This window comes from Somniosus microcephalus, chromosome 8, assembly GCF_052327205.1.
Source record: "Somniosus microcephalus isolate GS21.2 chromosome 8, FLI_Smic_1.0, whole genome shotgun sequence".
Lineage (NCBI taxonomy): Eukaryota > Metazoa > Chordata > Chondrichthyes > Squaliformes > Somniosidae > Somniosus > Somniosus microcephalus.
The window spans coordinates 237,541,057-237,613,145 of record NC_140994.1 but is presented as its reverse complement, the minus strand read 5'-3'; the positions used below and the strand labels follow the sequence as shown (position 1 = coordinate 237,613,145).

General features: G+C 46.7%; 1 protein-coding gene across 1 annotated transcript; it reads right to left on the bottom strand.

Annotated features, from left to right (window-relative positions):
* Positions 1-15,218: 15,218 nt before the first annotated feature.
* mtnr1al (melatonin receptor type 1A like) lies at positions 15,219-64,169 on the bottom strand. The gene is made up of 2 exons (XM_085996190.1): positions 63,986-64,169; positions 15,219-15,988 (listed from the first exon to the last, which is right to left on the bottom strand). Exons 1-2 carry the CDS (start codon positions 64,167-64,169, stop codon positions 15,219-15,221), a joined length of 954 nt encoding a protein of 317 aa, XP_085852316.1.
* Positions 64,170-72,089: the final 7,920 nt, after the last annotated feature.

Here is a 72,089-nt window from a genome sequence, read left to right as displayed (position 1 = left end):
ATTAAATCACTTCCTGCACTGCATCCAAGACCGGGGCACAACGCCCCTGCTGCTCACTTCCTCAGCTACCTCCAACCATGCCTTCTTGGTGAGAGTTGCAGGTTTCCTCCGCCCATTGCTGGGGAAAAGTCTGTCTCTCCTCCTCCTGACTGCACCCAGCAGTCATTCCAGGGATGCATCATTAAATGTGGGTGCTGCCCTTCCTCTCTGTTCATCTGTCGTAAACTCCTCTTGGCTCCTCCAAATTCCATTGTCCTAACTCGCACCAAGTCCCGTTCCCCCATCTCCCCTGTGCTCGCTGATCTACATTGGCTCCCGGTTAAGCAGCACCTTGATTTCAAAATTCTCATCCTTGTTTTCAAATCCCTCCGTGGCCTCGCCCCTCCCTATCTCTGTAATCTCCTTCAGCCCCACAACCCCCCCGAGATATCTGCGCTCCTCTAATTCTGCCCTCTTGAGGATCCCTGATTATAATCGCTCAACCTTTGGTGGCTGTGCCTTCTGTTGCCTAGGCCCTAAGCTCTGGAATTCCCTGCCAAAACCTCTCCGCCTCGCTACCTCTCTTTTCTCCTTTGAGATGCTCCTTAAACCTACCTCTTTGACCAATCTTTTGGTGACCAGCCCTAATTTATCCTTATGTGGATCGGTGTCAATTTTTTTGTCTTAAAATACTCCTGTGCAGCGCCTTGGGATGTTTTACTACGTTAAAGGCGCTATATAAATACAAGTTGTTGTTGTTGTTTTAAATAGGCTTCAGATCGCATTAGGCAGGTGAGCATCGTGCCTGCTGCGCAGCTTGGAGACGCGAAACCCGGACATTAACATTTATTGCCTCAATCAAACTGAAATCGCCGCATCCGTGTAAGCAGTTTTTGATCCTAGCCCAATTGCTAGATGGACGGTTCGAATTGCCCCCGCCTTATGAAAGTTCTATACCCGGGAATTATTATTCAGAGTGTAGATGAAATAAGTCACGGACAGGAATGCTTCAGTGAAAAATCAAACTTATATTTATTTGGTCTAACATACACTGGCTAAAACATGCACTACTAAATGAAATCACTGTCTCTGTGGAGAATAAAATCCAGGTTACAAACAACATACATACAGTACACAACTGGGGACTATAACAAGCAATAATTCCCTTGTTGCTATGGTGGACTCTAATTCCACCCCTACCAACAAATTACCCAATCGCATAAACCCCTTCGCCTGGCTGAACCAAACGAAACTCCCACCCTCGGAATAGTCCAAAAACTTCACTTCTGAGAAAACTCTAAGCCCTTACAGCTCACGGGATACCAGCTTGGGACACTCGAGACTGTGCTTACCCCCACACACAGTCGGTTTCGATCGCTCCGCTCGGCGGCTTCTCTGGTACTTCTTGTTAGTTCGATCTTGTTGGAGCAGGGAGCGAGAGAGAGAGAAAGAATGGTGGGAAAGAATCTATCTTTTATAGGAGTCTGGCTACCCCTATCTTTCCCGCCAATCTTTAAAATCCTTTTGTTTCTAAGCACTCCGGTGCTTAATCAGTGATGGGTCATCCTCGGACTCATGAGTATTCCGTGATGGGATTAATAGCCCTAAGTCTGGGACATATCTTTCGGTTTTTGTGTTGGGAAAAAAACTGTCTCCTTTTCGGCTGGCTGAGGCCAGTGGGTTCATTGTTCTGCTTCTCTTCTGAGATGGAGGTGAGAAGTGCTTTTGCATATTAGAGTGGCCTTTCTAATAAGTTCAAGTTCAATGGCCCCCTTCCTTTTTCCAGGACTGTCGGGCGAACCCATACATTCTGGATGACTGACAGTTCTTTTGTCACAGCCAACTGCCATGCGTTCTCTGGAGTTTTAACAAACCAGTCCCCCACGCATTTGCACAGGGCGATCCCACCACAGGGAAAACACCCTAAGCCCATAAAGTCCACAAAAATATTCTCGACTGAGTTAATTCTTCAAACAGAGCCTTTGCGATCTCTTCATCTGATGCACTGACTTGACTTCCAGGTTTCGCCCACCCAATTCCTCCCGCCCGCTCGGAAGCCGCCTTCACATTAACATCGGGGCCCAATGGGTCAAGGTGATTAAAAACAGTTACAGTTTAAAACAGAAAACTAAAACTGATCCAGTATTAGTGTCAATTGATTTGAGGTAAGTTGCTGCTGAGGAATTGTGATAAGTATCCTTTTTTCATGCTTTTGACTGGTTCTGTAACTACACAAACCAAAGCTATGGCCTGAAAAAGAACACCAAAACATTATGGAACTGTGTTCAGGTTAGTTGATTTTAATAAACAAAAATGAACTGTTGGTGTTTGTGAAACATAATCATTCGGTGTCTGGTGTTGGGCTCTTCAGTTTGTTAGATAGGGTCTGACCCCCTAACTGCGAAGTACCCTGGGATGTTTTACTATGTTAAAGATGCTATGTAAAGGCAAGTTGTTGTTGCTGTCGATGATAGCTTCCGTAGCAGAGAAGTGTGGGACTTTGCAGGCCAGCAAACAATCATATTGTACCAAGTTCTGCACAAAGTTCCCTCCACTCCGAGGTGGATTTGACTTAAGGTCAGCCTGAAGTGGAAGTCTTCGCACACACTGCGTCACTCAGTCCAGAGTGTTATGATTAGAATAAAGTCAGATTACCATGCGTCCCATGTGCATGGATTTTCCCAGCCCTGAGGAGGCGGGTTTGGAGCGGGGACTGCTAGGAAAGTCAAAAACAATGGGAGCGGGTCCCGAACTTGTTCCCAACCCGCCTCCAACCAATCTTCTCAGGAGTCGGGCCCACGATTTGCACAGGGACCCGACTCCTAGTGGAGGGAAGGGGATTATAGCCAGTTAACTGCTTGTTAACAGGTAGTTAACAGGCAGTTAAAAGGCTTTTTCCCATTTTGAGCCTTCTGCTGCGGGCTTCCCGACGTTGGGGAATTCCGCCAGGGTAAGTGAGGCGTGCTGTGGATCTGTTGTGCTGTTGGTGTTTGGATGACAGCTGCAGAATTGGTGTGAAGGCTGCAAAGTGACAATGGTGAGTATCAGAGGTAAGGAAAAGTTATGAAAGTAATTTTTATTGTGTTTAGATGTTTCTGCAGGTGACAAGCTGTGTATTGTTTGTGTAGGTTCATCTCATCGAGTGAAGTGGCAGATGGCTTCTGTAATCTCAGCTGCAGCTGCCATCTGTTTTATCCTAAGGAGAGAGTAATTGGAGAGCCTGGGTGCAAGGGCTCACCTTTGGACAGTGATTGTCCGTGTTTGACAGCACCTCAATGCTGTCAAACACTGACAATTCACCTGTCAAACAAGTGTGGCGCATATGCCTTTAAGAAAACCAGCAGTTGAAGCGTCATCAACTGACGTCATCTGACACCGACTTTCCCTTAATTGGCTGGCAAGCCTGCAGGGTGGGCTTAACAAGGCCAATCAGGGCAAAATAGCATCAGTTCATCAGACGTCGCTGGGGGCGGGACTAGAACCCAGAAGATAGCAGTCCCGCCCCAACTCGTCTCGGTAAGTAAAATCCAGCCCAATAGTATGGTTGGAGTGAGCAACATAGAAAAAAATAATTAGGTGGAATGAGTTGCACGTAGAATCAAATAGTTGGTTTGGACTGTTTTATATAGAAAACAGCAATTTAGTCAGACTGTGTTCCACATAAAATAAAAGTTGGGTTGGACGATATTACAAAGAGAGTGATAGCTGGATTGGAATGTGATGCACAGTGAATATCAATTTTGCTACAGCCTGCTATATATACAAAATCAGTTGGATTTGGATTATGTTGCCATATAGCAAGGGGTGGGCTGGACTGTTATGTGGGAAGTATTTTGGGCTGGATTATTTTGCAATTGAGATTCCAGAGCTGAGGAAAATAAAGGAGGTGCCACTTTGAAAATTGGAAAAACAGTAAAGAAACAAAGTTCACTATTCATAGCAGAGAATAACAATAAATTGTATTCAGAGATACAGTTGTTTTTAAAATGCATGAAACTCGCTGAATACAAATTCACGGTTCCGTTTCAACAAGCAGCAATGTATATGCAACAAGCATATATATATATGTACTGCATAATCCAAAGATACCTATATATCCTTATAAAGGTTTATGTAAGGGATCTGAAAACTAACGCTGCATAAATAAGATCTGCTGAGTTGAAAATCGATTTGCTACAGTTCCTTACCTGAGAAGAGAGTTGTTTTTCTATTTTTCTATATCACAGTATAATAAGGGTGAGAGTAAAGTCACAGATAAAGAATATAAAAGAGATCTACAGCTCTCTGAATGTATGCTCCTTCCCAATTTATCCCAACCAGAGGACACAGATTTAAAGAAATTGGCAAAGGAACCAGGAGCAACTAGATAAAGCAAGAGCAGCTACTGGCAAAGACCCACTGCCCCTGCTGCCATATTAGCCACCACTGCAGGCTTTGGGTGCAGTGGCGTTTTAACTTCTTAGTTTAGATTTGTATTAAAATTAAGATAAGAATTGTAGTTGTGGACACAAAAAGATATCACTGTATTACCAATCACATATCCTTCCCATTAGGAGGCTGAGGGGAGACCTTATTGAGGTGTTTAAAATTATGAGGGGCTTAGATAGAGTGGATAGGAAGGATGTATTTCCCTTAGCAGAGGGGTCAACAACCAGGGGGCACAGATTTAAAGTAATTGGTCGGAGGTTCAGAGGGGATTTGAGGGGAATTTTCTTCACCCAGAGGGTGGTGGGGGTCTGGAACTCACTGCCTGAAAGGGTGGTAGAGGCAGAAACCCTCACCACATTTAAAAAGTGCTTGGATGTGCACTTGAAGTGCCGGGATGTGCACTTGAAGTGCCGTAACATAGAAACATAGAAGATAGGAGCAGGAGTAGGCCATTCAGCCCCTCAAGCCTGCTCCGCCATTCAATGAGATCATGGCTGATTATTCAAATTCAGTACCATGTCCCTGCTTTCTCCCCATATCCCTTGATCCCTTTAGCCTTAAGAAATATATCCAACTCCTTCTTGAATATATTTAATGACTTGGCCTCCACTGCCTTCTGTGGTAGAGAATTCCACAGGTTCACCACTCTCTGGGTGAAGAAATTCCTCCTCATCTCAGTCCTAAATGGCTTACCCCTTATCCTTAGACTATGACCCCTAGTTCTGGACTCCCTGGCCATCGGGAACATCCTTCCTGCATCTAGCCTGTCCAGGCCTGACAGAATTTTATAGGTTTCGATGAGATCCCCTCTCAATCTTCTAAACTCCAGTGAGTACAAGCCCAATCGACCCAATCTCTCCTCGTACGTCATTCCTGCCATCCCAGGTATTAGCCTGGTGAATCTTCGCTGCACTCCTTCCATGGCAAGAACGTCCTTCCTCAGATAAGGTGACCAAAACTGCACACAATACTCAAGGTGCGGTCTCACCAAGGCCCTGTACAACTGCAGCAAGACATCCTTGTTCCTGTACTCGAACCCTCTTGCTACAAAGGCCAACATACCATTTGCCTTCTTAACCGTCTGCTGCACCTGCATGCTTACCTTCAGCGACTGGTGCACAAGAACACCCAGGTCTCTTTGCACTTCCCCTTCTCCCAATCTATTGCCATTCAAATAATAATCTGCCTTCCTGTTTTTGCCACCAAAGTGGATAACCTCACATTTATCCACATTATAGTGCATTTGCCATGTTTCTGCCCAATCACCCAACCTGTCTAAACCGTACTGGAGTTTCACAACATCCTCCTCACAGCATACCCTCCCACCCAGCTTTGTGTCATCTGCAAATTTGGAGATACTACATCCAATTCCCTCGTCCAGAGCATTAATATATATTGTGAACAGCTGGGGTCCTAGGACCAATCCTTGCGGTACCCCACTAGTCACTGCCTGCCACTCGGAAAACTACCTGTTTATTCCAACTCTTTGCTTTCTATCTGCCAACCAGTTCTCTATCTAAGTCAATACCTTGTCCCCAATCCCATGTGCCTTAACTTTACACGCTAACCTCTTATGTGGGACCTTATCGAAAGCCTTCTGAAAGTCCAAATACACCACATCCACTGGTTCTCCCTTATCTATTTTACCAGTTACATCCTCAAAACATTCCAGTAGATTAGTCAAGCACGATTTACCTTTTGTAAATCCATGTTGACTTTGTCCGATCCTGTCACTGGTTTCCAAGTGCTCTGCTATTACATCTTTTATAATGGACTCTAGCATTTTCCCCACTACTGATGTCAGGCTTACCGGTCTGTAATTCCCCGTTTTCTCTCTGCCACCATTTTTGAATTGTGGGGTAACATTAGCTACCCTCCAATCCATGGGTACTGTTCCAGATTCCATCGAATGTTGGAAGATGATCAGCAATGCATCTACTATTTCTAGGGCCACTTCCTTAAGTACCCTGGGATGTAGATTATCAGGCCCTGGGGATTTATCGGCCTTCAACCCCGTCAACTACAGTGCGTCAGCAGCGGCGGCGGGAGGAATCTCAGAGCGGCGGAGTGACTACAAAAGGCCCTAGAGGCTCAGGTAGGCCTCAGTGCGTCAGCGGCGGCAGCGGGTGGAATCTCGGAGCGGCGGAGCGACAGGGCTACGGACCAAGAGCTGGTAAGTGGGATTAGGCTGGATAGCTCTTTGTCGGTAGGTATGGACAAGGTGGGCCGAAATGGCCTCCTTCTGTGCTGTAAATTTCTATGATTCTATGATTCTATGACACGATGGGCCATATGGCCTCCTTCTGTGCTGTATCATTCTATGAGTCGTTCAGGAGCCAAAAGTCCTTGGTCGTTCTGGAATATTCCCACCGTAACTCAAATTAGCCCGGGATCTGGCATATCCGGGTCCTGGCCTTCTCCTGGAGTTTGCTATGGATTTTGCTTGGGGTGGAGCTTGTGCCTGCGCCGAGCATGGCAATTGATGCAGAGGAGGTGAGGCCAGGGTCTCCCTCCTTTGGGAATTCCTACAGCCCTGGCCTGGGAGCAATTCAGATCAGGATTGGTGGCCAGTACAAACTTTGAGAAGAGGCACACCGTTCTGTCAAATGGCAAGTATGGGGCTCTCTTTGGGAGTCCAGGCTGAGAACTGTATCCTGAAAATATTTGCCCCTTCGATGTTCTTTCTGCAGGGTTCCACTCCCCATAACCACTGTTACTCACCATAGATTGCATCCTCCAGGGCAAGGCAGGTGCCCGAAAAAGCACCCCTCGTGGCATGGATGCCCTCCAGAGACTTTCAAATGATGTGCGCTCCCCTGACTGCACATACTCTGGTGGGGTTAGTGGCGGAGGTCACCAATGGGTGTGCTGGGCACTGTTCCCTCTAAGGTGCGCACCTGCATGGCCGTGCACATGTTCCAGAGCTCGCGTGCACTTCAATTGAACTGCCGCGCAGAGAGCTGGATAGTAGCTGAGGCGGTGGTGGGGCCCAGTACAGAATGGCCCCTGGAATCCAGACAGACTCATTTGTGAGTCTTGCAAGCTCAGAGCCGATCGCAATTGCAGCTCTTGAAGTGTCTGTTCTGATGGTCGATGGGTTGCTGTGTAACGCCGAAAGGGGTTTGGTTTTCTCCCTTGACCTTTGACCTTTCAGTGGGAGTATCCCCTGCGTTGTGCCTTAAAAACCTAGTTCTGACAAAAGGTCATCGACCTGAAACGTTAACTCTGTTTCTCTCTCCACAGATGCTGCCTGACCTGCTGAGTATTTCCAGCATTTTCTGTTTTTATTTCAGATTTCCAGCATCTGCAGTATTTTGCTTTTGTATTAGTGACTATTTGCCTTTCAGCCTTCAGCGTCGGCTCACGGTGTACCGGGTCCACACACGCGCAGTGTCCAGGCGGGCCGCGCTTTCGTCCGCTCTGTGCAGAGGTCAGGGGATACATTGGTGGCCAGTGGGGGTAGATCGAGGATCAAAAGGGGAGAGAGAGGGAATAGGGGGGCGGAGAGAGAGACAGACTGGGGAGAGGGAGAGAATGAGAGAGAGACTGGGGAGAGAGACTGGGAAAGAGAGAGAATCTGGGAGGGGTGAGAGAGAGAGAGAGAGAGACTGGGAGAGAAAGAGACTGGGGGGAGAGAGAGAGACACGGGGGGAGAGAGAGAGACACTGGGGGGAGAGAGAGAGAGACACTGTGGGGGAGAGAGAGAGAGACTGGGAGAGAGAGAGAGAGACTGGCAGAGAGAGAGGAAGACTGGGAGAGAGAGAGAGCCACTGGGGGAGAGAGAGACTTTTTTAAATTTGTTTATGGGATGTGGGCGTCACTGGGACGGCCAGCATTTATTGCCCTTGAGAAGGTGGTGGTGAGCCACCTTCTTGAACCGCTGCAGTCCATGTGGTGAAAGTACTCCCACAGTGCTGTTGGATAGGGAGTTCCAGGGTTTTGACATAGCGACGATGAAGGAACAGCGATACACTTCTAAATCAGGATGATGTGTGACTTGGAGGGGAACTTGGAGGTGGTGGTGTTCCCATCTGTCTGCTGCCCTTATCCTTCTAGGTGGAAGAGGTCACGGGTTTGGGAGGTGCTGCCGAAGAAGCCTTGGCGAGTTGCTGCAATGCATCTTGTAGCTGGTACACACACTGCAGCCACGGTACACCGGTGGGGGAGGGAGTGAATGTTTAAGGTGGTGGATGGTGTGCCAATCAAGTGGCCTGCTTTGTCTTGGATGGTATTGAGCTTCTTGAGTGTTGTTGGAGCTGCACTCATCCAGGCAAGTGGAGAGTATTCCAGCACGCTCCTAACTTGTGCCTTGTAGATGGTGGAAAGACTTTGAGGAGTCAGGAGGTGAGACACTCGCCGCAGAATAACTAGCCTCTGACTGGGGAGAGAGAGACTGGGGGAGAGAGAGAGTGGGCCTGGGGGAGAGAGAGAGTGAGACTGGGGAGAGAGAGAGAGATACTGGGGGGGAGAGAGAGAGAGAGAGACTGGGGGAGAGAGAGAGAGAGAGACTGGGGGAGAGAGAGAGACTGGGGAGAGAGAGAGAGACTGGGGTAGAGAGAGAGTAAGACTGGGGAGAGAGAGAGCGAGACTGGGGCAGAGAGAGATACTGGGGAGAGAGAGAGCGAGACTGGGGGAGAGAGAGATACTGGGGGAGAGAGAGATACTGGGGGAGAGAGAGAGTGAGCCTGGGGGAGAGAGAGGGAGAGACTGGGGAGAGAGAGAGAGAGAGACTGAATGAGAGAGAGAGAGAGATTGGGGAGAGAGAGGGACAGAGAGGGAGGTGTGGGGGTCCAGACGCGTGTAGTCCATTTCCGGGGACAGAGCAGTGGCTGAACTTTGGAACAACACAGGTGGAGGCGCAGCACATGTACAATGGCCGCTGGAAGGAGGCGAAAGCAAACAAGTTTTAGGCCCCCGGTGAAACAAAAATGAGAATTTTTTTTTTAATTCAGAAAATTGTTTAAAGCCAGAAAAAATATGTGAAAGTGATATTGAATGTCCCGCGGTAAGTCGCAGTTAAATTTTGCCAGGTGTTGTGTCCTTTTTGTAAGAGGTTATCAGGGTTATTTAAGTCATGTTATGAGAGAGGGGAAAAGTTTGTGCCCATGTTTGTACCTTAGAGTCTGAGAGACAGAGGAAACGGCAGCAGAAAAAGAGGAAACAACTTCTCCAAAACTGATCCCAACTCATCGCCAAGACTGGGGATAGATAACCTCACCACCTTCTTAGGAGAAGTTTAACCACTTTATTCACTTTCTTATTTGAGCTCCATTTGGAATTAGACTTTATTTTATTATATTTTGTTGTATGTTTAACAACAGCATTGAAGAGGGAAAGAAAACTTGGAGCAACTTCTGTCAAAGCTGCAACGAGACGTTTCACAAAAAATTTGTGTTAAAAACACTTTTTTCCCCCCTAAGTTTCGAATATGATTTTGGAAGAAACAGAAACAAAACTCAATTTTCCCCGAATCTAAAGAAGTTTTGAAGTCTTGAAGTCCAAATACTTTAAAAGAGGTTCTGAAATGCTTAAAACATTTTAAAATTGAAATTTCTCAATATTTAATTTTGAATGATCGACTGAAGTGAGTAGCTTTACACAAACATGCAACCATGCTGTTGCGGAGGGGGAGGGCAGGGAGGATTTGTAAGAGTTACATATTACTTCTTATTGACTTTAAAAAATATATCATTAAGACGTTTAGGAAGAGAACCAAAAAAGGGGGAAAAAAAACATTTTTTTTTTTCTGTCGTTCTATTGCCGTAACAAGTCCCAGGAGTAATGTAAATATAGATTTCCTCTTAAACGTTTAGTGCAAAGTTAATAGAAACACGGGTTATGTAATGATGTATAAAAATTGCAGGAAGCTACTTTAGAAGGAACTACTATTTATTTATTGAGAAAGGCACAGAAAATACTTCGATTAAACTGATAATGTACAATTTTCATTTGGTATAAATATTTGAAATAGGAGATTAAAAATTGAGAGCACAATGAAGTTTGTTTCCCACTATTTAATTGGGAAGTGCCTAAAATAATTCAACACTTTTCATGATAAGAGCAGGGATTAATATTGTGGAGAATGTTTGAGAGAAAAACATTAGAAGCAAAATTCGTAAATTAACATCTTTACGTCAACATATTAGTAAACATTTCCAAGTCAGTCTAATTGGTTCTCCTGTCCAGAAAGAAATATGAAAGTTTATTTCTGTTAAATCATAGCTTTTCCTGCTTTTTGTTTTTAATTTGGTGACGCAAATTGTGTATGCGTTTTTCTGCACTTGTGAATAAGTGCTGCATTTCTGATATGGTACATGGGGGATGTGCTGGCTCAAGAAGACAACGTTTATTAATGGAAGTGATTGAAGTTGGAAATACGGATACCTGTTTTTGTTCAATTCTTTTTTAATACTGTGAACTAAAGAACTACAGCACTTTATATTTGTTGGTTGTCTGGTTGCATTGTGATTAATATTCTAATCACTTATGTGGACATACAGCACATCAGCGCCATAGGAAAGCCACTGCTCCTGTTGCTTGTGTAGCCACTGCTATAGTGACATGAGGAGGGATGGGTTAATACGTTGAAAACTTTAAAATTAATACAAATTGCATGAATAGATATGCCTCTTTCAGCTCACCGTGGGCTTTTGGATTGTTTGTCGATGCATAACCATGTAACTGAGTGATATTTCTGAAGTGTTAATGCATTATTAGGCAGTTCTTTTACATCCCAGTCATTTCTGACAAGTATTTTTATATTAAATAGAGTTTGTACATGACGAACTAAAAGCTTTTAATTAATTCTACCGTAAACAAACTTGCAGAATGGGCGTGAAAATGACAAATGAATTTCAATATAGGGCAGTATGAGGTGGTGCATTTTGGTAGGAGGAATAAGGAGGCGACCTACTCCTTGGAAAATAAGGGGGCGATTTTCCCACTGGAGGTGAGATGGAGGCGGGTTTCAGTTTGGGTGGGTTTGAAACTCGCCTCCACTGATAGGTTTCAAAAATTTGCGATTTTCCCATGATTGGCCACTTGTTTTCAGAGGTGTGGGATGCCCTTGCCCAATTAGTGTTTTGGGACTGAAACTCGCCTCTGTCGACAGCACTTTTCCAGTCTGATTTTATGGCTTCTTGCTCCCTTGGCTCATTCCACAGCATTTCTGCGTCTCCTGCACCACCGCCAACATCTTTTGAGAGACCACTATGTCCAATTCCACGGCAAGGGCCTATCCGAGGCTCTCGGATGAGTTGCTGCAAATGTTATTTGTGGGGGTGACAGCTAGCATGGAGGTGCTCTTCCACTCATCTCGGAGGAAGGGGCCTGCCAAAGAAACCTAGGCTGTGTGGGTACAGCTGGCAAGGGATATCATTTCCAGATCTGTGTGCAGATTGGGAGACTGTTTCTGTGTATTGATGAAATGCCATCCCTGTTGGAAAGTATTAAAATGATTTGAAGCCAAAATGTTGGTGTTATGCCATCTGTTCTTTCGCCTTAGGCAGCTCCACATTGCGGGCACCGCCACACTTGCATTGTCAGGTTGGTGGCCTGAGTGAAAGGAGGCCAGAGAGTCATGTCCATTGTCAATGATGTCCTAGGATGGAGCCAAGGACATGTGCCAACTTTGGCAACCTATGCAAATCTGGCCATGATAAGTTCATCTCTTGCATCCCGGGCAGCCATGTGCTCGCGTGCTGCTGTTGGTCGATACACCAGCACTCTGACTTCCTCCTCCTCCTCCTCCAGATCCTCCTCCTCCTCATCCTCATCTCAGGTCGATGCAGAAAGAAAACGAATGGTTCCCATTCTGCTTGTAGATGCCTCCTTTGGGGAAATGCTCATTGCAAGCGGGGAGAGGGTCTTCCAAGGAGCTCCCACTGTTGATGGAGTCAAGCTGCAGCACCTCCGACTTCGGAAGGCCTTCTAAAAGTGCTCAGAGACCTTTTAAAGCTAAGGTCTGGCACCTGCAAGTAATCCTTGCTGCAATAAATTATGTCTTGTTAGACCTGCAGCTGTGAGGAGGCCACCCACGAGTCAACCCACCAGGTTTACCTGGCATGGTTCAGGAGGTGCGTGGAGCACACTGAAATGCTAGAAAAATCAGGAGGGCCTCTCAAAATAGGCTTAGAGAGGCCCTTAACGAGCTTTTAAGGAGGTTAAATAGCGCAATGGCCAGCTGGAGGCGGGAGCGTTTCCCAACCTTCAAAACCGGCACCGGCAAAATCCCGTGGAGGCGGGTTGGAGGCAGGTTCCAAACCTCCTTTGGGGAAGCGCCCTGAATCTGATTTTCCCGCCCTTCCCGCCTCCAAACCCGCCTCCTCCAATGTCAGAAAATCGCCCCCTGAGAGTCTAAATGGGGTAGAGGTGCAAAGGGATCTAGGGGTATAGATTCGCAAATCATTAAAAGTAGCAATGCAGGTTAAAAAAGCCATAAAATTGCAAATAAAGCACTGGGGCTCATTTCTAGAGGAATAGAGTTCAAAAGCAGAGAAGTTATGTTAAACTTGTATAGAACCTTGTCTGATTGTCTCATGATTTGAGACGGTGGGGTGGCAATATGGCATTACTGTATATATGCTTTTAAGTGTTTGCTGTTGCTGTCGTTGTTGTAAACGTTGTTGTTGTTTTAACACGGACGAAAGGGTCACGCTCAAAGGAGTTCATGGCCCGCTCAGTACAAAAGAAAACTAGAGGGAACATTGATGCTGGGATTGCTGGCCCATAGGTTTTCAGGCCTACTGTCTTGATTTCTCTTCCCTTTATCTCCATGAATGTGCTTCTTGGAGGAGATAGCCAGGATATTTCCTTTGCAGAAGTGAGGTATGGTGTACAGCTTGGAGGTCAGAAATATTTGCTTTGCATTAACTAAGGTTTCTCCTACACCAAGTGGAATAAAAGTAAATACCCACTGTCCAATCCTTTCCTGATTGACCCACTAGCCGAGAAACATTGCAGCAATATGGAGCTTTGCTAGGCAGAGATGCCATCAGATCAATAAATGCTAGGTCAGATTTTAAAAGAAAACTGTCTTCATGAAACTAGTTTGGCAAATGTACAGCACAATGGCATAAAACGAGTTAAAACACATCGGGGGTGATGTGCCTCAATAATTCCGAGACTCGAAGTTAGCAGAACAAAAACAAGGCTTTTATTAACTCAGAACGTAACACGTAAGGGAGAGTGATGTCTTCCTTCTGGAGACTGAGGCCAGACTGAGCCAGCCTACAAACGGGGCCAGGTATGGGCGGAGCCCTACACACAGCACATTCCAGCACATTCCAGTATACAATACAGCACATTCCAGTACACAATACAATGAGGTCTGGGGGAAGGGAAATGACACTGAAACCGATCTCAGTCACAGACAGTGATGATGATGAATATTTCATCACAGGGGGGTCATTTAAAATTTTGCCGAGAGTGTAAAACTGGCGATATTGGATCGGATCAGCCACCCGTTATACAACACGCCTCATTTTTCTTTCCATTGAAGTCAACGGAAAGGTAGATTGGGTGAGGAGCAGCCGATCCAATATTGCCCACTCTACACCATCACCAAAAGTTAAAATGTCCTCCCATCAATGCATCACCTATGCTTAATGCCATCACAACAAAGATTCATATCCTAAACAAAATACATTTCTATGATGACAATGCTTATTTAATACTCATCATGTCCATTGTTGTTACAATTGTCTATTCAATGGATTGTCCAGCTGGGGTGCTGACACATTCAAGGCTTCATACGCTGCTATCTCGGTTGCGGTTTAATGCTAAGCAAAAGTTGTACATGCTCCTTCATTACAGTCCAGCATCTGCCACGCTCTCCCACCATCATCTGGTATGAGTGCAGTTGTTGTGTCTGCACATCCCCTTGATGGCTTGAGGGCATCTTTCCAATAGTTGTGGACCTGCCTCCCTGCTATATTTTGTTGCATTTTCCAGTAATATAGTGTTGGTTTTTGTTTTGAAAATTGTAATTTCAGCAAAACTTCTTCTTCTTCTTCTTAGGCAGTCCCTCGGAACTGAGGATGACTTGCTTCCACACTAAAAATGAGTTCTCAGGTGACTGATGAGTCCAATGCAGGACCTACAGTCTCTGTCACAGGTGGGGCAGATGGTGGTTGAAGGGACGGGTGGGTGGTGTTCTTAGGTTGACGTGTGCTCCTTCCGCTGTTTGCGCTTGGCTTCTGCTTGCTCCCGGTGAAGAGATTCAACGTGTTCGGCTCCTTCCCAGATGCTTCTCCTCCACTTTGTGCGGTCTTGGGCCAAGGATTCCCAGGTGTCGGTGGGGATGTTGCACTTTTTCAAGGAGGCTTTGAGGGTGTCCTTGAAGTGTTTCCTCTGCCCACGTGGGGCTCTCTTGCCGTGTTGGAGCTCCAAGTAGAGCACTTGCTTTGGGAGTCTCGTATCGAGCGTGCGGATGATGTGGCCCGTCCATCGGAGCTGATCGAGCGTGGTCAAAGCTTTGATGCTGGGGATGTTGGCCTGAGCAAGAACACTGACGTAGGTGCACCTATCCTGCCAATGGATTTGCAGGATCTTGCGGAGGCAGCCTTGTTGGTACCTCTCCAGTGCTTTGAGCTGTCTGCTCTACATGATAAAACTATAACATCAGCAAAACTATAACAAGCAAAATCAACACAAGTGCAGTCGAAAAGTGGTTATTTTATTCAGACCGTCTCTTTTAAAGGCAATGATCCATCATCCATACTGTTGATTACCACACTTGGGTCAAATATCTGAAAGATTCTAACATCCAATAGATGAGCTCCATGTTGTAGACTTCAGAGGAACATGCTATCCTAACAAGAGAACTCGATAATTTCCATTATTATTTGTTTATATTCCCTTCGGAAGTTGTGGTTTAAAACGCCATATACGATAGCATTCAGGCAGCTGTTGAAATATGCCATAAAATAGCTGGCAATGAAGAGCCACTCTGGTATCATGCTAGCCAAGTGTGGATTAACTGCTACTACCAGGCCAATGAAGTTCAATGGTGCCCAACAAACAGCAAAGAGCACAAACACTACAAACATGGTCAGAAAGTTCCTGAAGTCGTGGGGATTTATTTTGGATCGATTGTCAGGCTTAACCCGCCTCCTGACCTGGATGACAAGGATCCAGATACGCAGATAGCAATACGAGACAATGCTGATTGGCAGAATGAAATGAATGACTACTACGATGACTGTGTAGAAAGAGCTGACTGACTGAGCAAAGGTGCAGGAATATACACGAGGATCGTACTGAAGAGATTCCATGAAGAGATTGGGAATGATTGTTATACAGGTCAACACCCAGACCAGTACCACATAGCATGACGTGCTCCTGTTGCTGAAGATCTTGTCATACTTCAGACCATGACAGATGTAACAATATCTGTTGATTGCAATGCTGGTGATGTTAAAAATGGAGCCAATCACACTCAGCCCCATGAGGAACCCACTAATTTGACAGTGGATGTACCCAAGAACCCATCCATTGCAGAATATAGCTATTAGTACAAGAGGATAAGGATAGATTGCTACGACAAGGTCAGCGATGGCGAGGCTCACCAAAAAGGCATTACCTATAAAAGAGCACAGCTGGTTAGTTCAGCAGTAAACATCATTGCTTTTAATTATGATGGTTGCATTAGAATCCGTTAAACATACAGCAGATGGAGGAAGGAGATGCTAAAGCAATTCATCAATCATTTAGTCATTGTAACTCCCAATTCCAATTCTAATTCGTGTTCATTTGGCCGCAGCATAACTTGGAAAACAACTGGTCCTCGATCCCAATGTGACTGTTTCCCTCTTGTTAATCTGCTCTGTTCTTGGGCAAGCTACCAGAGAGCCATGAGTTCCACTGGAGCCACACTGCAGCATGAGTTAATTCTGTCAGGAGGGGATGGGAGAAAAATGTTAGTAAAATATACATAGGAAGATGCTAGCCACTGTGCAGAGACCAGTGGGTGGTCTTTTCCAGATTCGTTTTCCATGGTTGGAAGCAGTAACGGTGGCCTTATAACTGGAATTGCTCTAGGCAGCCAATCTCTCCTCCTTTCTCTCTTGTTTATTTTTACCTTTTTATGACAATTCAACTTTACTGTTTTAACCACAACTAGTTCAAATTCATGACTCTGAGCTGCAAAATGGCTTCTTATGAATTGAGTTATCAGCAGGACCACTGATTTACAATGACTGAATAAATTATATTTTTATTACATGGGACTCTAGGATCTTTACTGATGTTTTGGAGATAACATTTTGTGTTCCAGCTGTTTACATTAGGTCCTTTAGTTTATTGTCCCTGAATACATTTTTTTTAATTGCATGGAATTTTTACAGATGTTCAGGGAATCAATATCAACCATTCTGTCCGTTTTTCCATGGAAGCCATACATCAATGTCCTTAGTTATCAGTTCTCAAACATGTGAATTAAGCCACATTTTATGGCATTTTGAAAGGACTCCTCTTCACCTCCATTTGCTTTATTTACAAACCAGACTTAACTGTGCCCATTGGAAAAAAAATCTTGCATTTATATAGCACCTTTCACAACCACCAGACATCCCAAATTTGCACACAGCAAGCTCCCACAAACAGCAATGTGATAATGGCCAGATAATCTGTTTTTAGTGATAGTGATTGAGGGATAAGTATTGGCCAGGACACCTCCCCTGCTCTTCTTCAAAATAGTGGCCATGGGATCCTTTACGTCCACCTGAGAGAGCAGATGGGGCCTGTTTAACATCCCATCCAAAGGACGGCACCTCTGACAGTGCAGCACTCCCTCAGTACTGCACTGAAGTGTCAGCCTAGATTTTTGTGCTCAAGTCTCGTGGAGTGGGACTTGAACCCACAACCTCAGAGGTCATTTTCATTCACCGCCCCATTCCCACTCGGACCTCATTGTCCTCGGCCTCTTGCATTGTTCCACGGAAGCTCACCGTAAACTCAAGGAACAGCACCTCATCTTTCGATTAGGCACTTTACAGCCTTCCGGACTCAATATCAAGTTCAACAATTTCAGATCATAACCTCGGCCCCTATTACATTTTTACTTTTATTTTTTATCCACACCTTTGTTTTTTTTGGCCTTTCCCCCCCGCTTTCTTTTTGTTTCTCTCTCCCACATGGCAGCTGTCTCCCATTCTGCCAGCGCATTTCACACCTAATCTAGCGCCGTCTTTTGTCTCCACTAGTCCGATCACCACCTCGTCTCATTTTGAATACCTCTTAATGTCTCTTCTTCTCTTTTGTTCACTCCCAGCCTGGCCTTTTAATCTATTTCATTCCCTGTGCCTCTTTAGTCTTGACAAAGGGTTTTCACCCGAAACGTTGACTCTATTCTCTCTCCACGGATGTTGCCTGGCCTGCTGAGTTTTCCCAGCATTTTCTGTTGTTATTTCAGATTTCCAGCATCTGCCGTATTTTGCTATCGTCACAGAGGTGAGGCTGCTACCTACTGAGCCACAGCTGACAGTGCCACCGTACACAAAACGACTTTGGACACACAAAGCTCAAATCTGAGCTACTGGTCTTAAATCCCAATCTGTACATTGTTCTGTAAAGTCTGCTCCGTCAGCACAATCCGTGGCAACCAGTCCATTCTTTGTGAGGAGATGAATGAAATGTGATTTGCTGGAAACCCAGTCACCACAATGATCGAGTGAGTAGAGATGTGTCTAGCTTGATGGCCAAGTGAATGGATTAGAAATTTGCCTGGAACTCATTGCCTAATGGGGGACCAAATATTACAGATCAGAAGGCTGCAGGTTTCTTTCTCTGCATGTGTTGAGTTAGTTGATCTCCTCAGGGTGCGGGTGGAGAGGTCCAGCCTGAAATTGGTGGCAGCATTTAAATCGAATATATCAGAATTTATTAATATAACTGGGGTGAGTGAGAGACTAGTTTATTCATTAATATAACTGGGATGAGTGAGAGACTAGTTTATTCATTAATATAACTGGGATGAGTGAGAGACTGGTTTATTCATTAATATAACTGGGGTGAGTGAGAGACTGGTTTATTTATTAATATAACTGGGGTGAGTGAGAGACTGGTTTATTTATTAATATAACTGGGGTGAGTGAGAGACTGGTTTATTTATTAATATAACTGGGGTGAGTGAGAGACTGGTTTATTTATTAATATAACTGGGGTGAGTGAGAGACTGGTTTATTTATTAATATAACTGGGGTGAGTGAGAGACTGGTTTATTTATTAATATAACTGGGGTGAGTGAGAGACTGGTTTATTCATTAATATAACTGGGGTGAGTGAGAGACTGGTTTATTCATTAATATAACTGGGGTGAGTGAGAGACTGGTTTATTCATTAATATAACTGGGGTGAGTGAGAGACTGGTTTATTTATTAATATAACTGGTGTGAGTGAGAGACTGGTTTATTTATTAATATAACTGGTGTGAGTGAGAGACTGGTTTATTTATTAATATAACTGGGGTGAGTGAGAGACTGGTTTATTCATTAATATAACTGGGGTGAGTGAGAGACTGGTTTATTCATTAATGTAACTGGTGTGAGTGAGACTAAAAAATCATGAATGGGCATCAGAGATTTCTGTTTCCTGATTGGAGCACCGGCCCACGTGATCTCAGGTATGCTTACGCATGTGGTGCGCCCTGGAATCCGTGGGCCACTATGCTGCGCTCAACTCCACAGCGAAGCAACGCAAGCTTTCGAAGGGGGCGTCACACCAGGTAAGTGCGGATTTATTTTGGAGGTCGGCGGTGGACTCCTTAGCTACGCCACCGACCGCAATTTCAGGGCCAGTGTATCACTAGTGTAAAACTGGAGCAGGAAGCTTCTGTGCAGCCTTTAAAGGCACTTCTCAGCCGGAACTGTTCAACAGAACACTGGAGGACATGAGGTTAAGGCAGATACACTGCTTGGCTTGTTCATTTCTCTCTCAAATTGCTTCACAGGAATTTTCATTGATATTTTTATTGTACTTGGTCACCATTATGAATATGCAAGTGCCACCTGGGCCCAGAGACAGCAGGGCGTGGCATCAAGCCAGAGAAGAAGCATGCACAACTTCATTCATTCATTCAGACCTCCAAACCCTCCTGCATGGCATTGAAGGCAGAACAAACAGACTCCTACATGTGTATGATGTCACCAAGTCACCCAGAATTATCACTCGTCCCACCTGGAGGGGAGGTGGCACTAGCACTAAGTGCCAACTCCCTCATCCCCTAGGAGAGTGCAACAAGAAGGTCCACATCCTCAGCAAGTTGGGCCAGGTGACACACTGCACTCCTTTCCCGTTTCTTTCTTTCACCAACATACTCACTCCTTAACTGCCAGCTTTACCCGCAGTTCCTTATCTCTTTGCAGGAGAAATATCTGCACAATACCCGCCAAAGGCTTTGCAGATCCCCTGGCTCCTGAACAACTTGGCAAGATTGAAAAAGATAAATCACAGCTACATAAGGCAGGCTGGCCTCCTGAACGCTGTGTTTTAATGCTATGTTAAGAGCTTTTCTCTACAAATTCCCATATATCAATGTTGTTCAGTCCATTCACTTTCTCATATCCAGCCAACTGCACTCGACTTAGGGAATCATAGTTACAGCACAGAAAGATGCCATTCAGCCCATCGTGCCTGTACTGGCTCTTTGAAAGAGCTCTCCAATTAGTCACACTCCCCCGCTCTTTCCCCATAGCCCTGCAAATTTTACCTTTTCAAGTATATATCCAATTCCCTTTTGAAAGTTACTACTGAATCTGCTTCCACCACCCTTTCATGCAGTGCATTCCAGATCTTAACAACTCACTGCGGAAAAAAATTCACCTCTTCTCCCCTCTGGTTCTTTTGCCAATTATCTTAAATCTGTGTCCTCTGGTGACCAACCCACCCGCCAGTGGAAACAGTTTCTCCTTATTTACTCTATCAAAACCCATCAAAATTTTGAACACCTTTATTAAATCTTCCCATAACCTCTGCGCTAAAGAGAGCAATGAAAGGTCATCAACCTGAAACATCAACTCTGCCTCTCTCTCCACAGACACCGCCCGACCCGCTGAGCGCCTCCAACATTCTCTATCCCTATCCTAGCTTCTCTAGTCTCTCCGCATAACTGAAGTCCCTAATAACTGGTATAATTCTCCTCTGTAGCCTCTCCAATGCCTTGACATCCTTTCTAAAGTGTGCTGCTCTAAAAGGCAGACCACTGGAGAGGCCTTCCCTATCTTTAAACCCCTCAACCCCTTTGGGGACAAGGCCAGGCAGCTCATGGGGAGGCACTCAGCTCGTGTCGTGAGAAATGGTGAGGTCAGCGGCATCTTGCCAGCACCAGATTACTGATTGAGCACCTACACTGTCACCCTGACATTACTGTGCAGCACCAGGAGTGTCAGCTGTGGCTCTGTGGGTAGCACACTCGTCTCTGAGTCAGGGACTTGAGCACATAAATCTAGGCTGACACTCCAGTGTAGTATTGAGGGAGTGCTGCACTGTCAGAGGTGCCATCTTTCGGATGAGACGTTAAACCGAGGTCCCGTCTGCTCTCTCAGGTGGACATAAAAGATCCCATGGCACTATTTCAAAGAACAGTAGGGGAGTTATTCCCTGGTGTCCTGGCCAGTATTTATCCCTCAATCAACATAACAAAAAAAAACAGATTATCTGGTCATTATCACTTTGCTATTTGTGGGAGCTTGCTGTGCATAAATTGGCTGCCACGTTTCCCACATTACAACAGTGAGTACACTCCAAAAGTACTTCATTGGCTGTAAAGTGCTTTGAGGGGTCCGGTGGTCATGAAAGGCACTATATAAATGCAAGTCTTTCTTTTCTTTCTTCATACTGCCACCAGCTTCCATCAACCTTCTCTGTCTTATTCTCAGGGGTTGATTCTCACCCATGCTTGCCTTCTATCTTTCCTTCCTGCAGATCTACCACGGCAACTGGTAGTGCAGGAGGAGGGTGATGATAATCAAGACACCCATAAATAGCAGCGGCATGATGCTGTCCCTCAGGACAACAGCACATGCCAGATTTCCAGCCCTCCCCCTCAGAGCACCATGCCAGTGGAATATGAGAGGTGAGACCAGGCTGCTCAGAAGCACCCTCCAGAGATGAAGCCAGCAGCAGGTCCAGGAGCTAGCTGCCATGGGATGAGGGCCATCTTAGTCCCATGATCCTTCTGTGCCGCATGAGCAGCCAACCGGTATCCTGGCCCTCTGGTGGCACCTAGAAGAAGCGCGGGGATAGGTGCCTATAGGGTATGCCCTACCTGCTTCTGAGTACCCCTGATGCTGGGACTGGGAGGAGATAGGGGTTGTTCTGGTGCTCTGACCCTCTGAGAAGCAGTCAGAATCAAGTGTGGATGTCTATAGGCATCAACAAAAAAAACACTGGAAAAGAGCATATCCTACTTCAGAAATCTTCAATAAAAGATCTGTAGGCTCTTCTCTGTCAGGAACTCCTCACTCCCGTCTTTAAGGGCTGATTCTGACAGCTGCTGTGCCTAATACAAGTAGGCGTGACTTACCCTGTGTGCACTAGCTAGGTAAGTTTGGGGGCGGGGGTGGAAGGGGATGAATTTCTGCGGGGCTTCTCTTGCTCCAACGCTGTAACTGCGGCAGAAACCCCATTTAGGCGTGTAAGCGGGATTTCTGCCAAATTTATGGCGGCGGAGCGGGAGAAACCCTGAGGAAATTCACCCCCTCACCCCAGGAAGCTCTCCTCCGCAGTACCACTGGCTGACTGGCAGCTGAATGTAAATGATCAGTGGTGACTGGCGGGAGCATCGCTGAATGGCTCTACCAGCACCAGGAAATTTGGGAAGCCATTTAAAGGCTGGAAAAATGTCCTATGCTGTTCCAGCACCTCTAACGTGCAGGAAACGGTGAAGAAATTCAACACCACTCCCCTCCCCCCCCCCGAACCCCACCTCCCTGCATGGAAAATTATATGGACGTGTGAATTGTAATTTAACAGTTTTCAGTCCTGCTGTTCAGAAAAGTTTCCAAATCAAACCAGGGTATGGCATTACCATCTCATCTATTGATGGTGTTGTATTATTGAGTTGCAGCCAACACAAATTATTGGTCTCTCTTGTGAAAGAAAAGTTGGAACACACTTACATTCGTACAACACCCAAGAGGTAAAACCAGGAAGAAAGATTGGGGTTTGCTTCTGCTCTATGGTGTTCAAGTGGGACAAGATTCTTAAAATATTCATGTCAACTAAATACTTTGGGGGGTTTTTTGTTGGAAAGTGCACGTATGTGGAAAATGTTTGAGGACAGGATCATGCACCATTGTAAATGACCCCAAGGTGGAATAGCCTACCGATCCGTATTACCTCAGCTCATATATGAAGAATGGCCAAACTAGTGGAACCCACGGAAAGGAAGCTCAGCAAGTCACTGTCATCAGAGGTAGAGGAGAGAAAAATTGAACACAAAAGAGTTTCCTCAGGCGACATGAGGAAAAACGTTTTGACGCAGCGAGTGGTTAGGATCTGGAATGCACTGCCTGAGAGGGTGGTGGAGGCAGATTCAATCGTGGCTTTCAAAAGGGAGTTGGATAAGTACCCGAAGGAAAAAAAAATTGCAGGGCTACGGGGAAAGGGCGGGGGAATGGGACTAGCTGAAGTGCTCTTATAGAGAGCCGGCACGGGCTCGATGGGCCGAATGGCCTCCTTCTATGCTGTAACCATTCTATGATTAAAAAGGGATGGATTTGTTGGGCTTAACGGCTTTGTCTTTTTGCTAAAACCCGCCTGCAATTTGCATAGGTTCTTCCCCACGATCTTTTGCCGTAACTTCGGCGGAAGATAAACGACCATTTCTCTAGGGTTTTCACCAATCTTCTGCTGAAGTTACGGCAGGAGAGCCGGGATCTACCTGAGGCTTGCGTTCAGACACATGCAATATATTTGTTTGATTCACAGTTGAACTGGTGGCTTCACTGATGTAAATCACTCTTACATTCCTTTGCAGGCTGGCGCTCATTTCACCTCTTTGCTTGCACGCTACTATCAGAGATTATGCAGTCAGCACTTATCTGGCATAAAGTAGCTTTTAGCCAAGAGGAACTCCTATCGGACAGCCTGTAGGTACACAACATTATGGCAGATGTTATTGTGCTGAATGGACTCGGATTCTTTCCCAAGCTGCAGTATAGATTTGGGGGGGAAATCAGCGTTTTTGTTCTTTCAAACAAGTAACAGCTTTTACCTAAACAAATCAAATATTGCCTCTGCAAAGGCTCAGATCAATGAGATTAGAAATAGGTTGCTAGAGTCTGGTGTCAGACAAATTGCTTTCAAAAATATTTCCACGAGGCTGTCAAACATCGGAAATATAAATGAGCACAAGTCGTTCTCTTAGCTTCTCTGAACTACAGTAACAAATCAAATTACTCGACCAATGTCAGCAGTGTTGTGCTTTATTGATAGATCCTGTGAGCAAGCAAAATAAAAACCATCAGGCTTCAATCCTGGGAAGACTTGGTAGAGCTGCAATTTCAATCTGTATGGTATTGTAGTTATCTTAAATACAGATATTGCAGCAATACCTGAGAAACTTGCCATAAATTTCTTTTACTATCTGAATCTCACTGTGCCACACAACACCCGGGCCCTGAGATTCCTGGGTTTGGAGAGGGCGGCGAGCAATATTACTGCCTGGGAAGGGCTAGGAATTTGAGGCATCGTTCCAACACCCAAACCTCATCGTCCCAACACTCCCATCATCCCAGCGTCCCACCCCATCGTCCCAAAACCCCTCCCCATCATCCCAACACCCCTCCCCCATCGCCCCAACACCTCCATCATCCCAACTCCCCCATCGCCCCAACACCCCCATCGTCCCAGCGTCCCACCCTATCATCCCAAAACCCCTCCCATCATCCCAACACCCCTCCCCCATCGCCCCAACACCCGCATCATCCCAGTGTCCCACCCCATCGTCCCAAAACCCCTCCCCATCATCCCAACACCCCTCCCCCATCGCCCCAACACCCCCATCATCCCAGCGTCCCACCCTATCATCCCAAGACCCCTCCCCATCATTCCAAAACCCCTCCCCATCATCCCAACACCCCTCCCCCATCGCCCCAACACCTCCATCATCCCAACACCCCCATCATCCCAACACCCCTCCCCCATCGCCCCAACACCTCCATCGTCCCAGCGTCCCACCCTATCATCCCAAAACCCCTCCCCATCATCCCAACACCACTCCCCATCATGTTATTAATACTAGTCCCAGTTAAAAGGCTGCTTAAAAGCTCCACAATCTACAGTGGCTGTATAATAAAATTAGAAAATGTTGGAAATGCACAGCAGGATTATTAGCATATGAAAAGGGAAAAGGTGGTTTCAGGTCTGAGTTTATATCCAGTTCCATATCTCAGAACTACTGTATAACACAAGCTAGTTTTCTGCTTAATCTCGTCCAAATGGCTGAGGGTTACTCAATAATGTTATCATAATGTTGTTGTAATAAACTCTATTGGTCTGGTTTGATTGAGATGTTTGTTTTGTGTTTAGTAACCTTGCACTGCAAAACTGTGCATCAAAGTAATGATTATAATCTTTGATGTGGAATTAGTTTTGTTGTAGGAGACTTGCATTCTATCCGTGACCTGTGCTGCCATCTATTGTTTACACTTAGTAAGTCCTGCCAATTCAGTCATAACGAGTAGAGCGTGGCTAGTTTGTAACTCATATATAATATATATATATGTGCAATGCTGTTGACTGGTTAATGTCTATACCATCAATGAAAATGAGCAGATAATTGAGGACAGCAAACTTTTTGAGTGGTAGAGGAGCCACCATTGTGTAGTATTTCAGACAAAGGTAGCAATGGCTGGTAAACAGTGTCTTTGCACAGAATATCTCTCCCATATCAAGCCCACCTATATGAAAGTTAAAGTCCCCCATGATTACTGTATGACCTTTGTTACATGCATCTCTAATTCCCTGATTTATACTCTGCCCAACACTACAACCACTGTTAGGGGGGCCTATAGACTACTCCCACTCGTGTTTTCTGCCCCATGTTGTTTCTTAGCTGCACCTAAACTACATTTTGTTTTTCTGAGCCAAGATCTTTTCTCTCTACTGTCTTTATTCCCTCCTTTATTATCAGGACTACCCCATCTCCTTTTCCATTCTGCCTGCCTCTTCTAAAAGTCAAATATCCTGGAATATTTAGTTCCCAAACTTTGCAATCACGTCTCTGTAATGGCTATTAATTCAAACCCATTTATTGCTATCTACGTTATTAATTCATCTATTTTGTTGCGAATGCTTCATGCATTCAGATATAATACCTTTAGCTTTAACTTTTTTCTATTTTTCCCTGATATCACTTTAGTCACTAATGCCCTATTACCTTTATTAATCTTTCTTTCTGCTTATCTTTACCCAGATGACTTCTCTGCTCTACAGTCTTGACATTTCTCTTACTGCTTTTGAATTTACCCTTTCCTGAATCCTCCCTCCCCCACTTCATTAGTTTAAAGCCCCTGACTACTGCCCTAGTTATTCGATTTGCCAGGACACTGGTCCCAGCCCGGTTTAAGTGAAGCCCGTCCCCACAGAACAGCTCTCTCTTTCCCCAGTACTGGTGCCAGTGCCCCATGAATTGAAACCCCTGCCTCCCACACCACTCTTTGAGCCACGCATTTAACCTTCTAATCTGTTTGTCCCTATGCCAATTTGTGCGTGGCTCAGGTAACAATCCAGAGATTATTACCTGTGAGGTTCTGCTTTTTAATTTCGACCCTAGCTCCTCAAGCTCTCTCAGCAGAACCTCATTCCGAGTTCTAGTAGGACAGATGACCAAATGCTTGCTTGAAGAGGTCGGTGAGTCTTAAAGGAGAAGGGAGAGGTAGAGAAGCGATGAGGCTTGGGGAGGGAATTCCAGACTTTAGGGCCTAATCGGCTGAAGGCACGGCTGCCAATGGTGGCGCAATGAAAATCAGGGATGAACAAGAGGCCAGAATTGGAGAAGCGCAGAGATCTCGGAGGGGTGTAGGCCTGGAGGAGGTTATAGAGATAGGGAGGGGTGAAGCCATGGAGGGATTTGAACACAAAGATGAGAATTTAAAAATTTTAAAATTTTGCAACTCATAGCAAAATTCTTGCCAGGTACACTACGCACGCCATAGTTACCGATCTAAAATTGGCAGTGCAGTATCACTGCAGCCTAAGTGACAAGTCAGGAAGTCTAAGGCGCAGTGAACCTGAAGTCAAAATGTATCTTCTTTCACTAAGTCCCAGAGAGGAGATTTATAAGAAAATAACTTCACCTGCAGCAGGAACATAATTAAACTAAATAATCCAGAGAAACTATTAGGCTTTCATTCTTGATCACTCTTTAAGAATTGGTTTATTTGATGCAGATCATTCCTGGGTCTCATCCTTATCTTTATGTGTAATCAGGGGAAGTAATCACAACAAACCTTGGCAGGCTGATGCTATCATATAGTTCAGATGAAATGACTATAAACACATACATAGTTACCCATTTATTTTCCTTTCTCAAAATCTTTGATTTGATAACTGTATGACTCAGTCCCTCAAAAGAAAAGATGATACATCATAATCTTTAGCATAAATTGCTTTTCTGTTTTCATACAGGTCAATGTAATGCACTCTATTACTGGTCTAGTTTGAAATAAACGATGGACTCAAAAATTGTTAAAACTAATTTTCCATTTCACATTATAAATGAAACAAACCCAACATTAACAGCAGTCCGATGCCCCATTACACCAAAAGGCCCTTACCTACTCTATCTCCTCCATTTAGTACGTTATATCACCTCACTCTCCCTTCCTCTCAAGAATCTCTGTCAAGGAATCAAGGACAAGTATGAATTTCCTTCACATAACCTCACACCTAAAGAAAGCCACAGGGAGCCAGGTAGGTTACAATCCAAGATCTAACAATAACCATTATTCGAGTTGAAGCCTTAGAGAGCAGTGTAACCGAAGCCTTAGAGAGCAGTGTAACCAAATATATAATGGATAATGGCTTTAAAGTCATCTATTTTCCTGTTATCACACTTTTCATCAAACTAGGCCCTGTTTTGTTCACCATAGATAATCATTCAAATTAGTGCATTTCTTCAAATGCTAATACCCGCTAATTAAAAAGTTCCCATTGGGAATGGACCACAGTAAAACCTTTCTGAAATTACTCTTAGGAAATATGAACAAAAGAAAGTCTGGAACAAGAAAAGGGACATTCAGTCCACTGGTAACTACTTTTTTTACCAAAACATCAACGTCATTTTAAAGCGAGAGTGTACAGGCAAACCGGGCGGTATCCGGTCGGCCGCCTGTAATACGCAGTGCCTGATATTCACCCTATCAGCATAACCTTCTATTCCTTTCTCCCTCATGTAGTTATCGAGCTTCCCCTTAAATGCTTCCATGCATTCCGGACAAAGTCAACATGGATTTACAAAAGGTAAATTGTGCTTGACTAATCTACTGGAATTTTTTGAGGATGTAACTGGTAAAATAGATAAGGGAGAACCCGTGGATGTGGTGTATTTGGACTTTCAAAGGGCTTTTGATAAGGTCCCGCATAAGAGATTAGCGTGTAAAGTTAAGGCACATGGGATTGGGGGCAAGGTATTGACTTGGATAGAGAACTGGTTGGCAGACAGAAAGCAAAAAGTTGGAATAAATGGGTCTTTTTCCGAGTGGCAGGCAGTGGCTAGTGGGGTACCGCAGGGATCAGTCCTTGGACCCCAGCTATTCAAAATATATATTAATGATCTAGACAAGGGAACTAGATGTAATATCTCCAAATTTGCAGACGACACAAAGCTGGGTGGGCGTGTGTGCTGTGAGGAGGATGCCGAGAAACTCCAGGATGATTTGGACAGGTTGGGTGATTGGGCAGAAGCATGGCGGATGCAATATAACGTGGATAAATGTGAGGTTATCCACTTTGGTGGCAAAAACAGGAAGGCAGATTATTATCTGAATGGCAATAGATTGGGAGAAGGGGAAGTGCAACGAGACCTGGGTGTTCTTGTGCACCAGTCGCTGAAGGTAAGCATGTAGGTGCAGCAGGCGGTTAAGAAGGCAAATGGTATGTTGGCCTTCGTAGCGAGAGGGTTTGAGTACAGGAACAAGGATGCCTTGCTGCAGTTGTACAGGGCCTTGGTGAGACCGCACCTTGAGTATTGTGTGCAGTTTTGGTCGCCTTATCTGAGGAAGGATGTTCTTGCCATGGAAGGAGTTCAGCGAAGATTCACCAGGCTGATACCTGGGATGGCAGGAATGACGTATGAGGAGAGATTGGGTCGATTGGGCTTATACTCACTGGAGTTTAGAAGAATGAGAGGGGATCTCATTGAAACTTATAACATTCTGACAGGACTGGACAGACTAGATGCAGGAAGGATGTTCCCGATGGTCGGGGAGTCCAGGACCAGGGGTCACAGTCTAAGGATAAGGGGTAGGCCATTTAGGACAGAAATGAGGAGGAATTTCTTCACCCAGAGAAAAAAATAGAAATGCTATTGTGTGTGGAGTTGTTTTACAAAATGTTTGTAGTAGTAACACAATTTTAAAGGCACAAAGATTTTGTTTTAAATTTACCCGCTGACAGCTGGTTTTCTTTTAATTCACTGCACAACAACTGAATGAAATTTAAAGATATTGGACATTATTAAATTTAAGTTTCTTAATTTTAAGTGAATATTTCCTGCACAGTGACAGAAGGTCATCAAGAGTTGACGAATTAACCCATTGGGCATAGGCAAGCCACAATGGATTGTCTGTTTTTTCTTTTAAGCAGGGGGCCAGATGAGTGTTGATGGTGCGAGATTACCAGGTGGGTAGAAGTCTTCCCGTGCAAGTCGGCCAGAGCCTCATGGATGGCCAAGACCCTAGTTGGAGAGGTATTCTCCAGATGTGGTAGTCAGACCAGGGAAGTAATTTCACAGGTCAGGTAATGCAGGCCACCCTAGAATTGTTTGGGATTGAAGGGAAATGCCATGTGACCCACAGCCCACAATCATCGGGAATTGTGGAAAGAATGAACCGTACGTTGATGTTGGCCCTGTGAAAGGAATTAAATGAACAGCACACTAAGTGGGATGAGGTACTTCCCCTAATCCTTATGGGGATACATAGTAAGAAAATCAAAAAGGATCGGGTCACTCCCCTCATGAATTGGTAACGGGGAGACCAATGTGAACCTGTTGGCCCCCACTCTGACTGATAAACAAATGAAAGAAGTTACTCGGGACCAATTCCTGAGCGACCTGTGGGGAACTTTAAAGGAACTGAACTTGAGAGCCGCCCACAACATTGGGAAGGCACACCAACACTATTGACTACAGCTGGCTCCGAGTACAGCCCAGGAATGGGAGTTGAGAAGCTAGGTAATGGTACAAAACTATGCGAGGTTGGGAGTTTTCGAACCCCTCTACAAGGAACCGTATAACATTGTTGATAAAGCCAGTCCTACGGTATACGTGGTTCAGTTACCTAAGAAAATCAAATGGTTTCACACTAACGAGATGAAGTTTTTTCAGCCCACAAGCAGATCAAGAAGACAGCAAGCCACAGGCATGAGCATGGTGAGACTGACTCAGCCACTCCAATGGGACGATGGAGCAGGGGTGCCCAATGCGGCGCCCCCACCTGAGGCACCTCCGCATGACGACCTCGGAAATGGCCAAGGCAGTACAGTGAATAGTCAGCACAGAGCTTAAAAGGCCAATGGTGGGAAGAAGGGAGACAGGACTGGGAGTAACACTTTGTTTTGTTCCCCTCTTCCACAGGCCAGAACAAAGCAGAGAAAATGGGAAGGATATTTTGGCTGTTGTGTGGCATAGCGCTCCATCTCAAAAGGGCAGCAGGAACTCATGGGGAAGCAGCCAGCGATTCAAGTTACGACAGTCAGATATCCACTGCCCCCGTAACTCGACCCCAAGGTATCGCTCGGGAGGTTACCCTCCGATCCATCAAGGGTACGTGCGACACAAGTTGTTCAGGAATAGTATGGGTAACCACATATGTGGTCCAAAAAAGGAGTTGAACATAAGAACATAAGAACATAAGAAATAGGAGCAGGAGTAGGCCAATCGGCCCCTCGAGCCTGCTCCACCATTCAATAAGATCATGGCTGATCTGATCCTAACCTCAAATCTTCTATCACTCTGCATCCACCCAAACCCATGTGATCTCCCGGGAGAGGCGAAAAACCAGATAAAGACCCAATGGCCAATTTGGGAGAAAAAAATCTGGGAAATTCCTCTCCGACCCATCTAGGCGATCGAAATTCTTCCAGGAGATCACTCTGTCCCTATATTTTCTACAGTACTTACCTTCTGTAAAGGCGATCTCCACCCCAGCCAGGAACAGGAATAAAACCATCTCCTGAAATCTAACAGAATTAGAACACAGTAGGAGCAGAACAAGGCTACACGGCCCCTGGGCCTGCTCCACTACCCACAGGGCCATGACCATTCCGAACCCAGACTCATGTCCAATTTCCTGCCCGCTCCCCGTAACCCTTAATTCCCTTTACTTCTAGGAAACTATCTATTTCTGTTTTAAATTTATTTAATGATGTAGCTTCCACAGCTTTCTGGGGCAGCAAATTCCACAAACCTACCACCCTCTGAGTGAAGAAGTTTCTCCTCATCTCAGTTTTGAATGAGCAGCCCCTTATTTTAAGATTATGCCCCCTAGTTCTAGTTTCACCCATCATTGGGAACATCCTCACCGCATCCACCCGATCAAGCCCCTTCACAATCTTATATGTTTCAATAAGATCGCCTCTCATTCTTCTGAACTCCAATGAGTAGAGTCCCAATCTACTCAACCTCTCCTCATATGACCACCCCCTCATCCCTGGGATTAACCGAGTGAACCTTCTTTGTACTGACTCGAGAGCAAGTATGTCTTTTCTTAAGTATGGACACCAAAACTGTATGCAGTATTCCAGGTGCGGCCTCACCAATACCTTGTACAACTGCAGCAATACCTCCCTGTTTTTATATTCCAACCCCCTAGCAATAAAAGCCAACATTCCATTGGCCTTCTTAATCACTTGCTGCACCTGCATACTAACTTTTTGAGTTTCGTGCACCAGGACCCCCAGATCCCTTTGTACTACAGTACTTTCCAGTTTCTTGCCATTAAGATAATAACTTGCTCTATGATTTTTCCTGCCAAAGTGCATAACCTCACACTTTCCAGTATTGTATTCCATCTGCCAAATCTCTGCCCACTTACTTAGCCTGTCTATGTCCCTTTGCAGGTTTTTTATGTCCTCCTCACTCACTACTTTCCGTCCCATCTTTGTATCATCTGCAAACTTTGATATATTACACTCGGTCCCCTCCTCCAAATCGTTAATATAGATTGTAAAGAGTTGGGGACCCAGCACTGACCCCTGCGGAACACCACTAGTTACTGGTTGCCAATCTGAGAACGAACCATTTATCCCAACTCTCTGCTTTCTGTTAGAGAGCCAATCCTCCACTCACGCCAGAATATTACCCCCAATCCCGTGATTTTTTATCTTGAGCAATAATCTTTTGTGTGGCACCTTGTCAAATGCCTTTTGGAAGTCTAAATACACTACGTCCACTCGTTCCCCTTTATCCACCCTGTATGTTACTTCCTCAAAAAACTCAAGCAAATTTGTTAAACATGACTTCCCCTTCATGAAACCATGCTGAGTTTGCCCTATTAAATTATGTTTATCCAAATGTCCCGTTACTGTCTCCTTAATAATGGACTCTAACATTTTACCAACCACAGATGTTAGGCTAACAGGTCTATAGTTTCCAGCCTTCTGCCTACTACCCTTTTTAAATAAGGGTGTTACATTAGCAGTTTTCCAATCTGCCGGGACCTTTGCTGAGTCCAGTGAGTTTTGGAAAATTATTACCAATGCATCCACAATCCCTACCGCTACTTCCCTCAAGACCCTGGGATGCAAGCCATCAGGTCCAGGGGATTTATCCGCCTTGAATCCCATTATTTTACCAAGTACCACTTCCTTAGTGATTTTAATTGTATTTAGTTCCTCCCCCCCTAGAGCCCCCTGTTTGTCCAGTGTTGGGATATTCTTAGTGTCCTCTACTGTAAAGACTGATACAAAATAATTGTTCAGTGTTTTTGCCATCTATATATATAAAGTGTAAAAGTGAGACTATGAATCAGCTGCGTGAATGGCTCATTCAGGCAAAGTTGGGTGACAATACTAGTTACCGTCGGATAGGAGATTCTTGGGGACAGAATGGGAGCCCAACTCAATCGGAAGACAATGGGGAAACCATGTTGTGTTGACCACGATGGTGACGAGAGCATGCGGGTATATTGTATATGGATGCATAAACCCGCGACCAGGCCCACTGAAGAATTGGGTCAATATTGGGTCCGAATTCCCGGTTTGCAGCCTTTCTCCTGCATTCGTGTACGGTGCAGAAAATTACCTCCCTTATCAATGGATGCTGGATGAAAAGGAGGGAGGGCTATACCAAGAAATGTGTGTTGCTTATCATGTATCCGAATGCATAAACGTAACCATAGATGCCATAGAATTAAAAGTGAAAGTCCGTCCTAAATCCCCCACCTCACCCCACAAATAAAACACAATCGCGGGAAGAACAACAAGAAAACCAGGTTGTCTGTCCCAAACACACCCCGGGACCGACAAATGGGTTAGTGGTAATCCTAACTCGGTGATATTGTACCATGATGTGCATCACGAGGCGGTGCCGGTAATATTAAATCTGACCGAGGTGAGAATACCGGACTGGTGCAAACCAGAAACAGCACAGTTATATGGGAGGACGGTGCGGGAATTAATAAAAGGATTTGGGGAAAGAGCCAGTACAACTTTGGCGGAATCGGAATAAGACCCGTTGTATCGCAAGGGCTCAGGGGATGGTAATGGATTTAACAATAATTTGGGGGAAAAGACTGAGATCATTGAAGAAACCAACATCTGTTCCGGGGTTAAAGGGGACCATATCAGAACACGACGGAGTCTGATAAATGATACAGCCACTGTTTTTAATACCGGAACCTCCCTAATTAATAGCCTTGATTTGGCTGATTTGGATCAATCCGTAAAAGCAGTTAGAAATCATCCAAAGGAAATACTGAATAAAATGAAAGGTCTGGAACAAGAGGAATTGAAGGAGGACCAAATTATGACCATTCATCTGCAGGAGGTGGTTAACTATTTAGAATCCCATGCTAAAAAGAAAAACAAATTTTAAAGGAGAATCTGAATGCCTCTAGTGAGGCCACACGAAATGATGTTTGTGTAATGTATGGATCCTGGTTAGTGGAACAAGCCCATGAAAACCTGCAGAGCATTGCTGAGGGGAAGCTTCCCTCGTGGGTGACTGATCGACACCTGAGGGCAATGTCCACTTATCAATTTACCATGAATATGTATAAAGTCAGGGGGTTGATAAAGGTGTACCCAGTGAAACATGAATGCCATTTGCTGGAACAGAATGACATCACCTTATTAGAGATGGTATTATATAATGGCCCAGAAATTCGGGTCGGAGGCTTCCCACAGGTGCAAGCCTCCGACCTGCACTTACCTAGCGCGCCGGCCGTTGAGCTGTGGGCCCGCGTGGGATTCTGATCCTGGGCCTCCTCCAACTGCCGGCGCACAGTGCTTGCATATCCCAGGGGCGCAGTTAGTTCGAAGCATCCCCTGGGATCACATGGGCCATGGAGAGCCAATGGTAGCAGGGAATGCTTCATTCATAAGTTTGACAGGAAGAGCTGTCAAAACCATAAATACTACAAGCCCCAAAACATCCCTAAAACTTCAAATACATTTTTTTTTAAATCACATTTTTAAAATAACTATAAATTATATAAAATAACTATTTTAAACAATAGTTTAAATTTTTGAAAAAATTAATTACATTTTCTAACGGGGCTAAAAATAAACTTACCTTTCTTTAAAGTATTTAAAAATAATAAACCTGTGGAAAAAATGTTTTAATTTTAATTAATTCACCACTTACCTTGTTAAAAGCAGGCCTTGTGCCTGCTTTTTATATGTGTAACTCCTGGAGACTTACCCTCCTGGAAAAACCTGCAAAAAAAACGTAAGTTCAATGCACACGTGCTGCCTCTCCGGCGCACGTGTTCCACCTCTGAACCCCTTCTTTCAAGGGAACGGAATTTCCGGTTTCCCGCGCATGCGCATTGCATGCACAAAACCAGCACTTCCATTGGGCCTACGGGTGAGTACCCCGTGCGTACTCACCCGTGGAGACCTGAATTTCTGGGCCAATACCTCATCCTGCATGAAAAGGCAACCCCAGATCCTCTATTCCACGTGGAGAATATAGGAATATGTCAGGGAGATCACTTAGTAAGGTATGACGAACCCCCGCAGTATGTGACCTGGGTGGATGGGACCACATGGGTGGCCCCAGATCTTACCGGGTGCGCTCAAGCTCGGGATACATTCATCTGCCCTTATGACGTGGTAGAACAGGCAACCCCTGCGTGCGGATTCGATTGGGATGGGGTAGAATGGAACTGCACCATGAAAGTCATTGTAGGAAAGCATTTCCCCGTACAACCTGTGTGCCGAGGGAAAGGTAAGTATTGTGTCACCACCACACACCGGGAATACCAGTATGGTAATAACCTGACTTGTCCCATTGCGGCGGGAACTTTTTGCTCTACACCAATCCAACCTGTAAGACATGGATCGTGGGTGTTATTAAGCATTTATTCGCATAGGCAAGTAGATATTGCTGTAGAAGATAAATTAAAAGAGCAAATACACCAGCATGTGGCTCAATTCGGCTACAACATTCCACCTCTACCAGAACACCTGGTCGAGTTAATGCAACAAGTTAGTCAGTTTCAAAAGCATTTTTACACACTGGCCCAGAAAAACCAGAATCTGCACAGAGAAATATCTAAGATTGGGGATGATTCGTCTTGGTGGGATATCGGTCTGAATATCGAGGTTCACCCCGGATAAGAATTACCTCCCATGTTTGTCATTGTTCAGTTGGTGATTGTGTTATACTTAATAATAACTTGTCGAGTCAACAGACGCCGCAAGCAGCAGGCATTGGTCAAGCTGTTACAGAAGACCCGGAAAGAAGAGGACGACGACGACATAAGTGTCTGTGACCTTAAATTCTGGTTCAGACAGTAGAGGGTGGCTAATGTAATACTGTCCATGGTAAACTTGACTGAGTCTCCATTTGACTGAACCTAAAAGTGTCCAAAAGCTTTGAGGGCAAGAGACTGCTTGGCTAAAAACATCTGCAAAATAAGTGATGTGTTGGTACTTTTCCTTCAAAAGATAAGATCTTGAAAATTCTGTGAGAACCACGAGTCAACAACCCTGCAGATTTGAAAAGCAATGTCTCTCTCCAATCCTTGGAATTCTGGCCTTGGATAACTAAGTGTTAAAACAGATAGAGAGCGAGAGAGGAAAACAACATTACTCACAGTTTGAATCATGAATAGAAACATAGAAACATAGAAGCTAGGAGCAGGAGTAGGCCATTCGGCCCCTCGAGCCTGCTCCGCCATTCAATGAGATCATGGCTGATCGTCCAAATTCAGTACCCTGTCCCTGTCTTCTCTCCATATCCCTTGATCCCTTTAGTCTTAAGAAATATATCCAACTCCTTCTTGAATATATTTAATGAATTGGCCTCCACTGCCTTCTGTGGTAGAGAATTCCATAGGTTCACCACTCTCTGGATGAAGAAATTCCTCCTCATCTCTGTCCTAAATGGCTTACCCCTTATCCTTAGACTGTGACCCCTGGTTCTGGACTCCCCGCCATCGGGAACATCCTTCCTGCATCTAGTCTGTCTAGTCCTGTTAGAATTTTATAAGTTACGATGAGATCCCCTCTCAATCTTCTAAACTCCAGCGAGTATAAGCCCAATCGACCCAATCTCTCCTCATACGTCATTCCTGCCATCCCAGGTATCAGCCTGGTGAATCTTTGCTGCACTCCTTCCATGGCAAGAACATCCTTCCTCAGATAAGGCGACCAAAACTGCACACAATACTCCAGATGTGGTCTCACCAAGGCCCTGTACAACTGCAGCAAGACATCCTTGTTCCTGTACTCAAACCCTCTCGCTACGAAGGCCAACATACCATTTGCCTTCTTAACCGTCTGCTGCACCTGCATGCTTACTTTCAGCGACTGATGCACAAGGACGCCCAGGTCTCGTTGCACTTCCCCTTCTCCCAACCTATTGCCATTCAGATAATAATCTGCCTTCTTGTTTTTGACACCAAAGTGGATAACCTCGCATTTATCCACGTTATATTGCATCTGCCATGCTTCTGCCCAATCACCCAACCTGTCCAGATCATACTGGAGTTTATCGGTATCCTCCTCACAACACACATGCCCACCCAGCTTTGTGTCATCTGCAAACTTGGAGATATTACATCTAGTTCCCTCATCCAGATCATTAATATATATTGTGAATAGCTGGGGTCCAAGGACCGATCCCTGCGGTACCCGACTAGTCACTGCCTGCCACTCAGAAAAAGAGCCGTTTATTCCAACTCTTTGCTTTCTGTCTGCCAACCAGTTCTCTATCCAAGTCAATACCTTGCCCCCAATCCCATGTGCCTTAATTTTACATGCTAATCTCTTATGTGGGACCTTATCGAAAGCCTTTTGAAAATCCAAATACACCACATCCACTGGTTCTCCCTTATCTATTTTACCAGTTACATCCTCAAAAAATTCCAGTAGATTAGTCAAGCACGATTTACCTTTTGTAAATCCATGTTGACTTTGTCCGATCTGGTCACTTTTTTCCAAGTGCTCTGCTATTACATCCTTTTATAATGAACTCTAGCATTTTCCCCACTACTGATGTCAGGCTTACCGGTCTGTAATTCCCCGTTTTCTCTCTACCACCCTTTTTGAACAGTGGGGTAACATTAGCTACCCGCTAATCCATGGGTACTGTTCCAGAGTCTATCGAATTTTGGAAGATGAACCGCAATGCATCTATTATTTCTAGGGCCACTTCCTTAAGTACCCTAGGATGTAGATTATCAGGCCCTGGGGATTTGTTGGCCCTCAATCCCATCAATTTCCCTAACACCATTTCGCTACAAATACTGATTTCTATCAGTTCCTCCCTGTCATTAGACCCTATGTTCCCCGACATCTTTGGGAGGTTATTTGTGTCCTCCTTTGTGAAGACAGAATGTATGTATTTAATTGGTCAGCCATTTCTTTGTTCCCCATTATAAATTCCCCTGATTCTGACTGCAAGGGACCTATGCTTGACTTCACCAATCTTTTTCTCTTCACATATCTATAAAAGCTTTTACAGTCAGTTTTTATGTTCCCTGCAAGCTTACTCTCATATTCTATTTTCCCCCTCTTAATTAATCCCTTTGTCCTCCTTTGTTGAATCCTAAATTGGGATGAACAAATTTTGTAGTTCATCCATGCGATCTTTGAATGTTTGCCATTGCCCATCTACCATCAACCCTTTGAGTGTCATTCCCCAATCAATCCTACCCAACTTGCACCTCATACCATCGTAGTCCCCTTTATTTAAATTTGGCACCCTAGTCTCTGAGTCAACTGTTTCACTCTCCATCTTAATGAAGAATTCGATCATATTATGATCGCTCTGACCCAAGGGGCTTCGCACAACAAGATTGCTAATTAATCCTTTCTCATTACATAATACCCAGTCTAAGATGGCCTGATCTCTAGTTGGTTCCTCGACATATTGGTCCAGGAAACCATCCCGTATACACTCCAGGAACTCCTCCTCCACAGTATTGTTACTAATTTGGTTAGCCCAATCTATATGTAGATTAAAGTCACCCATGACAACTGCTGTGCCCTTATTACACGCTTCTCTAATTTCCCATTTAATGCCATCCCCGACCTCTGCATTACTGTTTGGAGGTCTATATACCACTCCCACTAACATTTTCTGCCCCTTGGTATTTTTCAGTTCTACCCATACAGATTCTACATCATCAGAGCTAATATCCTTCCTTTCAATTGTGTTGATCCCCTCTTTAACCAGCAATGCTACCTCACCTCCTTTTCCTTTTTGCCTATCTTTCCTGAATATTGAATACCCCGGGATATTGAGTTCCCAGCCTTGGCCACCCTGGAGCCATGTTTCCGTAATCCCAATCATATCATATTCGTTTACTTCTATTTGCGCAGCTAATTCATCCACCTTATTACGAATGCTCCTTGCATTAAGACACAAAGGCCTAGAAATTCATTAAGGCGCTGCCAGCTTTGCGCCCAGTTAATGCCTAAAGAGTGATTTTGCGCCAAAAATGAGTTTGCGCAGATATTCAGCGCAGCGGTATTGGCGGCGGTAGCCGTTAGCGCTGCGCCAGCACCGATGATGTCATCGGTGTGCGCAGTGCCCCGGTACCGCCCCAAAACCGGCTCGATCCCCATATTTAGTTGCGGCCGCCTCCTCCGAAGCGGCCGCAAACAGCGACCAGAAAACGGGGCCGTGCTGAATCCTTAGTGGGGCGCTTTAAAGGGGTAGGTGCGGCCAGCCGCTTTTTCGGCGGCCGCCTGCCCGCACCTCCTTCCCCGGCCTCCTCCTGCAGTACCGCAGCCTGCCGCTCCGCAGCGGCTGGCGCAGCGGCGCCAAGAGCACTGATATTCAGTGTCAGCGCCCCAAGCGGAGGCGGGCACACCCTGGTATAGCGCCCGGTTCCAAATTGGGGCGCTAACAATGAATATCTGACGATCGCTATAGGCTTCCCGCCCAGCGCTAACTTCTGGGCGCTAGCCAGCTGGCGGGGCCATAGTGAATTTCTAGGCCAAAGCCTTCAGGCTTGTTTTTTTAACTCTCTTAGAATTATTATTTACTGTGGCCATGTATGATTTAAACCCTTGATTTCTCTGCCTGCCACTTTTGTTTTTCTCCTTCCTGTCTTTTGCTTTTACCTTTGTTTCCCTTTCCTCTGTCTCTCTGCTCAGGTTCCCAACCCCCTGCCAGTTTAGTTTAAACCCTCCTCCAGAGCATTAGCAAACACTCCCCCTAGGACATCGGTCCCGGCCCGGCCCAGGTGCAAACCGTCCGTTTTGTACTGGTCCCACCTCCCCCAGAACCAGTTCCAATGTCCCAGAAATTTGAATGCTGTGGGTGAGTTGCCAGGTTTTGGGGTATAAGTGTTATTGGACACTAACATTCGGGGCTATAGTCAATGGTAACCTGGTCAGTTGCCAGTTAAAGTTAGTCATACGTCTAGTCATTGTTGAATTGACCTCTCATCTGATGAATAGTAACGTATGTAGTTTTGCTTATAATCACCTGAGCTTAAAGTAAATGATTTTAGATGCTTGCTTGTAATAAGTACATGAATTGAGTACAGTTTGTATTCTGGTAATTACTTGTAACCTCTTGCTGATTTTTAAGTAAAAGAAGTTTCACAGATTCATTGGGTTTTGTGTTGTCTGTTCCACGGGTCTGAACTCTATAAACTGTCAGACAATCAGAACATTTCACAAGGCAGAGTAAGACTGTTCGCTGATGATTCAACAGTGTTCAGCTTCATTCACAACTCTTCTGAAGACAAAGCCCATCTCAGGCTACAGCAGGACCCGAATAACATCCAGGCTTGGGCTGACAAGTGGCAGATAATATTGAACAAGAGAAAGCCCTATCTTTTCCCCTCGCCCTTCAGTGGTACCACCATCACAGAGTCCCCAACCATCAACATCTTGGGGGTTAGAATTGACCAGAAGAAAACTGGAACAGTCGTATGAACATACAAGAGCAGGGCAGAGACTGGGTACAGTACAATGAGTGCCTCACTTCCTCATCCCTCAAAATTCTCTATCTACAAGGGTCAAGTCAGGAGTGTGATGGAATATTCAGCCCTTGCCTGGAGCAATGCAGCTGCAACAACACACAAGAAGCCCAACACTATCCAGGACAGAGCAGTTCACTTGCTCGGTGCCCCTGTCACTAGACTCAATATCCTCTGCCTTCAACACCGCACACTCTGACTGCAGTATGTATGGCAGCAACTTATCAAATGTTATTTGAACAGCACCTTCTTCCTCTGTAAGCTCTACCACCCTGAGAAGGACAGGAACAACAATGTTGTAGGAACACCACCACCTCCAAGTTCCCCTCCAAGTCACGCACCATCCTGCCTTGGACATATATCGTCGTTCCTTGGTCTTTACTGGGTCAATATCCTGGAATTCCTACCTAACACCATTGTGAGAGCACCATCACCACAAAGACTGCCTCAAGGAGAAGGCCCACCAGTTCATTCTCAAGGCAACTAGGAATGGGCAATAAAGGCGGCGGTACCAGTACTGCCCACACCATTAGAACAATTTGTAAAAAATAAAATTGGATACAGTTTTATTCCATGGGCCGCCAATAACTTTAATCTGTGAATTACTCTCAGCAAAGTTTGGGATCTGTTAACAAAGACAGAATTGGAATCAACCAAGCCCAGGAGACTGGCCTGTAAGGGATAGGATAGGTGGAAGGTAGCTCAACGAGCCTGAAACTTAGAGCCCCACAATGAAAGATGTAAATAATTCTCGGGCTATATATTCCTCCTTGTGTTTGTTTTGATGAAAAAGATATATGTGTAAACTGGGGTGCAATGCCAGGAGAAATCAGTAATGGGATTTTTGTCCATTTTTGCCACTATAAGCATTGCTCTCATCTTAAAATTAACTCAAAACTTCATGTTATGGCTTTAAGAGCCATTGAGAAAAGTGCAGCATTATAGAAAAAGGGGTATAAAATAAAATTGAGTACTGACCTCCTGTTCAGAACATGTCATTAGTCAACTTAATTATAAAAGTTCATAGCACAGAGGATTTGTCAACATCACATCAGCCATTGTTGGATATCTATTGATGTAGGACAGATCAGCCCAAGAGCACAGAAAACATCGATGACTTACACCAGGCAGTGGCTGAACAGGGAGCCTGTGAATAGGAAGGCTCATAGGAACATAGGAACAGGAGGAGGCCATCTAGTCCCTCGAGCCTGGTCCGTCATTCAATGGGATCATGGCTGATCTGTGACCTAACTCCATATACCCGCCTTTGCCCCATATCCCTTAATACCTTCGGTTAACAAAAATCTATCAATCTCAGATTTAAAATTAACAATTGATCTAGCGCCAATTGCCGTTTGTGGAGGAGAATTCCAAACTTCTACCACCCTTTGTGTGTAGAAGTGTTTCCTAATTTCACTCCTGAAAGGTCTGGCTCTAATTTTTAAACTATGTCCCCTAGTCCTAGAATCCCCAACCAGCGGAAATAGTTTCTCTCTATCTACCCTATCTGTTCCCCTTAATATCTTGAAAACTTCGATCAGATCACCGCTTAACCTTCTAAATTCTAGGGAATACAACCTTAATTTGTGTAATGTCCGCTCATAACTTAACCCTTGAAGTACAGGTATCATTAACATAAGAACATAAGAAATAGGAGCAGGAGTAGGCCATTTTGCCCTTCGAGCCTGCTCCGCCATTTAATAAGATCATGGCTGATCTTCTACCTTATCTCCACTTTCCTGCACTATCCCCATATCCCTTGATTCCCTTAATATCCAAAAATCTATCGATCTCTGTCTTGAATATACTCAACGACTGAGCCTCCACAGCCCACTGGGGTAGAGAATTCCAAAGATTCACCACCCTTTGAATGAAGAAATTTCTCCTCATCTCAGTCCTAAATGGCCGACCCCTTATTCTGAGACTGTGACCCCTGGTTCTAGACTCCCCAGCCAGGGGAAACATCCTCCCTGCATCTACCCTGTCAAGCCTTGTAAGAATTTTGTATGTTTCAATGAGATCACCTCTCATTCTTCTAAACTCTAGAGAATATATCATTCTGTTAAACCTACGCTGCACTCCCTCCAAGGCCAATATATCCTTCCTAAGGTGTGGTGCCCAGAACTGCTCACAGTACTCCAGGTGTGGTCTAACCAGGGTTTTGTATAGCTGCAGCATAATGTTTACCCCCTTGTATTCTAGTCCTCTAGATATAAAGGCCAGCATTCCATTAGCCTTTTTGATTATTTTCTGTACCTTTTCATGACATTTTAATGATCTATCTACCTGGATCCCCCAAGTCTCTTTGGACCTCCACTGTTTTTAGCTTTTCACCATTTAGAAAGTACCCTGTTCTATCCTTTACATTTGCCTACATTGAAATCCATTTGCCACAGCTTTGCCCATTCACTTAATCTATCAATATCCCTTTGTAATTTTATGCTTTCATCTACACTGCCTACAATGCCGCCTATCTTTGTGTCATTGGCAAATTTGGATATGTGACTTTCTATCCATCATCTAAGTCATTAATAAATACAGTGAATAGTTGAGGCCCCAACATGGATCGCTGCGAGTCACCACTAGTCCTGCCAATTAGAGTACCTATCCATTATCCCTAATCTCTGTCTCCTGCCGCTCAGCCAATTTCTTAACCAGGTCAATAATTTTCCTTTAATTCCCTGGGCTTCCCTTTAATTCCCTTAGTTAACAATCTCCTATGAGGGACTTTATCAGGCTCAGGCTGAGCAGGGAGCCTGTGACAGAGGTATGCCATTAAAGGATACACATCAGGACACATTTTCTGGGAGTATGCATGATGCTTTCATTCTGGGCAACCAAATGTCAGACACCTTTTTGAATGAGAAGGAAGCATGGACCACCGACTGCTCTTAATTATAGGCTATAGAGCATAACCATGGCTCAGTGCTCAAGTGGAAAGAAGACACACGACATATTGTGAACCAGGGCCTTCAATTGAGCAGAGTTGTGAATGCTAATGAATGAGATGCTTGGAGCAATCTGGAGCAGTCTTACATTATGCCTCAGAGAAGGTCAAAAAAAAATACAACAGTATGCTGTGTGCTATACAATACTGCGATGAATAGAGGCCTCACCTTTGATTAGGATGAATTGCAGCAGCAGTGGCTATAGAGGCTATGATGACAATGATGTGCAGCAGTCACCAGCAGCAGACAAACCTCTGCAGCCAAGGACTCAAGGTCATGAGCGTCTCACTGCTTGGTTCTTCCAGTGCGCTCTGCAACTGAGTATGGTTGTTTTCTATTGGACACATTTACGATCATGGAGCTCCAATTGCTTTATCTGTTCAGTGTGTGGTATATACTTACGATCATGTATGTACTGGTTCAATGTGTTGCCCACTGTGACTCCTGGGCCCGGAATTTGCGGTGGGTAATAACGGCGAACTAACAGCGTTCGCCATTATTACCCCTCTGAAACTGACCGCAACTTCAGGATGTAGCGCATGCGCATCTAAACGTGGAAATCCTGAAGTTGTGGTCAGTCATTCACTGCTCCAACACTGACTGCACTGTGGACACTACCCACAACACCCCCGCCCCCTGCATAGCCGGCAATCAGTATAATCAGTGAAATCAGTGAAACTGTCGAAAGCTTGGGCTTTTCCGCGCTATCACTGTTAAATACCCCATTAAATGTTACGCCCTGTTGGAATAGGTGTAACTGGGGTTTTAACAGCGTACTGACTGCTAAACAAACATTATGGCCCTGAAAAACTATTTTTTATATTTGTGGAGTGTCAAATTTCTCCATTATGATAAAAATTCCAATTTTTAAAAACTTTTTTTATTTCAGGTTCTACCTTATCCTGATGTGAGAGTCAAAATTTTTGTTTTACGCTCTGTAATTTTTTTAAAAGTCTGGATAAAAGCAGCTTCTCATTTCCTGGTTCCCTGTCTGAGAATTCTGCAATGTGATTGGCTGCTAAGACAGCTTGTTGATGTCACAGCAGCATCGCACTGTGGATTCCCACTACACTGCGCTGAAATCACTTGAACGTCAAAAAAGGCAAACTTCTCGCCACAGAGATCACGAGATCTCTGTGGGCAACTTTTTTCAAGGCATTCGCCACTGACCACAAATTCCAGGCCATGAATTTCTGTGTAAATCTTGCCCAATTCTTAAGTGCACTCTAATTGAGGGAGTGATGGATGTCTGTTCAGCCAGCTGGCAAACTGCATGGGAGACAGAAGGTTTATTATTCGTCTCTACAATTAACCATAATGTACCTGTAACTGAACCATTGTGGTACCAATTATTATTGTTATATCATTATTTATATAGAGTAAACCTTTTTATGTTGTTGGGTTGCCTGGCGTTGTTCTTTTGCTTTGTTGACTAGCAACTGAGGAGTTTCCATGAGCATCGAAATGTTACCTTTAATTTTAGTTTGTTTTCAGAATGTGGGTGACACATTTATTGCTCATCTCTAAAAGCCTTCTGCTCTGTAGTGATTATTTTTTATACAACTGAGTGACTTACTAGGCCATTTCAGAATCAAGCATTAACATGTGGGACTGGAGTCACAGGTAAACCAGGCCCAGGTGGGAGTGGCAGGTTCCCCTACCCTGAAGGAGATTAGTGAACTGGGTGCATTTGTAGGGCAATCTGGCATCTTGCAGGGCCTGTTCATCAGGTATCAGACAATAAAGCGCCAGGTTTATAGTACACAGTTTCACAACAACAACAACAACAACTTGTATTTATTTAGCACCTTTCACGTAATAAAACATCCCAAGGTGCTTCACAGGACTGTTGTCAAAAAAACAACAACATTCGGCATTGAGCCATTTAAGGAGATGTTAGCGCAAATGACCAAAAGCTTGGCCGACGAGGTAGGTTTTAAGCTGCGTCTTAAAGGAGGAAAGGGAAGTGGAGAGGCAGAGAGATTTAGGGAAGGAACTCCAGAGCTTAGGACCTAGGCAGCTGAAGGCACGACTGCCAATGGTGGAGCAATTAAAATCGGGGATGTTCAAAAGGCCAGAATAGGCGGAGTGCAGAGGTCGAGGGGGATTATAGGGGTGAAGGAGATTACAGAAATAGGGAGGGGCCATGGAGAGATTGGAAAACAAGGATGAGAATTTTAAAATCAAGGCGCTGCTTAACTTGGAGCAAATGTAGGTAAGCAAGCACTGGGGGGATGGGTGAGTGGGACTTGGTGCGAGTTAGGACACGGGCAGCAGAGTTTTGGATGACCACAAGTTTACGGAGGGTAGAACTAGGGAGGCAGGCCAGGAGTGCATTGGAATAGTAAAGTCTAGAGGTGATAAAGGCATGGGTGAGAGTTTCAGAAGCAGATAAGTTGAGGTAAGGGCGGAGACAGGCGATATTACGAAGGTGGAAATGGGCTGTCTTCGTGATTGAACAGATATGAGGTAGGAAGCTCAACTCGTGATCAAATATGACACCAAGGTTGCGAACAGACTGGGTCAGCCTTAGACAGTTGCCAGGGAGAGAGATCGAATCAGTGGAAAGGGAATGGAGTTAGTGGTGTGAACAGAAGACATTGGGGGAAAAATTTGGTGGTGCCGTAAATTCAGTAGTAGCACCCCAAGCAGGAGGCGGGCACTACTGGAAGCGCTCCCCCTCCTTCCTGGGGCACTACAAGTGAATATCGCGGCGCTACGTGCAACAGCGTCATGCACATCAGCACGTAGCACCACGGTATTGCAGGCCTTCCTCCCCTGATTAAAGGGGAGGGGACTAGTGTTGTGTGCACCAGGGCCCTGCTGGACCGCCGGGGAGCGGGGTGTCGGGAAAGCAGCCCAGCACTCAAGAGGAGTGCCGGGCTGAGCAATCGCGGCTGGCAACCCGAATAAAAAAGGGAAAGGGGGCAGGTGCCAGCAGGCGGCCAAAAATAAATGGCCACCTGACACCCGCCCTTTAACTTGCGCTGCCGCAGTTGCAAAAACGCCACCCTGACCCTGTCGGACATACCATCCAGTGGTAGGTCAGGGGGCGCAACTGAAGTTTGCAGCCAGGGCATGAGCTGGGCACTGCGAACGGTGATGACATCATCGCCGGAGGCGCAGCGCCGTGAGGCGCTACTAGCTACTGCCGCCACTAACCGCCCGCTGATATTCGCAGGAGGCGCTAACGGGAGGCACAAAGCAACCCAATTTTTCCCCCATTGGCTTCGGTCTTCCCGATATTTAATTGGAGGAAATTTCTACTTATCCAGTGCTGATGTTGGACATGCAGTCTAATAGTATAGAGGCATGTGGTGGGTTCCTAGTCTAAGACCATAACTGTAGTGTATGTGCTTTAAGTCAGAACTACTTTCTACAGCTCCTGTATACTGTAGTACAGGCAGTGACCACACCGGTATATAAGCTGTGCGCATGCCTCTGTACTCCAGTCTAGAGATTACCCTCCTCCAGTAAAGACCTGTTATTTGTTTATGTACAGCATCCGTGTAATTATTTATCCACTAAACCATGGATCTAACAGTGGCGACGAGTGTTGATGCGAATCTACCTGCAACATAAAAAAAAAATAGTCGAGTCCAGGAACACGGGCGTCGACCGCGAGCAACCGCCCAGCAGTCAGGCAGAGATCCAACTTCACTGGGGAGGCTGTGGAGAGCCGGGCTTGGTTCCCCAGCCACAACGAGCAGTAAGAGACCGACGACAGGTCCAGAGCAGACCCTTCCCGAGCAGCGGCGGCTGGAGCCGACCGACAGCAGAGAGAGGGCAGGGCGCAGCCGGGGGTTGATCACCGAGCAGCGTCGAGGAAAAATACTGCAAACCGGAGAGAGAGAGGGTAAGAAACAACCGGGTTCTAGACGGAGCGGCATCGACAAGTATCAAGAGAAGAACGCGCAGAGCACAGCCAGGGATCACGGGCTGATCAGGGTCCGCGGGGCGAAGCAAGGGGAGACGCCATTGAACCACGGAGAAGCAGGGAGAGCGCGGGAGATGCCATTGAGCCGCGGAGAAGCAGGGAGAGCACGGGAGGCGCCATTGAGCCGCGGAGAAGAAGGAAGAGCACGGGAGACACCATTTTGCGAAGCCGCAGCGGAGAAGACGGGCAAGCACGGGAAGGAAGGAAAGCGCGGGAGATGCCATTTTGTGCCAGCGGAGAAGAAGGGGAAGCACGGGAGGCGCCATTGGTGATAGTTAACGCACAACGAAGGATGCCGAAGAGTGGCAGTATCTCTACGTTCGACAATGAAGTCGAAGATTGGGCGACATATGTGGAACGTATTGAGGTGTACCGCAGGGTGAATGAAGTGCCAGATGCTAATAAAGCACTGGTTCTGTTAAATTCCATGGGTGCAAAAACTTATGGGTTACTGCGAAATCTAATAACCCCAGAGAAGCCGGTAAACAAGAATTTTGAAAGCATAGTAGAAATCCTACAGGACCACTTAAACCCCACACCACTGCTGATAGCAGAACAATTTAAGTTCCATAAAAGGAACCAACACAAAGACGAAAGCAATGCTGAGTACCTAACGGAACTGCGCAAGCTATCGAAATACTGCCAGTTTGGAGCGGGACTGGCAGACACGTTAAGGGACAAGTTTGTGTGTGGGCTACAAAGTGAAGGAACCCAGAAACGGCTTCTATCAGAAAAGGACCTTACGCTGGACAAAGCTTTCAGTATGGCAGTATCACACGAAGCAGCCGCAAGGGGCGCTGCAGAGATACAACGGAGACCGCAAGAATATGCCACCAACGAAATGACCTATGGGACAGGGAAGTGCTATCGCTGTGGCAGAACAACACATGACCAGAAAGATTGTTGGTTCAAGGACCAAGTGTGCAGACAGTGTGGGAAAGCAGGACACATAGCAAGAGTCTGCAGGTCTGGGAAGAAAACCAACAGTAAGAAATCTCCACAGGAGAAATACAAAAATGTACACCAGGTGATGGAAAGTGGTTCAGATGAACAGAAAAGTGACACAGACTCCGGAAGCAAGGAGCTGGGTTGTCTGAAACTACATAATGTAACCCAAATGGAGGATCACCAGACTATCTGGGTTACACTCAAGATAGACAGAGTCCAAGTGGAAATGGAATTGGACATAGGGTCAGTTCTAACAGTCATAAATCAAAGAGACTACAAGCGGCTATTTTCACACATACCCTTGAAAGCTACAGAGATTGTCTTGAAGACGTATACGGGGCAAAAAGTCTACCCCAAAGGAAAAATAAGGGTGAAAGTGAAATATAAAGGTCAGGAAATACCTCAAATGGATATATATGTATTGCCAAATGGAGGACCACCACTGCGAGGACGTGAATGGATCCGGAAGATACATTTAGATTGGCATTCCATACAGGCACTGAAGGTGGAGGCCAAAAAGGGTGACAACGTCACACCTGGACGACTGTCAAAAATGCTAACTGATGCAAAAGAAGTGTTCCAGGAGGGACCAGGAACACTAAAAGGAATAACAGCAACAATTAAAATAGAGGATAATGCAAGCCCAAAGTTTTTGAAGGCCAGACCAGTGCCTTATGCGATCAGACCAGCGGTTGAAGCAGAGCTGGAAGGGTTGGAACGTTCAGGAGTACTGTCCAAAGTGGACTGGAGCGAGTGGGCTACACCCATCGTTCCTGTAATGAAGAGGTCGTTGAGTAATACGCCTGGGGAACCAAAGAAGGTCCGCATCTGTGGGGATTTTAAGGTGACAGTGAACCCAGTCCTTCACACGGTGCAATATCCGCTTCCACGAATCGAGGATATTTTCACCTCGCTATCTGGTGGTAAACGCTTCACCAAAATTGATCTAGCCCAGGCGTACTTGCAAATGGAGGTAGAAAAAGCTTCGAAACATTACCTTATGATCAACACCCATAAAGGTCTCTATCAATACAACCGGCTGGTGTTTGGAGTAGCCTCGGCTCCGGCTATCTGGCAAAGGGCGATGGATCAGGTCCTGCAAGGGATTCCAGGGACCCAGTGTTATTTGGACGACATCTTGGTCACGGGCGAAAATGACGGTGATCACCTCGCTAACTTGGAGAAGGTGCTCGCCAGATTAAAGGAATATGGGCTATGAGCTAATCGCCACAAGTGCGAGTTTTTCCAGAAACAGATCTCGTATTGTGGCCACGTCATCGATGAAGAGGGGTTACATAAGTCCCCTGACAAGATAGAGGCAGTAGTCAAGGCTCCAGCATTGGAAAATGTGTCACAACTGAGGTCATTCCTCGGGCTGGTAAACTATTACCACAAGTTCTTACCAAATTTGTCTACGGTATTACACCCGCTGAACACCCTACTGCAAACAGGGGTACCATGGAAGTGGGATGACGAACGTAGACGAGCTTTCCAGAAGTGTAAAGAATTGATCACATCAAAAGAGGTGTTGGCCCATTTCAACCCAGCACTACCAATTCGGTTGGCATGTGATGCATCACCCTACGGCATTGGAGCGGTGCTGTCGCACAAATTCCCAGACGGGTTGGAGAGGCCAGTAGCTTTTGCGTCTCGGTCACTAACCTCAGCCGAGCGCAACTACGCCCAGATTGACAGGGAGGCCCTCAGCCTAGTATGGGGAGTAAAAAAATTCAACCACTATCTGCATGGACAGAAGTTCACCTTGCTGACTGACCACCAACCACTTGTCTCCATCTTTAATCCTAAGAAGGGCGTGCCAGTAATGACTGCACAGCAGTTACAAAGATGGTCCCTGTTTCTAGGGGCGAATCAATATGAAATAGAATATAAAGGCACGAGACAGCATGGGAACGCTGATGGGCTATCGCGCCTGCCACTGCCTACTGTGGAGGAAGCACCAGCAGTGGAACCTATCGAGATATTTTATTCGTCGATAATTGAACGATTGCCAGTAACAAACGCGGATATAGAGAAGGAGACCCGCAATGATCCGACGCTGTCACGGGTATATGAATTGATGGTGAGGGGATGGCCAACACATGGCGACTCACTGTTGCCAGCATTCTCATCCAGAAGAGAACAGCTGTCAGTATGCCAGGGGACAGTGATGTGTGGATCCAGAGTGGTGATTCCACCCAAGTTAAGGGAGAGAGTGCTAAATGAGCTACATGAAGGTCATCTGGGGGGAGTGAAAATGAAAAGCCTAGCTAGGGCTTATGTGTGATGGCCGGGAATCGATCAACAAATCGAAGACCTAACTAACAGCTGCTTAGGATGCCAGAAAGTCCAAAATGCACCACCACATGCCCCTCTACACCTATGGGAGTGGCCCTCCTCTCCATGGCAACGGGTGCACATTGATTTTGCTGGTCCATTCATGGACTCAATGTTCTTAATAGCAGTGGATGCTCATTCAAAGTGGCCTGAGGTGATAAAAGATGTCTTCAACCACTACAGAGAAAACGATTGCAGTCCTACGGACCATATTTGCCAGAAACGGTTTGCCAGAGCAGATCTGCTCTGATAATGGACCACAGTTTGTGTCCGACGAGTTCCAAAAATTCATGAAAAGGAATGGGGTAAGGCATTACACATCCGCCCCATATCATCCAACCACCAATGGATTGGCTGAGAGGTTCGTACAAACCTTTAAGAAGGCGATAAAGGGCATGTGCGATGAGGAAATTCCACTACAGCATAAGATGGACAATTTCTTATTAGCCTACCGAAACGCGACACATGCAGTTACCAACCAGACCCCGGCCATGATGTTCTTTAACCGAAGTTTGAGATCTCGTCTGGACTTGCTCAGACCAAATGTGCGAAGAAATGTTGAGGACAAACAATTCCAGCATATCAACGAGAAGCCGACAAGGAGCTTCAACGTAGGGCAGCCAGTCTTGGCCCGGGACTATCGAACAGAGAAGTGGCAACCCGGAACGATCTGTACAAGGCAGGGGCCATTAATGTACACAGTGGATGTCGGGGAGAACATTGTGAGACGCCACGTCGATCAGATCTTAGCATCACAGGAATGTGTCAACCCCATGTCTCGAGTACCTGGGGACGAACCCGACATACCGGTAGCATCTACTTCAGACCCAGTAGCAGTGGAACCCGATGAACTACCCGATGAAAGGGGGTCAGAATCGCCTCTGCACCAAGAACAAGAACCTGTGGAAAGGCATTATCCCGAAAGGGTCAGGAAGCCGCCCCAAAGACTGAATCTATAAATGGACTTTTGTTATTGAATGTACATGTAAAAATGTAATTGTTATTTGAATATTAAGGGGTATTATTAATCTAAAAAGGGAGGAATTGTAGTGTATGTGCTTTAAGTCAGAACTACTTCTTACAGCTCCTGTATACTGTAGTACCGGCAGTGACCACATGTCTCTGTACCCCAGTCTAGAGATTACCCTCCTCCAGTAAAGACCTGTTATTTGTTTATGTACAGCATCCGTGTAATTATTTATCCACTGAACCACAGATCTAACAATAACCATTACACTATTCAATATTTATCATAAAATGTCTGTATCAGGTTTCTTTTCCCACTATTTTAATGAAGGTATGGGCAAGTTAAGCCTGGTTGTTACTCGCTTAACCTCAGTCTTTTGAGTAATTGATGGCGCATCAATTTTATTAACTAAATTTTTTATAATGGAGAAGATCCTCACACCAGCATGCCTGGACCTGGACAGTCGGGAAGCGGACGCTTCCACCAAGTTTGCTCACTGGCTCATGTGCTTCGAGGCATTCCTGACTGCCTCCACTGCGGTCGTAATGGATGCGAGCAAACTGTCTGTCCTGATCTCCAAGGTGAACCACCGAGTGTACTCAGTCATCCGGGACGCGACCTCGTACACAGCCGCCCTCCAGCTCCTCAAGACCCAGTACACGCGCCCTGTGAACGAAGTTTACGCCAGGCACCTCCTGGGGAGTCGCAAGCAACAACCTGGGGAATCGACTGAGGAATACCTCCAAGCACTGTCCGTGCTTGGCCGGGCCTGTGGGTGTAAGGCGGTAACGCCCACTAAGTACATGGAGGAACTGATCCGGGATGCCTTCGTAGCGGGCCACAGGTCCAACTACACCCGGCAGCGACTGCTGGAGCAGAGTGACCTCACCCTCGACAAAGCCTCCGAAATCGCACTAACGCTGGACGCAGCCTACCGGGGCATGGATGCCTACTCCTCTGCACCGTGGACGCCGCGGGGAACGACAACCTGGGACATGGTAGGACAGCCCCATAGCACCGTGCCACCCCAGCCACAGCCCAACAACGGCCCAACCACCGCAGCAGTGTCCCAAAGCCAGACAGCAGTATCCCAAGGCCAGAAATGCTACTTCTGTGGCCAGGCCAAACACCCCAGAGCGCGCTGCCCAGCGAAGAATGCGACCTGCTCGGGCTGCGGGAAAAAGGGACACTACGCTAGCGTCTGCAAGGCCAAAGCCACCCCGAACGCCAGCAGCGCCGCGTGTGGGCCGTGCGAGCCGCCATCTTGGGCCCCCAACAGCGCCGCGTGTGGGCCGTGCGGGCCGCCATCTTGGGCCTCCCCAGCCATGTGCGAACCACCGCAGCAGCAGCCATCTTGGACGACTCCAGCCACATGGGAATCATGGACGCCGCCATCTTGGACACCAGCCGGGACGCAGCAGGCCGCCAACCCCCCCCCATCTGATACCCGCAGCGACACACCGACCCCTACGCTGGCCTCTGTTACACTGGACCAAACGAGACCGCACCAACTAGCTCGGTCCAAAATGGACGTTAAGGTAAACGGCCATGCAATAAACTGCCTTTTTGACTCCGGGAGCACAGAGAGCTTCATCCACCCCAACACGGTGCGGCGTTGCTCTCTCCCAGTCCTGCCTGCGCACCAGCGGATTTCTATGGCCGCCGAGTCCCAGTCAGCGGACATTGGCGGCTACTGCGTGGTGACACTAGTAGTAGACGGGACTGTGTTCAATAATTTTAAACTCCTGGTCCTGCCCCAACTTTGCGCTGCCGTTCTACTGGGGTTGGATTTCCAGTGCCACCTCAAAAGCGTTACGATGGCGTACGGTGGCCCCCTCCCCCCACTCACAGTCCGCAGCCAGCAGCCTCCAAATTGCCCGCCGCGCACCAGATGCAACCTCTCCACACTCAGAGTCCCACCCCCCCCCCGACTGTTTGCTAACCTCACCCCCGACTGTAAGCCCATCGCCACAAAGAGCAGGCGATACAGTGCCGGGGACAGGGTTTTCATCAAAACCGAAGTGGAGCGGCTCCTGAAGGAGGGGATTATTGAGGGCAGCTCCAGCCCCTGGCGAGCCCAGGTTGTGGTCGTTAAGACCGGCGAGAAACAACGCCTGGTCATCGACTACAGCCAAACAATAAACCGCTACACCCTGCTGGACGCCTACCCACTCCCCCGCATAGCTGACATGGTCAACTAGATCGCGCAGTACCGCGTCTTTTCGACCATTGACCTGAAATCAGCGTACCACCAGCTCCCCATCCGCCCCGAAGACCGACAGTATACTGCTTTTGAGGCAAACGGCCGCCTCTATCACTTCCTTAGGGTTCCCTTTGGCGTTACCAACGGGGTCTCCGTCTTCCAAAGGGAGATGGACCGGATGGTCGATCAAAACGCGCTGCAGGCCACTTTCCCTTACCTAGACAATGTGACCATCTGCAGCCATGACTTGCAGGACCATGACGCAAACCTCGAGAAATTCCTCCGCACCGCCCAACTCCTGAACCTGACATATAACAAGGAGAAGTGCATATTCCGCACAGACCGCCTCGCCATCCTTGGCTGTGTTGTGGAACACGGGGTCATCGGTCCCGACCCGGACCGGATGCGTCCCCTTATGGAACTCCCACTGCCCCACTGCCTAAAAGCTCTGAAGAGGTGCCTAGGGTTTTTTTCCTACTACGCCCAGTGGGTCCCCTACTACGCAGACAAAGCCCGTCCGCTGATCAAATCCACCTCTTTTCCCCTGATGGCAGAGGCCCGCTCGGCCTTCCACCGTATCAAGGAGGACATTGCCAAAGCCACCATGCACGCAGTGGACGAATCCATCCCCTTCCAGGTGAAAAGCGATGCGTCCGACTTCGCTCTGGCCGCCACCCTTAATCAGGCGGGGAGACCTGTGGCATTCTTCTCACGAACCCTCCAGGGCCCGGAGACCAGACACTCCGCGGTCGAGAAGGAGGCCCAGGCTATTGTGGAGGCTGTGCGTCATTGGAGGCACTACCTGGCCGGAAAACGATTTACCCTGCTCACTGACCAGCATTCAGTTGCTTTTATGTTCAACAACAAGCAGAGGGGCAAAATCAAAAATGACAAGATCTTGAGGTGGAGAATTGAACTTTCCACCTACAATTACGAGATCTTGTACCGGCCTGGGAAGCTCAATGAACCCCCAGATGCCCTATCGCGTGGCACCTGCGCCAGCGCACAGATCGATAGGCTGAGGGCCCTCCACAATGACCTCTGCCACCCGGGGGTCACCAGGTTCTTCCACTTTATCAAGGCCCGCAACCTGCCTTACTCCACTGAGGAGGTCAGGACCATGACCAAGAACTGCCAAGTCTGCGCTGAGTGCAAACTGCACTTTTATAGACCAGACAGGGCCCACCTGATAAAAGCCACTCGCCCTTTCGAACGCCTGAGCGTCGATTTTAAAGGGCCTCTCCCCTCCTCCGACCGCAATGTGTACTTCCTCAACATCATTGACGAGTACTCCCGTTTCCCGTTCGCTATCCCCTGCCCGGACATGACCAGTGCCACGGTCATTAAATGTCTGAACAGCCTCTTCACCCTGTTCGGTTTCCCCAGCTATATCTATAGCGACCGGGGCTCATCGTTTATGAGCGACGAACTCTGCCAGTACCTGCTCGCTAGGGGTATAGCCACAAGCAGGACCACCAGTTACAACCCCCGGGGGAACGGACAGGTGGAAAGAGAGAATGCAACAGTTTGGAAGGCCGCCCTACTAGCCTTAAAGTCTAGGGGCCTTCCGACCTCCCGCTGGCCGGAGGTGCTCCCCGATGCGCTCCACTCGATTCGGTCACTGCTCTGCACTGCCACCAATGCCACCCCTCACGAGAAAATGTTTGTCTTCCCAAGGAAGTCCACATCGGGGACAGCGTTACCGCCATGGCTGACGTCCCCAGGGCCGGTACTACTGAGAAGACACGTGAGGACCAATAAAACGGACCCCCTGGTCGAGCGGGTCGACCTCCTCCACGCCAACCCCCAGTACGCTTACATTGCGTACCCGGACGGGCGGGAGGACACAGTCTCCATACGAGACCTCGCACCCTCGGGGACCGCTGTAACCCACTACCCATTACCACCCCCCCCCCACGACACCCTCGGGGACCGCTGTAACCCACTACCCATTACCACCCCCCCCACGACCCGATATCCAACCCCAGCAGCCGGCTCGCCTTGGACCATCACCCACGAGGACTACACTCCAGTGCCCCAGCCTACACGGGATGCGACGCCGGAAGCTGCACCACCCCTGCCGTCGCCACGTCGATCACAGCGGCAGACAAGACCTCCGGAGAGACTCCAATACACAAACTTTTAAATACACTTCACCCCGCCGGACTCATTTTTAAACAAGGGGTGAATGTGGTAAACCACTGTGATACCTGTCTGTATGTGTATGTGTATTCCACTAGGTACAGGTCTGGACATGCCTCGGCTGACTCCTCCCACTATTCCAGGTATATAAGTGACTACCTCCCAGTCCCTTAGTATTCTGGACGGGTCGACCACTCGAGACTAGACCTTCATTCTTTAGTTAATAAAAGCCTGGTTGTTACTCGCTTAACCTCAGTCTTTTGAGTAATTGATGGCGCATCAAGCCTGCACTACTTAAAAGCAGACTGCACCTCTTAAAGGGGAGGTGCATTCTGCCTGCAGATCATCATTCAACTGGCTGAGGAAGACAGTGCAAAAAATCAATTCATGATGGCACAACAGGGGAGAGGCAGCACTGGAGGTCATGGTCCAGGAGGTCAATAAGAGGAGAGAGGTCCTCTCGGAGGCCAAGAGGCCTCCAGGCAACAGAACAAAGTGCAATGGGAGCAGATAGCCACTGTGGTGAATGCCAGCAGTGCTGCCCCAAGGACATGGACTCAGTGCAGAAAGAAATTTAATGACCTCACATGAGGGTCAAGGTCTATGAATTCATCTTCAAATGCTATATACCATGATCTGCACCACAGGCCTCACATACTGCTCAGTGCAGCATGCCCCCATCACTCAGCTACCAACAATCTCTACCAAGCACAACTCATACCTCACATTCATAGCTTCACCTCACCCTCACACACTTACCACTGCTGCAAGCCTCACACCCACATCTCACAGCTTGCACATACTGCCAGCTATTCAACCATGACAGGCACATCACCCAAACACATTGTACCACACTCACTGACAGACTTCACCTAACCGACGGGGAACAGGCTCGCCTGCATCACCTCACCTTCCCCCCTTGGAGGAGAGGTGCTGGCCGTTCTTGGGAGGGGCATGGCTGAGCCTGTGACCAGCAGCAGGGCTGAAAGAGTACAAGATGCCAGTATCCTCATACGTTATCCTCCTTCTCACATCCCACTTCCTCCTCATCCCACAATCTCTTCCAATTTACAATCTGGTGTAACCATGTACCTCTTGCTTTCCCCCCCTCCTCTCACCACAACCTTACCCATGTGCCTTTCTCATTTCAGATAGCCAAGAAATCCAACTTGCCCAGGCAGTGGTTATAGAAGAAGAGGGAGAGGAGAGTGGTGAAGAAGAAGAAACACCATCACTCGATCTGACAATAACAGCCACCAGCTTAGAGGCGGGATCTGCATGTGGTGAGACATCGGGCATGAGTGGGCTACAGCCAGCCCAAGGGGAAAGGGTAGAGCAGGTGCCAGCTCCCCGGAGAGTGAGGTCACACACAGGTTCTGCTGCAGAGGACTCAGATGAGAACTTCGATGGGGCGGCCTACAGAAGAATGCTGACGGGTATGCACAACAAAAGGCTTGGTGCATTGGCAGGCCTGTCAGAATGCCTGAGTGAAATGTCAAGGAGTATAGAGGAGTCCAGTGCAAACCTTGCACAGGGCTTTGTACAGATCTTGGAGCCCATCCATTCCTGCATGAAGGGGTGGGCAGATCCATTAGCACACTTGCAGACCCAACCATCATGCAGCTTCTGATGGCTGATGTCTCAGCTTCCATTGCAGCACAAGCACAGGCCACCAAACGTCTGAGTGCTGCAGTGGAAGCTCAGACTGAAGTCATGCAAGCTCAGACTGCTCTCATGCAGGCTCAGCTTGCTGTCACGAAAGCTTAGACTGCTGCCATCATAGCTGTGTTTACCAGTGTGGCAAGGAGCTTGCAGGGTTTCACAGCATTCCAGCAATCAGTCCTCCAACAGATGGCTAGGAATGCTAAGACACCGCCCGGGGGGGTGACAGCGGCTCCGTGGAGCACAAACCTGCTGTCCTCTCTCTGGATGACACCATTCGTCCTCCCACCACTGCCACTCCGCCAGTGCCCTTGCTGTTGCATGTCAGCCAGCCAGCCCAGACTGCTGCCACCCATGCCGAGGTGGCGCAGTCTGCAGCCGGGTCTTCTAGACCCAGAGCTGCTCAAGGCCGTCCTGCAAGGCCATCTGCAGTCGCCCCCGCTGAGAGTCAGCAGCTTTCCACCAGCCATGCTGCTGCCACTGGGGTAGTGCTTCGTAACGAGCGCTAGGACAGGCAAAAGCTCGAGGAACAGCACCTCATCTTTCAATTAGGCACTTTACAGCTTTCCGGACTCAACACTGAGTTCAACAATTTCAGATCAAAACCTCTGTCCCCATTTTTTTGGACGGCAGCTGTTGCTGATGATTCTGATATTCCCATTTCCACCTCCTCTGGACCCATCTTTTGTTGCTTTACTTGTTCCATTACCACCCCCTTTTGCCTTGCACCACCATCCCTTTTGCCATTTAGGGGGGAAAATTCGGTTGGTTAGCTCCTCCCATTAGCGCCCTAAGAGGGCACCAACGGGGGCAAAGCAACTAGCACCTGGGCGCGGCACCGCCAACGCCTCCCGCGAAATTCAGCAGCAGGTTAGCAGCAGTGGTAACCATTAGCGCCCTGCGGTGCTGCGCTGCCGGCGATGACATCATCGCCGTGCGCAGCGCCCCGTTCGCGCCCTGGCCGCAATCTTCGGTAGCACCCCCTGACTTACTGCCGGACGCTATGTCCAACAGGGTCAGGGAGGCCTACCTGCGGCCGGGGCAGCGCAAATTAAAAGGGAGGTGCCAGGTGGCCATTTTTGTTGCTGGTCGCCTACCAGCACCCGCCCCCGTTGCTGTCCCCGGCCTTCTGTGCCGCCACCCCGCAGAGTGCCAGCTGCGCTCCATGAACCCGGCACTTCTCTTGAGTGCCGGGCACTTTTGCCGGCCCTACGATCCCTGGTGGCTCAGCTGGGCCCCGGGTCATGCTGCGCTAGGCCCCTCCCCTTTAATAAAGGGAGGAAGGCCTGCAGTACCGCAGCACGTAGTGCCATGATATTCACTCGCAGCACCCCAAGAGGGAGGCACTTCTAGTAACGCCCTGCCTCCCTCTTGGGGCACTACCAGTGAATTCCAGTAGCGCCCCGCCTCCCTCTTGGGGCACTACCAGTGAATTTCAGGCATGGGGGTGCTAATGTTTTCAGGGCACTAAAAGTAGCGCCCTGGCGAAGTTAGCACCCCAGAGGGGACGCGACCCAATTTTTCCCCCCCTATCACAGACCTTCCCTTTTGTTCTTTCCTCCCCTCCGCCATTTTCCTGCCTCACACTTGCTTAAAAGCTGTTACACCTCTAACTTTTTCCAGCTCTGACAAATGGTCATCGACCTGAAACATTAACTCTGTTTCTCTCTCCACAGATGCTGAGTGTTTCCAGCATTTTCTGTTTTTATTTCCGATTTCCAGCATCCGCAGTATTTTGCTTCTGTACCATTTTTAAAGCTAACCTCTACTGTGACGTTCCCCTTTGCTGTTATCACCAAATTATTTGTGCTGATCAAGAAACCGGGTGATATGTAAAGTTTGGAACACAACAAGTTACTTCTGTTGTAAGCACAAGCAGTTAGTAGCACTAACACCCCAGCTTTGGGGGTGTTGAACTGCCAAGAGATGTAGCCAATGTGCCATCCTACATGTAAAAGATCGTAATCCTGGTCACAATGAAGTCTCTTGGCTTCATTGACAGAATCTGCTGAAATTGCCCAGGAGTAGCAATTACACCATCTCTGTACCCAATTCAATAAAGTTCATTATCATTAAGAAAGACTTGCATTTATATTGAGCCTTTCACCAACTCAGGGTGTCCCAAACTGTTTTACAACCAATGAAATACTTTTGAAGTATAGGTCAGAATATTTACCAGGCGGCGTGCTGGGAGTGAGGGGGGTGGTTTCCGGCAGCGCATGGGAAACCCGAAAGTAGCTATAGCCCATCTGTCAGTGGCTTTTTTTAACCCAGTCACTGTACTTGCATCTGGCTTCCAGGTTTCCCGACCAATTAACGCGAGCAGGCGTGATGGTGACACGCATGGGTCTATTTCAGCTGAGGTATTTAAAGGAACACTGCAAAGATGACAGTTGAAGGATTGTGGCAGTGGGCGAAGGATAGCTAGCTGCATACAATGGCGCCTCAATGTTCCAAAGCTGTCCCTCGCTTCCCCGGACCTCATGCTGCGAGGTGTAAAGGCCCGCAGGGAGGTTTTATTGCCTACTGATGGGAGGAAGAAGCCAGCCTCACTGACGAATAAGGCATAGCTGGAGATGACAGAGGAGGTTAGCAGCAGGAGTGTGCTGCCATCCTCCTGGATACAGTGCAGGAAGTGATTTAATGACCTCAGGAGGGCAGGAAAGGTGAGTACAATGGCACATTCAACTACATCCTGATGTGCATGTCACCCCAACCCCCTCACCCTGCCTTCCCAAGCCTTCTCCTGCACATCACTCCTCACACCAACGTAACTTGCAGATGCACCCATCCCTCTCTGTCTATGCACTTCCTCACATCCCCATCTGACCATCCACCACTGACACTCACCCTCATTTTAATGCAATGTCACGCCTCTCCCTCATAGTCACCCTCAACAGATGTTGTCCATCCATCTGTTCCACTTACTCCATGACTCTCACTCAAAGGTCTCTTGTTTCCCTTCTTGCAGGAGAAGCACAGAACATCAGGAAGAGGCAGAGAACTGGAGGTGGCCCTCCAGTCATTGCCACGCTCACAGCTGCAGAGGAGGATGCACTCAAAATAAGCGGAGTGTCGGAGTGGCTGGCGGTGGGAGATGGAGAGATGAGGACCTCCCGGATACCTGGTGACAGAACTAAATATCACACAGCCACATGGCATACAACAGTCACTCATGTTGACTTGATGTCAACAGCCAGTGAAATATGATCTTGTGCATAATGTTAACTCAAAACATTCTTACCATGACAGTTCTAATTCATGTCTTTAATCTCCCACAGGCCCAGCAAGTGTCCCAGAGGCAGTGGAGCCAGAGGAGGAGGATGACTCCTCAGAGGAGGTCACTAACTCTGAGGATGCACTGTCACAGAACGCATGAATACCAAGCACCACCGCAGATAAATGCACATCGGTGGACCATCAATGCAGATAGTTGTGTTGTCACCTGGTGTCTCACAGGCCACATGTCAGCAAGAGCAGATGGTGGAGACAGGGACTGCAGTGGAGAGTCCTCGTCGAAGGGTGCAGGATGCTCCAAGCTCTGCTCAGCTGGACACAGATGCTGAACCTCGGGGACCGTCGACAAGAGGATGATTCTGGAGCAGCAGCAAAAAATGCGCGAAGCTCTGGCAGGATTTCCAGCCGTGATGTGCACACTTGCAGAAAGAATGGAGGAGTCTATCTTAAGCATGACTGGCATGATATCGCAGGCCTTAGCTATAGTGTTCATCCATGGACAGAGTGGCCACCAGCATGGAGCATTAAACGCGGCAGTCAAACAAGTGCATGCTTGCCCTTACCAATGACTTGCACACTCTGAATGCCACCTTAACTAGGATGGATCAAAACATGGCCTTGGCCGTTCAGCGCCTCACTGATGTGCAGCAAACTGCTGTCCAGCTCATTGCTAGCAGAGAAGTGCGGGTGGGCCATGAGAGAGGTGAGGCCACACCTGGAGTACTGTGTACAGCTCTGGTCTCCTTACCTAAGGAAAGACATACTTGCCTTAGAGGGAGTGCAGCGAAGGTTCACTAGACCGGTTCCTGAGATGAGGGGATTGTCCAATGAGGAAAGATTGAGTAGACTAGGCCTATATTCCTTAGAGTTTAGAAGAATGAGACGTGATCTGATTGAAACACTTAAAATTCTTAAGGGCTTGACAAGGTTAATGCTGGGAAAATGCTTCCCCTGGCTGGGGAATCTAGAACACTTGGTCACAGTCACAGAATAAGGGTTAGACCATTTACAACTGAGATGAGGAGAAATTTCTTCACTCAAAGGGCTGTGAATCTTTGGAATTCTCTACCCCAGAGAGCTGTGGATGCTCAGTCGTTGAGTATATTCAAGACAGAGGTTGTTAAATTTTTGGGAACGCAGGGAATTGATGGATATGGGGATAGTGCGGGAAGGTGGAGTTGAGGTAGAAGATCAGCCATGATCTTGTTGAATGGTGGAGCAGGCTCGAAGGGCCAAATGGTCTATTCCAGCTCCTATTTCTTACGATGTAAAAATGGGGACTCTGCTCAAAGCGCTTCCACTTCTCACCCATTGCCCTCCCCCCCAGTCAATGCCCCACATGCTGACTCATGTCCCGATGGCTGAGTCTGCCACTGCACAGGAGCAGGTGGAGCAATCTTTGGTAAAACCCTGATGGGTTCCAAAACCCAGAGTACGTCGGCCAAGAGCATCTGAGCAGTCAGAGCAGGGATATGAGCAGCCCGCCTCTACCTCTGCTGAAGCCATGGGGGTTGCATGTCGTAGGCGTTATAGGAAAAGAAAGATAAAAGATTATTAGTTGCACAAGTGTTTGCACATGGGTGTGTTAGACATGTCACAATAAGTTAATGTATAAGTTTTGATCCGCATATAAAATTATTTCTTTGCACCACTTTCCAGTCTTGCCTATTTTTGCCTGCAGCCTGGCAACTGACCTTTTCATCAGTTCTGATAAATGATAAGACAGGACTTAAATCTGAGCAATGGGTATCTGTGAAAAGGATGCTTTGTTGATTGCAGGACTGCTTTGTGCTGGGGGAGAGGGAAGCAAATGTATTCAGTATGTGGCTGCCAGATGGGTACAGTAGTGCAACCTAACTAAATCTTGCCATGATGTGTCCATCCCAGGGTAGCAACGTGCGCTGCTGCTGGTGCTGTTGATGCTGGTGCTCATCTTGGTCCACATCTGAGGTCCAAAGTGAAACAGCATAAGTGGCGCCCACGCTGATGTGATATATGACAGATTTAAAGTGGAGATCAGACACACAAACCTTCAAAGCAGTGAGAGTGGCCTCCAATGTAGTGAAACTCAGCTCCAAAGTTGTAGAAACCACCTCCAAAGTTGTTGAGGTCACCTGCAACGTACTGAAAGCAAACTCTCAGAACAAGTGCTGTGAACAAAAGCCTTTCACTTAGGTAAGGAAGGAGGTGTGAGGTCTCAGTACTTATGCGATTTTTTCCCTGTCATTTGTTCAGCCGCTGTGTTCTCGCCTTGCTTTCACTGGCAGGGTCCAGGAAGCTCGGGAAACCTGTGGACTCACAGAGAAAGCTAAAAAAAAACTGTTTAAAAACCTATTGACTATCTCTTAACTGCCTCTTAACTGCTTTCAATTGGTAGCCCGCCTCTCCGAGAGGATTTCTCGCACACTGCCGACCATGCTCCAGTGAAATGCGGTTGGAGTCGGCTTCCCGACGCGCTGTCAATTTCAACACTTTTACTACCCACCCTCTCCTAAACCCACTCACTCTTTGATGTTAAAATTCCCCCCACGGTCACTCTTGTAATGTAGGGTAATGTGGCAGCCCGTTTACACATATTACTAATTAAAATATTAGGAAATAACCACTTTAGCTGCTTCTTAACTTGTGCTTCATTTCATCAAAGGGGGTTAAAGATCATCAAATTATTTATTCTGGGTCAGCATCTGAGTGTAACACTCTGCTGAGGCAAACATGGAAGGGGAGAAGGAGGGAGGGAGGGAAGGAGGGGAGGCGGAGGGAGGGGAGAAGGAGGGAGGGAGTGGTGTCGGAGGGGAGTAAAGGGGTGGATGGGAGGGGATAGGTAGGGAGTAAAGATGTGGGAGGGAGGGGAGTAGGAGGGAGGGAGGTGGAGAGTAAAGGTATGGGAAGGAGTAGGATAGAGGGACGGGAGTAGGATAGAGGGGGAGTTGGGCGTAAAGGTATGGGAGGGAGGGAGGGAGGGGAGTAGGAGGGAAGTAAAGGGGATTGAGGGAGGGGAGTAGGAGTGAGGGAGGGAGGTGGGGAGTAAAGGGATGGGAGGGAGGGGAGCAGGGGGGTGGGAGGGAGGGGAGTAGGGGGGAGGGAGGTGGGGAGTAAAGGGGTAGGAGGGAGGGAGGGAGGTGGGGAGTAAAGAGGTGGATGGAGGGGAGTAGGGGAGAGGGAGATGGGGAGTAAAGGGGTGGGAGGGGCCAACTTGATGATCCAGGGCCTCGCTATATCCCAAACACTTGTCTTTCCACTCGGAGCTGTGTTAACGGGCACTGGTTTAGGCGGGGCGGTGCCGGCTCCCTACAATCAGCCTGTGGCATGATATTGGGCAAAGTCCACTCCCTCCTCTCCTCTCCTTACAAAGTTAAAGCAGTAAGAACTTGCCTGCTTTCCGCAGTTTCTTGTTTCTGAACACTGACACGATGACCAGTACGTTGCCCAGAATATCGACCACGATGGTGAAGATGAGGACACTCGCCAGAGTGCTAATCACCCAGAGGCGCCTGTCAGGGAGCCTCTCTGCCTCTGCAATGGAGAGATTCTTCGGCAAAATCCTGTTCCCATTCATCGCACGTCACATCGTATTAGTGGAGTCACTGACAGAAATATCAATATATAAAATGAATGGGGAGTGGGCGTTAATTCCAGACACTTTGGCAACACACTAAACGTGCTCTGTTGCGGATGACCCCGCTGGCTCTTTGCTGGAAGGTGTCCTTTTGATGCAGCTTCTGTCCTTTGGAAGTGCTTCCACCTGTGCCTCTACACTTCACTCGGGTCGGCTCCTCTCCCGTTAGCTAAACATGCCGCTCTTCTCTGTCCCCTTTTTCTGGCCAGGTGCGGCATCTGCCTCGTTCCGCTCCTCTCTGCCTCGCTCCTCTGCCGTGGATCGCGCGGTTCACATTCGACTCCTGAACTGCGATTATGATTGAAAAAAACTAAGAATCAGACTGGGCTGGGATCAGGAGCTGGCGTTTAACCATCTCTGTGCCACGAAGAATGGGGGGGGGGGGGGTGGGGCGGCATCCAGGAATGGTGTGGGGTGTGGGGAATGTAGAGTGGGCTTCTGTGCAACAGCTACACATAGACACACACACATAGACTCACACACACATAGAAACACACACATATATATAGACACACACACATAGAAACACACACATATATATCGACACACACACACATACACACAGATAGACACACAAAAATAGACTCACACACACATACACACACATAGACACACACACATAGGCTCACACACACATAGAAACACACACATATATATCGACACACACACACATACACACACATAGACACACACACATAGAAACACACACACAGATATAGACACACACACATACACACACATAGACACACACACATAGACTCACACACACATACACACACATAGACACACACACATAGACTCACACACACATACACACACATAGACACACACACATAGACTCACACATACACACACACACATAAATAGACACACACATAGAAACACACACAGACACACACACATAGACACACACACATAGACTCACACACATATACACACACACACACATAGACTCACACACACATACACACACATAGACACACACACATAGACACACACACACATAGAAACACACACATATATATAGACACACACACACATACACACACATAGACACACACACATAGACTCACACACACATACACACACATAGACACACACACATAGACTCACACACACACATAAATAGACACACACATAGAAACACACACATAGACACACACACATAGACACACACACATATACACACACACACCTAGACTCACACACACATACACACATAGACACACACACATAGACACACACACATAGACACACACACACATAGAAACACACACATATATATAGACACACACACATACACACACAGACACACACACATAGACTCACACACACATACACACACATAGACACACACACATAGACTCACACACACATACACACACATAGACACACACACATAGACTCACACATACACACACACACATAAATAGACACACACATAGAAACACACACATAGACACACACACATAGACACACACACATAGACTCACACACATATGCACACACACACACAGACTCACACACATATACACACACACACACATAGACTCACACACATATACACACACACACACATAGACTCACACACATATACACACACACACACATAGACTCACACATAGACACACATAGACTCACACATATATACACACACACACACATAGACTCACACACATATACACACACACACACATAGACACACACACATAGACACACACACATAGACTCACACACATACACACACACACACACATAGACACACACACATAGACTCACACACATATACACACACACACACATAGACTCACACACATATACACACACACACACATAGACACACACACATGGACACACACACATAGACTCACACACATATATACACACACACACAGACTCACACACATATACACACACATAGACACACACACATAGACTCACACACATATACACACACACACACATAGACTCACACACATATATACACACACACACACACATAGACACACACACATGCATAGACACTCATATGTATGCACATATACATAGACACAAACATATATATAGACACACATATATATAGACACACACATATGTATACACATATAGACACACACACATGTGTATATATACACACACATATACATATGTACACATATTTACACACACCCATCTATATGTATACACACACGAGCTCTTTAAAACCTACCTCTTTGACCAAGCTTTTGGTCACCAGTCCAAATATCTCCTTATATGTGGCTCTGTGTCCAATGTTGTTTGATAAAGCTCCTGTGAAGCCCCCCTGGGACGTTTTCTACCTTAAACACGCTATATGAATGCAAGTTGTTGTGTATATGTGCATGCGTGTATATATGTATATGTATAGCTCACTACATTTTCCGCGGCCAGATGTTAAACTTAAATTATCGCGCCGCAGAAAATGTAGTGGGTTTCAGATTGAAAAATTAAAAATGAAATGAAAAGTAATAAACGCAATTCAAATTCTCAAACTCAAGTGTGAATGGCAAGTGTCTAAAGATAGCGGCGCTTTGAACCACAGAGTTTAATATAAATTTAATCGGTAATAGTGTTGCAGTTTCAGGACGGGGTCTCCTGACTCGAAGTTTCACAGCGTCCTGTGTGTTTCACTTTAGCACCCGGATTGTAATGAACGCTGGTGCAATGGTGAGGCTGGAAGTCCAAAACCTGTAGCTGAGAAACTATTGGGCAGGTTAATAATCTCTCCTGTGATTTGAAATAACTTTAAAACCGTATAATTCCTGCTTAAAGTCCTGAAAATCCCTTGCATCCAGTCTTTGATATCCGCCCCATGTGTGAGAAAAGAATGGGGCTAATTTATAGTACGGATGTCACTGCTAACTGTACGAAGTTCCTTTACACCAGGGAGTGGATGTTCCTTCGCTATAACTAAAAATATCTGGTTATAATCGTTGATTTGACCATATCTCTGCTCAGGGATGTGCCCGATTAGTCTAGATGTCTAATAAAATCATGCCTCAGAGGAACAATTATCAGATCAATTCCCCTATAAGGACCCGCGTGGCTGAGCCTGTATTACTGCAGAATTGGTCAAGTGGAATCGTATCGCACTCCCACCACCAACATCTGTAATTGCGCACATCTGCCGCTCTACGCTCAGAGAACGCGACAGCAATGTGTCTAGACTCAAAATATTTTTTGGGGGAAAAAAATCTGCTTCAGTTTATGAAGGGACCAGCAGCTGGAACAGATCCCCCGAGCAGTTAATAGAAGTGTCAAGTCAAAGGGATGCGAGCGAGAGAGAGAGAGAGAGTGTGTGCAGCTGAGAAGGGGGGTTTCACGTCGCTGCACTTCTGTTATATCAGGACCCGACTCCAGATCGCCACCATTAATTCTGCAGGGTTGGAAAGCAAATTGGATCCAATCGACATTCCATTATATTCGCGGTGGCAGTGTAAGAGAGATGTTAATTTTAATAATTATATCCACCGACATGACTGTTTTTCAGCCATTCAGTCCTGCCCAATCCTTTATGTTCCTGGCACACCACCTCATCCCTGAGTGCGGCCCCTGTTCAGTGGCACAGAACTGCTTAAATGTCTACTACTGTACTCAAAAAGGTTATGCACTTATGGAATTATTATTTGTATCGCCTTCATGCATTGTCGCTCACATAAGTGTCCTCTATAAGATGAAAAGTGGATAATGGGCCAGATTTTTCTGTCGAAATAACGGTGAGGCTAATGCACTAGCCGTTACCAATGTGAAAATGGTACAGCAACTTCAGGCAAGGGGCAGAAGTGGTTAAATGCCAATACCCAAAAGTTGCTGTCCGAGTTGTGCTTCGCAGAAACGGCATCTCTCTGTCTGCTTCATCATTGACATGCATTGAATGTTGTGAAGTTGCGATATTTGCGCGGTAGATACGAACTAAACTCGCCACAGAAAGTTAAGTCTTGTCATTTCAAGTGTAAGTACCCTTTTAACAACGAGATAATTGCTAATTACTGCCAATCAGCCTCTCTGGCACTGAAAATGAACTATTGCAAGTGTGGAGTCTCATTCCTTCTGGTTTTAATTGTTATTGGAGATTTAAAATAATGTTTTTTAAACTTTTCCTTTCTGTCTCTTTTCTCTTTCTCTCTTAATCCAATATTTAGAGTCATGGAGTTATACAGCACAGAAAGAGGCCCTTTGGCACATTGTGCCCTCGCCGGCCATCAAGCCCTGTCTATTCTAATCACATTTTCCAGCACTTGGTCCGTAGCCTTGTATGCTATGGCATTTCAAGTGCTCATCTAAATGCTTCTTCAATGTTGTGAGGGTTCCTGCCTCTACCACCCTTTCAGGCAGTGAGTTCCAGATTCCAACCACCCTCTGGGTGAAAAAGTTTTTCCTCAAATCCCCTCTAAACCTCCTGCCCCTTACCTTGAAACTATGCCCCCTGGTTATTGGCCCCTCTACTAAGGGGGAAAGTTCCTTTCTATCTACCCTATCAATGCCCCTCATAATTTTGTACACCTCAATCAGGTCCCCCCTCAGCCTTCTCTGCTCTAAGGAAACCAACCCCAGCCTGTCCAGTCTCTCTTCATAGCTGAAGTGCTCCAACCCAGGTAACATCCTGGTGAATCTCCTCTGCACCCTCTCCAATGCAATTACATCCCTCATATAGTGTGGTGACCAGAACTGCACACAATATTCCAGTTGTGGCCTAACTAGCATTTTGTACAGCTCCATCATAACCTCCCTGCTCATATATTCTATGCCTTGGCTAATGAAGGCAAGTATCCCATATGCCTTTTTAACCACCTTATCTACCTATCCTACTGCCTTCAGGGATCTATGTACATGCACACCAAGGTCCCTCTGATCCTCTGCCCTTCCTAGGGTCCTACCATTCATTGTGTATTCCCTTGCCTTGTTAGTCCTCCCAAAATGCATCATCTCACACTTTTCAGTGTTAAATCCCATTTGCCACTGTCCTGCCCATCTAACCATCCCGTCTATATTGTCCTGTAGCCTGAGGTTTCCCTCCTCACTATTTACCACTCCACCAATTTTCGTGTCATCTGCAAACTTACTGATCATACCTCCCACATTCATATCTAAATCATTAATGTACACTACAAACAGCAAAGGACCCAGCACCGATCACTGCGGTACACCACTGGACACAGGCTTTCAGTCACAAAAACAACCTTCGACCAACACCCTCTGCCTCCTGCCACTAAGCCAATTTTGGATCCAATGTGCCAAATTGCCCTGGATCCCATGGGCTCTTACCTTCTTGACCAGTCTCCCATGTGGGACTTTTTCAAAAGCCTTACTGAAGTCCATGTAGACTACATCAACTGCACTACCCTCATCCACACACCTAGTCATCCCCTCGAAAAATTCAATCAAATTGGTCAGACATGATCTCCCCCTGACAAAGCCATGCTGACTATCCTTGATTCATCCCTGCCTCTCCAAGTGGAGACTAATTCTGCCCCTCAGAAATTTTTCCAATAATTTCCCTACCATTGATATTAGGCTCACTGGCCTGTAATTCCCTGGTTTATCCCTACTACCCTTCTTGAACAATGGTACAACGTTAGCTGTCCTCCAGTCCTCTGGCACCTCCCCTGTGGCCAGAGAGGTTCTGACAATTTGTGTCAGAGCCCCGGCAATCTCCTCCCTTGCCTCACACAGCAGCCTGGGATACATCTTGTCTGGGCCTGGGGATTTATCCACTTTTAAGCCCGCTAAAACCGCTAGTACCTCCTCCCTCTCAATACTAATTTGTTCAAGTATATCACAATCCCCCTGCCTGATTTCTATGCCTACATCATCCTTCTCCATCTATTCCTCTCTTTTTTTCTCTTTCTGTACCAGATTTGACATTGAATTCCCTCACTCCTCAGTCTTTCTGCTGTTGATTTCAGAATCCTTCAATCTGATTGCTTCAGGAGATGCACAGTTGCTTGCCCTGTTCACTCAAGTCCCAGATGCCCTGTTTCCCCTGTTGCATCGTTAACAGCTTTCACTTTCAGCAACTGAGTGAGCAAAAATGTTTTCAGCTGTAGGGGGCAGGGGCAAGTCTAACTAACGTCAAATGCTGTTAGATGCCCTGCTAGAGCAAAATCTGGCCCAATGTTATTATTCACAATCTCATCATAAAAAGCATGTGGAAGGAGGAGCTGACCGATGTCTGTGCTGCTAGTGCGCAGCTTCGAGTCGCCTACTCAATCCTCAGCTAAGTTTCAAATCCCGCATCACCAAGGCGATCTTTATCCAACTCGGAGACATTGCCGCCTTTGTCCCTACTTCAGCACCAGTAAAGATCCTCATCCACCTCTCTGTCACCTCCAGGCTCTCAGTTTTCAGTGTCCTGCTGACTGGCCTTCTGATCTCCATCTCATCTAGAATTCCGCTGCCAGTGTCCTATCCCATATTAAGTCCCATTCACCCATCATCTGAGTCCTCATCGTTACTGATCCTGCAACACATTGATTTCAAAACCCTCATCTTGATTTAACAATCCCTCAATGGCTGCACTCCACCCTCACTCTCCGAGCTCCTCTGGGCCTAGGCCCCAGCTCACACTCTGTCATTCTGAGCCTCGACTACTGTGCAACCCCCCCTCCCAATCTTCACCATTGGTGGCAAACTTTTCAGCCGTTATGACACCATCCAAATGCCCCCTGCCTTGCTATGTCCAGCCCAACTTTTAAAAGCCTCTTCAAAACCTGCCTCTTTGACTGCTCCTTTGGTCAACTCCTCAACCTACTCCCAATTTCTACTCAGTGTCTGACCTACCCCTCTCTGAAGTACCTTGGGGCTGGAAGTCCAAAACTTTAAAGGTGCTATATAATTGTAAATTGGTGTTACTATTGCACCTTTTGGACATGCAAAAGTGAGGCATGAAAGTACCAGAGGGCCAGCCGCATGCTATTTTTGGCTCCAAGCCTTTCCCCCTTTAAATCCTATGAACTGTAATAAAATGTTCACAAAATTATTTAACATACCCCTAGATGTATATATCTCCATTTGTTGGGTATCTCTTTAAGTCATTATCTGTTTAATATTTTAATATATTGCAACATTACAATGAACATTACAACATGAAATTGAGATTTTCTATTACACAAAAGAAGATGAACAGTGGGTCATGATCTGGAATGCGCTGCCTGAAAGGGCGGTGGAAGCAGATTCAATAGTGACTTTCAAAAGGTAATTGGGTATATATTTGAAAAGGAAAACAAAATACAGGGCTATGGAGAAGGAGCCGGGTGTTGGCCTAATTGGAGAGCTCTTTCAAAGAGCCAGTGCAGGCGCAATGGGTTGAATAGCCTCTTTCTGTGCTGTAAGATTCTATGGGGGAGAAATTCGGTATCGCCCCATTTGGGGCGCAATTATCGGCCGGGCGCAAAGATTTGCGCCTGGCGCTAATTATCGCCTCCGACTGCAAACTTGGCTTTTATCGCCCCTGGAGGTGATTGGAGCGCTAAATCAGGCGCTTCACATCTGTCTTAAGGCGCAAAGGCCAAGGAGCGAGGCGCTAACTCACAGCGCTGGCGAAGCTCATGTGATGTCAGTCAGCAATGGAACACAGACACACTGGCACCGGCCAATTCTTAAAGGGGAGTTCTGATGAATGGTCATCGACCTGAAACGTTAACTCTGTTTCTCTCTTCACAGATGCTGCTTGACCTGCTGAGTTTCTCCAGCATTTTCTGTTTTTACCTTAAAGGGGAGGGTTTATCTTGGTCTCCATCTACATCCTGTTCATTGCAGCCTTGAGTCTCGGCCTGGAGAGACCTGAACATCAAATCTGCTGGAAAGAACAATGGAGAGACCCAGGGAAAGAGCTGAGAGTGC

Bases quoted from the DNA above. Each gene is read 5' to 3' on its own strand.
- mtnr1al (XM_085996190.1), bottom strand. From the start codon at position 64,169: ATGAATGGGAACAGGATTTTGCCGAAGAATCTCTCCATTGCAGAGGCA. The intron at 15,989-63,985 runs GCAAGTTCTTAC...GCTCTTTTATAG, and splicing joins CAAGAAACTGCGGAAAGCAG to GTAATGCCTTTTTGGTGAGC.